A 60,948-nucleotide genomic window follows, 5' to 3' on the forward strand; every position below is an offset into this window, starting at 1 on the left:
ATTATTAATAATATATAAAAATCATGTATTATTATAAATAATAATATTATTATTTATTTTATATCAAATTGACTCTACGTGCACTTGAGGCATGATAATTATAGCTCTTTAATATGTCCATATCCATTATTACTTACCTTACCAAGTAGAAACACCTTTAATTTGTATTGGTTTTCAAGGTCCTTTAATCTATGAAGAAATACTACACAATGCTTTTCTCATCAGTAGCTTTTGTGCCATTCCTTATCTTAAGCATGTGTTTCCTCAGGTGAAATGATGCCCCTCTTCTAATATAAATCACTATCAAATGAATAACTGTAGAAGTTGAGACAAAAAGTTTAGAATGATTTTTTAAAAATAATTTTTCTAAATAACTTTAGAATATTAAAAAAAATTTTGATAGGCAAATTCATATTTGTTTCCCTTCATTTTTTTTCCTCTTCTTAGGCAATATTTACAACAAAGCTTAGTTAATAATTGGTCAGTTTAGTATTCGATTCAGGTCAAATCAGTACATTATAATTCAATCCATTCCATTCGACTCCCTTTCAGATTTGTAGGTTCTTTTCTCAGAATGTTCTGTTCTTGTCTTAGAGATTCTCTTCCTGCTACAATCTCTTTGACATTTGAAACATTTATTTTAAGGTGCCTTTCAGATGTCCTATTGTGTGAAGTTTACTGAGTGTGATTCCTCATATCTGAGTGGCTGCTGACTCTCTCCTTGTCTGTTCATTTCCTATGAGCCTATCTTCAGAGGTAATCGTGACCTCTGTTTGGGTCCTATTTGATCTTAGGGCTGTAGAAGAATCTTCACAGATTGTTCTCTTGTTGCCTTAGCTGTAATTCTGCTACAGACTGAATGTTTGTGTCCCCGTAAAATTCAAATTTTGAACTCCTAGTCCCCAGTGTGATGGTATTTGGAGGTGGAGCCTTTGGAAGGTGATTGGGTCATGAGGGTGGAGTCCTCATGAATGGAATTAGTGCCCTTATAAAAAAGACCCCATTGTGTGAGGTTACAGTGAGAAGACAGCTGTCTATGAACCAGGAAGTGGGTTCTCACCAGACACTGAATCTGTTGGTGCCTTGATCTTGGACTCCCAGAACTGTGAGAAATAAATTTCTGTTGTTTCTAAGCCACCCAGTCTATGGTATTCTGTTCTAGCAGTCTGAACAGACTAAGACAGTTTCCATGGTGTTCATTGTTTCAATGTAAAATTTCCCCTTTGTCTCTTGGTTTGAGGCTTTCATATTGTGGAGAGAGAGATTCAGAGAACTTGGGTCAGCACCTGTGCAGTAATTCAGGCTGGGAACTCTAATTGTAAGACTCTTTCCGCTCGTGGGCTGGAGCAGGCCGCTGCTTCCATCCCATACTCAGGGGCTGGTGGGCAATTCAGTCTTTAAAAAAAAATTGAATTTGTTGTCACTGTTTCAGCCTCAGACTACTTCACTTGAAATATGGGCAACAGCTCTGAAAATCAAAAACCTGCACACTGAGCCCATAGTGCTGCATGACAACCATTCGCTGGATTTGCTGGAAAGCTCCCTTTCCAGTTTGCAGAAGTCTTTCTACTCTCTTTTTGACTACAACTGCCAAAGCCTTCATTTGTCATTGACCGTGTGTGTGGATGTGTTCTTCTCGTGGTCAGCTTCAGAAGAGAGTAAACTGTTTCTTGCAACTCCGTCTCTATCAGCTACCTTTGGAAACCAAAGGTAGCTGAAGACAATGGCATGTTTAACAAGAAATGAGAGAATAATGATTAGTGGAAATAAAGAATGTCTTATGCACTTAATTTTCAGAGAAAATGTGTCTCTTTCAAAAGAATACAACTGGGCCAATTAACTCTTTTTTTTTTTGCCACGCAGCACGGCCTGCGGGATATGCGGGATCTCAGTTCCCTGACCAGGGATGGAACCCGTGCCCCCTGCAGTGGCAGTGCAGATTCTCAACCACTGGACTGCCAGGGCAGTCCCAGTTACCTCATTTTGATTATCATCCTGGCTCCTGTGGACACTTGAGTTTTTCTGCCTCGGGCAAGGTGGGCCTTAGTGTCAGAGGAACTGTGCGGCCTTGAGCAACTTAGAATTCATCTGAGCCTCAATTTCATCATCTGGGAAACCAGAACAATAAAGCTGTCTTGTGTAGAAATGAAAATCAGCTGAGATTGGGGAGGAAAGCATTGTGTGAACCATAAAGTGTTATTAAAGCGCATCATTTATATGTAGGGTTAACCCTTTCCTTTCTCTAATTTTCTATTTTCTATCACAGAAGTTCTTTCTTAGCACTTCTAAATGAATGAAAAATTCTCTTTGCCTAAAAGTTATTTGAGAGCATGAGCCAAATAAATAATCTCTTCTCCACAGACCCCATTCATGTTGTCACTCTCCATAAGTATGGAAGCTAGACTTCAAAAACAGCCCTTAGTCACACTTTTGTGTAGTCCTCTCCATTTCGATCCCTGTAGCTTATTTTGATATATAGGACATGGGAGAAGTGACACTGTGTGACTTCTGAACCCTGGTCATGAGAAGCCTGGAAGCTTTTGCCTGTCTCTTGGAATTCTTGGGCTGGGAGAAGCCTTAGTAGCCATGTAGGAAGTCTGACTCCTGTGATCCTGCCATGCTGTGAGGAAGCCCAACCGGCCACGTGGAAAGGCTCTTGGAGAAAGAGAGATGCTTGGCCAGCCCCCAGCTGTTCTAGCTGTCCCAACTCAGGCACCAGACATATGAGGGAAGACATCTTCATCTGACTACAAGCCCCTGAGACACCCCAAGTGAAAATTTTCCTGAGGGGCTTAGTTTATCAATATGCTATAAGAAATAATAAGAAGTCTTTAAGCCACTAAGTTTTGGTGGTAGTCTGTTAGATAATAATAGGTAACATTAACACTACATTAATCTACAAATTTAATGAGATCCAAATAAAAGTACCAACAAGATATTTGGAGCTAGACAAGCTGATTCCAAAGTTTACGTGGAAAAATCAGTTAGTAGGAATAACCAGGATAGGGACTTCCCTGGTGGCTCAGTGGTTAAGAATCCACCTGCCAATCCAGGGGACACGGGTTCGAGCCCTGGTCTGGGAGGATTCCGCATACCACAGAGCAACTAAGCCGGTGCACCACAACTGCTGAGCCTGCACTCTAGAGCCTGCGAGTCACAACTACTGAGCCCGTGTGCCACAACTACTGAAACCTGCACGCCTAGAGCCCATGCTCCACAACAAGAGAAGCCACTGCAATGAGAAGACCGTGCACCGCAATGAAGAGTAGCCCCCACTCTCCACAACTAGAGAAAGCCTGCGTGCAGCAACAAAGACCCAACACAGCCAAAAAAAAAAAAAAAAAAAAAAAAAAAAGAATAACTAGGATAATTCTGAAAAAGACAAAACAAAATAAAACAATGAAGGGGGGAGGGCAGAGTGGAGGTGGTTAGCCCTATCAGCTGTTATAACATTTTAAAATGTAATAATTAAAACAGTTTGGTACTAAAAACTGCTGAGAGGTAGGAACTCTAGATCAATGATGGGAGACAGAAACTCTAAGACACATAGAATTTAGGATATGATAACAACAATACTTCAAATCAAGAGGGAAAAGGCAGTTATTTAATAAATGGTGTTGGTAAACCTGAATGGTCATCTGGAAAAAGATAAAGTTATATCCATACCTTACATCGTATACCCAAATAAATTCCAGATGAATCAGACATTTAAACATAAAGAAAAAACAAACTATTAAAACACCAAGAGATTCCATGGGAAAATCTTCTTTTATATTCTTCGAGTGGAAAGGTCAGAAGCCATACAATAAAATTCAACTACATAAAAAAATCTGTACGGCAAATGCTACCATAAAGAAAAACAAATGATAATAAGCTAGGGAAAAATATTTGCAAGACATTTCCCAATTAAAGGATGAATTCCCTAATATGTAAGACACATCTTCAAAGAAATACAACAACAATTAAATAAGAAAATGAACAAAAAGAGAGTGCACAGAAAAGGAAATACAAATGGCTCTTAGATACATGAAAATATGCTCAGCCTTACAATGAGAGAAATGCGAATTAGATCTACCTAGAGAAACCATTTTTCCTTATCAGATTGGCTTAGATCCAAAAGTTTAATAGAACCCTGTGTTGGCAAAGGTGTGAGCAAATAGGATCTTGCAGTTTAAATTGGAATTTAAATGGGAACAACTTCTATGTCATGGGATGAATTTTGCAAATCTATAAAAATTGCAAATGTATATGTCCTTTGACCCAGAACTGTACTTTTACTTCCGTGTAAGTAAATCTACTTCATAGATTTACTTCCGTGTATGTTCATCATAACAAAAAACGGGAAATAACCTAAATATTTATCAATAGGGGACTGATTCAATAATGGAATACTCTGGCACAGTAAAAATAGGGAAAGTCTTGAATAGGGAACAATATCCCCGATATTGTGTGTGTGTGTGTGTGTGTGTGTGTGTAAAATGCAAGGTATAGAACATTGTGTATACGGTATTCTATAGAACTTGTATGAAGGGAGGAAAGCTATGTATATACACATGCATTTGTATGCATCTGAGTAAATATTTCTGTAGACATGCTCAGGAAGCTGATATCATTGGGTGCCTTTGGGTAGAGGAACTGAGTTCCTGGAGGTCAGAGCTGGGAGAGAAACATCACTTTTGTACCTTTTGAATGTATCACATTTTATAAAATTAAATAAAATTAAAAGTATGTATCTTTTTTCTTTTTTGTATCTTAAAGATTTAAATTACATAAATTTCAAGAACATAAATTGTGATGATAGAGGTCAGAATAGTTTCATTCTGGGGAGATATTTACTGGGAAGGGGCAATGAGCAGAGATGTCCTCTATCTTGAATTGGATGGTGGTTATATAGGTAAGCGCAGGTGGAAAAATTCATCCACCCCACATTTAATATCTGTGCACTTTACAGTATGTATATTATACCTCACTACATTAAAAAAATGTATAATTGGAATAATGGGAAAGGAAGTGGAAATATACAACTAAATTGTAATCTGTAGAGTCCTTGTTCACTCTAGTCTTAGTTCGAGTTACAGGTATTTCCACTCACTTGGCTTTTAGTTTTGTAAAGAGTTTCATGTGAGAATGTATATATATGCATAGAAACATCAATGCAGAGGGAGGTTGTGGCCATTTGTAATCTTATTTCTTATTAAAAATAACCCTCATTGACCTCACTTGAGTGGCTGGTTATTCCATTTTCCTACAATCATGTTGAGTTGGCGAGTGACTCACGACTAAGTGTATGTTCAGGTGTGAATAGACCAAGTCACATGCTTTTACGAATTTGATATTGGACTTTGCTTCCATATAGAATGAATTTCTGAACATTAGCTCGGTGCAGCTTTGAGTAGTTTACAGTGAGTCAGCAAGAGCTTAAATGGGAGAGTGTGAACCAATGACAAATGTCTTTTGAAAGGCAGCTTTGATCTGATCACTATCTGCTTCTGCCCTGCAATCTCTATCTTTGCTTTTAGTGTAACAAATACGTTTTCCTGCATTGAATATGTTTTCCTAGTAACAGTGGTGAGGCGTGACAAGGCAACACGTTTGGAGCAATGTTTGGGTCCAATCAGGCACCAGTGACAAAAATGTCTGATGGTGCTGAGTCACTGTGATCAGGTGATTCCCTGTGAAAAGGAGATTGAGAGCTTGACTTTCACTTCCTTTCATTTGCTGAAGTAAGCCTGGAGGCATTGTCACATGATCACTTTCATTCACTAAAACTCACTTTTCCAGGTGCTTCTCCCTCTTACATAATAAAACAGCAAAGCACCTCCCCACAACCCCCTTCTTCCCCCAAGACTGTGCCCCTGGGGGAAACCGAGTGGCCTTGCTACCTAGAAGCCTCTGGACTAGATGTTCCTGGGAACCTTAAGCAGGGATGATGTGTAAGAGTTGGGATTGATGTTCAGGCATCGAAACACAGACATAGAGAACAGACTTGTGGTTGCCAAGGGGGAGGCATGAGGGTAAGGGAAGGACTGGGAGTTTGGGACTAGCAGATGCAAACTAGTATATATAGGATGATAAACAACAAGGTCCTACTGTAGAGCACAGGGAACTCTATTCAATATCCTGGGATAAACCATAATGGAAAAGAATATGAAAAAGAATATAAATGTATAACGAGTCACTTTGCTGTACAGCAGAAATTAACACAACATTGTAAATCAACTATACTTCAATAAAATTTAAAAAAAACCAGAGATTTAGATTACTGAGCAAAGGAGAGAGAGAGAGAGAGAGAGAGTGTGTGTGTGTTGTGTGTGTGTGTCTGTGTGTATCTGTGTGTTCTTAACCTCACTAGAAGCTGGTTAAGAAGCTTACTCAAGGTTGAACACAGTAGAGGTATTTCAAGTTGCGTTAGAGAGAAAATTACAAAAAATAATCTTTAGGAGCCAGACAACCTTTTGGAACACCAGTAAGAGAGCTCCAATATAGGTGAGGTGAAGTCCCTCTTTGTGATAACATCAAGGTCCACTCCGCAAGGTTAGAAGTGAGGTGACAATGGGGCTGGAAGGATCAATAGAGACCATCTTTCTTGGGGCAGGGTTAGTAGTCATCCTGCAGGAGGCAACGCTAAGAACACCAAAGAACATCCTGAGTGATGGGCATCCTCCCAGGATAAAAGAGGGGCTCCTGGGAGTCCACTGAGTGGAACCCCACGCCTCAGTGGAACACGTGTTTGTCACTCTGTCCTTGGTGGCCGCTGTTGCACTGGACTGTCCTTATCTGCCGGTTCCATTGGATTGGGAGCTCCTTGACTGAAGGGGTTGTAGTGAATTCATCTCTGTACCCCTAGTGTTCACAGTAAATGTTTTATTGAATTTGTGAATGCATCCATCTATCCTCTACATTTTATCAAAACTCTGAGATGTGATGAAAAACATCAGTGTCTCTACTTGGGTTTTGGATCCTTCTGTAGGGTCTTTGCTTCTACACTCACATGATCCTACACAGAGTAAGGGCAACATAAGTGTTAACTAGGCCTGCCACAATTACTACTATTTCTAGGTTTGCCTTCAATCTTTGCATGTTAAAGTTTAACTGACTCTGGTGTTTTTCTCTTATCACATGCCCCTGGTTCCTCCCTTTCCACTGTAAGCATATACAGGTGGCCTTTTGCATAATAGTATGAAGTTTTTTTTCTATGATTCCCCTCTATTTTCTGCTCAAAGGTTTATGTTTCTCAGTTTTCCTGTTTCTTCTGCACATTTTTCTAACGACTGAGGTCATGAAAGCAGATGTTGGGAGCTGATTTCATATCTGTAGCTCTGGTTAGACACAATCTCAGGGAATTTGTAGCCAGTTTATATTCTCTTCTTACTTAAAAAAAATCCCTCCCTTGACCTCACTTCCGTGTCCAGTTGCCATTTCATTTTCCACAACGATTTTGACAAAATGTCTGGAGTGAAGAAATTTACATTTCCACCCTCTTTTCCTCTCTGCCCACCACTTATCAGAACACATTGCTTTCTCTAAAGCCCTGATGTTTTTCTTCTGACCTTGATCCACTGAGCTGTTTTCATACCCCTTTTTCACGCTTACTTAATCGGTTCCACATTGTTAAAAAAAACAAACAAAATAAAACAAAACCCCCAAACCCAAAGTCTTCCCGCTCTTGAGACAGTCTCCCCATCCTGACATCTGTAACCCTGAGCCCATGTGCATTATTTGGACCTGTCTGGAGATTTTTATGGTCACGATTGCTGTTAACATCCTTCCACATCCCAAGTGAGTCCACCACTCTCCTCCCTCTGTAGGTCCACATGTGTGTGATCTCCTCCCAGCTCTGCATCTTTATCCCACTCAAGACACTCTTAACTCCACATAGTCCCTTGGTTTTCTAAACCTATTTTATTTTTTTCTCTTATTGATTGTTTTAATTGAAGTATACTTGATTTACAATGTTGTGTTAGTTTCTGCTGTAAAGCAAAGTGATTCAGTTATACATATATATATTCATTTTTTATATTCTTTTCCATTATGGTTTATTACAGGATATTGAATATGAAAGCAAGGTCTTGAACAGATATTTGTATACATTATTCACAATAGGCAAAAGATGGAAGCAACCCAGATGTCCATCAACAGATAAATGGATGAAACAAACCGTGGTCTAGCCATACAATGGAATATTATTCAGCCCAGAAAGGAAAGAAACTCTGATACATTCTACAACATGGATGAATCTTGAGGACATCATGCTACTTGAAATCAGTCAGCCACAGAAAGACAAAAACAAATGCTGTATGATTCCATTTACCTGTGGTACCTAATGCAGTCAATTTCAGAGACAAAGTAGCATAGTGGTTGCCACACAAGTTATGCTTTAACAGGGACAGAGTTTCAGTTTTGCAAGATGAAAACGTTCTCGAGAAGGATGGTGGTGATGACTGTACAACATTATGAATGTGTTTAATGCCACTGAGCTGTACACTTTAAAATGGTTAAGATGGTAAATTTCATGTGTGTTTTACCACAATAAAAAAAATTGAAAGAAAAATAAAGGTCTGGTCTAAAATGACTAATGTTGCCTGAGGCCCCACCAAACAGAAGGCCTCCCTCGGTAGCCTCTTGGGGTCTGATTCCTGGACCAAGCTGCCCTATTAAGCAGTTAATTATTTCTCTTTGATACTGGCTTTTTCATCTTTTAATACAACAGTCTTACTGTCTCTGATAATTACTCTGTCTCGATAACTTTTATTTTTATTTTTAAATTATTTTTATTGGAGTATAGTTGCTTTACAATGTTGTGTTAGTTTCTACTGTAGAGCAAAATGAATCAGCTATACGTATACATATACCCGCTCTTTTTTGGATTTCTTTCCCATTTCAGTCACCACAGAGCATTGAGTAGAGTTCCCTGTGCTACACAATAGGTTCTCATTAGTTATCTATTTTAAACATAGTATCAGTAGTGTATATGTGTCAATCCCAATCTCCCAATTCATCCCACCCCACCCCCCTTTCCCCCTTTGTATCCATACGTTTGTTCTCTATGTCTTCTAAACCTATTTTAAAACCTACACCTTCAAGGAGAAATTTATCTCCATAAACTTTCCCTTCTCTGATGGCTCCCTCAGGGTCTGTGTGAACACTGTTTTTTTTGTATAATACTAACTTATCAACATGTGTATACTTTTGGATAAATATTTGTAGGCTTTTGTTTTTTCATGAATGCATATTGCTCCCTTAGACCCTTTTTTCTATTTGCATTTTTTCCAAAATGCATAGTATGGTCTCCCATACACAGTGGACACAAGCTAAATGTTGGTTAAAGTGGATAATAATTAAAAATGTAATATTTACTCCTGTCAGCGGGAGTAAATATTTAACTTAATATGACTCTGTGACAATTTGTCCAGACACTGCCACTTCTTGCTTGCAGAGAATTTATGTCTGTTGCTAACTTATTGCTTCTCTGGTCTTCTTTTCCTACCTGGCTTAGATGTAGAGTATGGGGCTTATGAAGTAGACCAAGACATAGTTCCTGAGGGTTTTGTTACCCAGATCATATGCCAACCTACCATCAGGTCCAAGTACTCACTCACCAGGCTGGATGCTTGTGAAAGAGGTGATGAGGTTTATCTGGGAGAGACGGAACCCATAGAAGCCTCTGGTGCCAGATTTATGGGGTTGAAGTTCAGGTTTTGCTGTATTCTAGCTGTGTGGTTCAGGCCAAGCTACTTAACTTTTCTGTGCCTCAGTTTCCTGTGCCATAAAATAGGGGTGATGATAATTGTGTTGATCTCCTAGGGTTGTTATGAGGATTAAATGACAGTATATGTGATGGGGTAAGCGCTATAAGTACTAGCTACCACTTCCACAACTGTTTTGTAAGTTTGCCTTGAATCTTTATATGTGTATGTGGATTCAGATGTTACACATATAGATTCATGAAAATGAGTTGTTAGGTTTATTCACCCTTAAGAAATAGATTCTTGAAGGTCAGGATAGCACACACCAAGTTTTACTGCCAAGGCAACACCAACTATAGAAGAGGCTGAGAAGAGTGAACACTAGTTCCTGTTCTACAAGTGCTCTGCACTCTTCAAAACTGTCAGTGTCAAGATCAAGAAAGGCTAAGGAACCAGTCCAGATTAAAGGGACCAAAGAGGTGTGACACCTAAATGCAATTCATGATCCATGTTGGCTCCTGAATTGCTATAAAGGACATTACTAGGAAAATTGGAAGAATCTGAATACAAGCTGAATGATAGATAATTAGTATTGTATCAATGTCAGATTTCTAATTTTGATAAAGGTAATGTGTGTGTGTGTGTGTGTGTGTGTGTGTGTGTGTGTGCGTGTGTGTGGACACATGGGGAAAGAGAAAAAAGAGAGTGAGATGAGGAGACAGAGACTGGGAAAGTGAATGTGGCAAAATATTAACATTTGATGAATCTGGATTATATAGACTTTTTGTCCAATTTTTGCAACTTTTCCATAAATTTGAAATTATTTCAAACAAAAAAATGAAAAAAAATTAGTTCTATGATTTGGAGACCCAGTTTTCTGATTTGCAAGATGGATGAATTTTACTTTATGGTCTTTGGGAACGATGATAATATTTTCTGAGCTGCAAATTGGGAAATTTTGCTGGAGAAATCTCTTTAAAAGTTTTAAAAGAATAATAAAAAAAATCCCCCAAAGTTAGCAGAAGGAAAGAAATCATAAAGATTAGATCAGAAATAAATGAAAAAGAACTGAAGGAAATAATAGCAAAGATCAATACAGCTGAAAGCTGGTTCTTTGAGAAGATAAACATAATTGATAAACCACTAGCCAGACTCATCAGGAAAAAAAGGGAGAAGACTCAAATCAGAATTAGAAATGAAAAAGGAGAAGTAACAACTGACACTGCAGAAATACAAAGGATCATGAAAGACTATTACACGGAACTATTTGCCAATAAAATGGACAACCTGGAAGAAATGGACAAATTCTTAGAAAAGTACAACCTTCCAAGACTGAACCAGGAAGAAATAGAAAATATGAACAGACCAATCACAAGCACTGAAATTGAAACTGTGATCAAAAATCTTCCAACAAGCAAAAGTCCAGGACCAGATGGCTTCACAGGTGAATTCTATCAAACATTTAGAGAAGAGGTAACACCCATCCTTCTCAAACTCTTCCAAAAAATTGCAGAGGAAGGAACACTTTCAAACTCATTCTACGAGGCCACCATCACCCTGATACCAAAATCAGACAAAGATACTACAAAAAAAGAAAATTACAGACCAATATCACTGATGAATATAGATGCAGAAATTCTCAACAAAATACTAACAAACAGAATCCAACAACACATTAAAAAGATCATACACCACGATCAAGTGGGATTTATCCCAGGGATGCAAGGATTCTTCAATATACAGAAATCAATCAATGTGATACACCATATTAACAAATTGAAGAATAAAAACCATATGATCATCTCAATAGATGCAGAAAAAGCTTTTGACAAAATTCAACACCGATTTATGATAAAAACTCTCCAGAAAGTGTGCATAGAGGGAACCTACCTCAACATAATAAAGGTCATATATGACAAACCTACAGCAAACATCATTCTCAATGGTGAAAAACTTAAAGCATTTCTTCTAAGATCAGGAACAAGACAAGGATGTCCACTCTCGCCACTCTTATTCCACACAGTTTTGGAAGTCTTAGCCATGGCAATCAGAGAAGAAAAGAAATAAAAGGAATACAAATTGGAAAAGAAAGTAAAACTGTCTCTGTTTGCCGAAGACATGATACTACATATAGAAAATACTAAAGATGCCACCAGATAACTACTAGAACTAGTCAATGAATTTGGTTAAGTAGCAGGATACAAAATTAATGCACAGAAATCTCTTGCATTCCTATACAATAACAATGAAAAATCAGAAAGAGAAATTAAGGAAACACTCCTATTCACTATTGCAACAAAAAGAATAAAATACCTAGGAATAAACCTACCTAAGGTGGTACCTGTACTCAGAAAACTATAAGACACTGATGAAAGAAATCAAGGATGACATAAACAGATGGAGAGATATATCATGTTCTTGGATTGGAAGAATCAATATTGTGAAAATGACTATACTGCCCAAAGCATCTACAGATTCAATGCAATCCCTATCAAATTACCAATGGCAGTTTTTACAGAGCTAGAACAAAAAAATCTTAAACTTTGTATTGAGACAAAAAAGACCCGGAAGAGCCAAAGCAATCTTGAGGGGAAAAAACAGCTGGAGGAATCAGGCTCCCTGACTTCAGACTATGCTACAAAGCTACAGTAATCAAGACAATATGGTACTGGCACAAAAACAGAAATATAGATCAATGGAACAGGATAGAAAGCCTAGAGATAAACCCACACACATATGGTCAACTAATCTATGACAAAGGAGGCAAGGATATACAATGGAGAAAAGACAGTCTCTTCAATAAGTGGTGCTGGGAAAACTGGACAGCTACATGTAAAAGAATGAAATTAGAACACTCTGTAACACCACACACAAAAATAAACTCAAAATGGATTAGAGACCTAAATGTAAGGCCAGACACTATAAAACTCTTAGAAGAAAACATAGGAAGAACACTCTTTGACATAAATCACAGCAAGATCTTTTTTGACCCACCTCCCAGAGTAATGGAAATAAAAACAAAAATAAACAAATGGGACCTAATGAAACTTAAAAGCTTTTGGACAGCAAAGGAAACTATAAACAAGAAGAAAAGACAACCCTCAGAACGGGAGAAAGTATTTGCAAACGAATCAAAGGACAAAGTATTAATCTCCAAAATATATAAACAGATCATGCAGTATTATTAAATTATTATTTAATATTTATTAAATATTATTTAATAAATATTAAATAATAATTTAATAATACTGCATGATCTGTTTTAAATATATTTAAATCAGATTAAATTAATTAAATTTTTTAATATCTCAATATTAAAAAAACAGACAACCCAATCCAAAAATGGGCCGAAGACCTAAATAGACATTTCTCCAAAGAAGACATACAGATGGCCAAGAAGCACATGAAAAAGCTGTTCAACATCACTAATTATTAGAGAAATGCAAATCAAAATTTCAATGAGGTATCACCTCACACCAGTTAGAATGACCATCATCAAAAACTCTACAAACAACAAATGCTGGAGAGGGTGTGGAGAAAAGGGGACCCTCTTGCACTGTTGGTGGGAATGTAAATTGATACAGCCACGATGGAGAACAGGATGGAGGTTCCTTAAAAAACTAAAAATAGAATTACCATATGACCCAGCAATCCCACTACTGGGCATATACCCAGAGAAAACCATAATTCAAAAAGACACATGCACCCCAATGTTCATTGCAGCACTATTTGCAATAGCCAGGTCATGGAAGCAACCTAAATGCCCATCGACCGACGAATGGATAAAGAAGATGTGGTACATATATACAATGGAATATTACTCAGCCATAAAAAGGAACAAAATTGGGTCGTTTGTAGAGATGTGGGTGGATCTAGAGACTGTCATACAGAGTGAAGTAAGTCAGAAAGAGAAAAACATATATCGTATATTAATGCATATATATGGAACCTTGAAAAATGGTACAGATGAACCAGTTTGCAAGGCAGAAATAGAGACACAGATGTAGAGAACAAATGTATGAACACCAAGGGGGGAAAGCAGGTGGGGGATTGGTGGTGGTGGGATGAGTTAGGAGATTGGGATTGACATATATATACTAATATGTATAAAATGGATAACTAATAAGAACCTGCTGTATAAAAAATAGTAAAATAAAATTCAAAAAAATAAAAAAGAAAGGTACTAAATTCCTTAACTTGAGATATTTGGCTTTCTTTAATTAACAGTAATGTTTTGATGTACCACTACTTGGTCTTTGTTACAAAAACTCCTATATAGCCTGGCTTCCCCCCACCTCTGCAGAACAGTCACCCAGAACTAGCTGAGAGGCTATGTTCCAGGCTAAGTCCTCAGTTTTGTCCACCAAATAAAACATAATTCTCAAAAAGAAAAAGTTTTAAAAATCCTCTAAAGATGACATTAAGGCATATTAACAGATATACTTCTTTTGAAAAGAAACATTTGAGCCATGGATTGAAACACAGCAGATATGTTTAAATCCATGAGTTCATAAAAAATAAAGAACTCCTGGTCACCTACAGAGGACTTTGAGAATTGGTAAATAAAAGGAAAAGATCAAGTGTTTATCCTACCTTTCTTGTACTAAATGTATCACGGAGTAAGCAAATAGTTGACAAGAGGAAATTTCTGTATTATAGAAGTATTCCTGCTAGTAAGTGAAAAAGGAATGAGAGTTAGAATATTTGCAAGCTCTAATGAAATAATGAACTTGGCAAAAATATCTAAGAAAGACAACTGGGCATTATATATCTGCTAATGAAAAGTCCTGGGCATTATATATCTGCTATATCCAATCTGTTAAGTGATCAAGTCTGTAACCAACTACCCACTGGAGAGTGAGAACACAGGAAATGCAGGGGCCAGCAAACAGATTAAAAGACACCATGTGGAGGCAGTCAGGAAAATCCAGAGTGGGGGAAATTCTCCAGGACAAAGCAACCCAGTGTCTTCACCATATAAATGGCAAGGAGGGGAAAGAGTGTGTAGCAGACACTGTCAGTGCTCACCCCTGTCTTTTGTACCTTTCACTGTGCTCAACCCGACTTCCAGTTGTTACTAGCTCCTCTGTGCCAAAGAGCTTTTCCCCCTGACCCATGGAAGCTTTTCCCCTCTGCCCACTTTTGGAAGGTCAGGAGTGCCAGGAAATCAATGCCCCCAGAAGCAGCCTTTAATCAATGACTAAATAAAGTGGGTGAATAAATACCCTGCTTTTTCAACTCTCAGGGAGGTCATTCCGAGGGGCTTAACATGTGTGTGTGTGTGTGTGTGTGTGTGTGTTAATACCTTTTCCCTGAAAGGATTAAGCTTCAATCATGTGCTGGTAAATGGTTAAATGGCATTGTTGGTTTATGTTTAATACCCTTTGTTGGTTGCCCTCTCTTCCCTACTTCACGGTGTCCCCTGACCTTCTTAAACTACGTGTACTTGAATCCTTGTGTTATGGTCTCTTTCTGGAGGAACTCAAACTATAGCAGAGGAGGAGCTTGAGACTAAAAGAGACTTAAGAGGCAGGGAAATTTGAACACTGACTGAATATTTGATACTATTTAGGAATTATTGGTTTTTTTTTTTTTTTTTTAGGTGGCATAATGCTGTTATGCTTGTATTTAAAATCAAGAATAAATAATAAATGTATACAGATAAAATGTTATGATATCTGGCATTTGATTTCAAATAATACGGGGTGGAGTTGTGGTTGGGGATATGGTACAACACTGACAATGAGCTGATAATTATTAAAACTGGGCGATGGGTATGTGAGGGCTCCTTATACTATTCTGTTTACTTTTGTATATGTTAGAAATTTTCCCTAATTGAGTGCCAAAGAAAGATCCCTGGGGGTTGTTTATAACTGTACTTAGTGCTTGATACTGCCTTGTATGGAGTAAGCCAAGAAGCACTCAAAACATTATTGTTGAAATTAACATGTTGTGTCTTACGTTGGACATACCAAGGCAAATATTGTTGATGTTACTACTTTTAACTGATATACCAGAAATCTTACTTAGATTAGGAAAAAAAGTCATTTTATCAATTAGCACAATGTCAACTTTTAAAAATTTCTTACTAGCTCTACCACTAATTAAAGTATTTCTTTAGCTTGTGATTATTCATCATCTGTGGCTTGAAGTTATTTTTGAATTGTGAATGTTTTTATTATAATGCTTATGTACTTTTTTCTTTTTTTGCCAAAATGCTGAAATTTCTAGGGTATTTTGATGATTCAGTGGGACAGGATATGGGACAGAATACTTAAAGTAGGACTCAGAAAATCTAAGATTGTGAGTGCTGAATCTTAAGGGCTATCTGTTTCTGAAATTTGCAAGGTGACTGCTTTTGTAGGGACCAAAACCTGATAAAACTAACACTTTATTGGGAAAATCTTTTAAATAAAAGAATAGTGTGTTAAGTGGAGGGGTAGGGTATATCTGAAGTCTGTGAAGCCTGTAAACAGAAACTTGCAAGCAATTCCTACAGAAATTTTCTATCTTAAAAAAATTATAGATGTGGATATGTATATAAGTCCCTAAAAAATCCTATCACTTCCCAGGAATTCACACAGGCTGAGATTTGCTTTTTTGTAGGATTTTCTAGTAATATGACAGTCCTTGTTTTCAAGCTATCAGGTGGAAAAATAGTAATTCAATTTGGTATAATATTAAATATAAATATCATAATAAGATATGACTTTAATTTTAAGAAGACTCACTAGAAGATTTTGAAGTGCAAAGGAATCTTTTTGGAATGTGCTTCAAATAGGTAAAGTTTAAACTCGAAAAAGTAAAAAGTTAAATATTTTATATTTATAAAAAGTCAAACTGTTTTTTTCCATACCTGGTTAAGAAGTTGGTACCAAAGTAACTAAATAGCTTCATATGGTAGACAGTTTTTTGTTGGATTTATTCCTAGTTCTATTTCATGTACTTACGTTTGTTTTCCACCTATAGGTAACTTATGTTATCAGGTTCTAGTTTATAAAACCTTCTTAGAGGCTTATTCTTTATAGAAAATGGTGTGGGACTAACTAATTAGCCTACTAGTTAAATTTTAAAACTATAACCAACTAGATAAAGATTGAACATAAAGTTGTGCACATGGATTGTTATCCTCACATTAACAGTCATAGAATTTATTTTCTTTTTTTCATTTTTTACAGTGCTATTTATTTATTTATTATTTATTTATTTAGGCTGCACCATGCAGCATGTGGGATCTTAGTTCCCTGACCAGGGATCCAACCCATTCCCCCTGCACTGGGAGCGTGGAGTCTTAACCACTGGACCACCAGGGAAGTCCCAGAATTTATTTTCTAAGATATTTCAGAGAATGAAATTCTCATCCACATCATCAGCTAAATTCAGTCAAATTCTCTACTTGGACTTGGCTGTTTAGTCTGTATGATTAAATCTTAATAAGTTTGCTATTTCTTGGAATCCATCTCTGAATGATGGATTTAAAGCTTTTGTTAACAAAGAGATTTATTCTAGGCTCTAAATAAGTAATTTAATTTCTTTAAGTCATTAAGAGACATTTTGGTTCCCCCAAAAGACTCTGAATTGGCTAAACATGATAATAATAATAATTAATAATAACATTATATTAATATTATTAATAATAAGAAGAATGCTATAAACTTCCTTTCAACTCAGTATATAAAAAATCAGCTAAGATAGTAGTTAATTCTAACTTCATTAAATTGTAATTCCCATTAATTCACATCTTTCTTTCACAATAAAATTTTATCTGCAGAATTTCAGTTTTGATCCTGATGCAGAATTATGCTGACTTCTACTGCTCACCTTCCTTCAGCCTTTCTGCTCGATGGCTTCCTCAACCTCCTCTGAAGTTTTCATCTGAGTCCATGGTAAGTGTACGAAAGCACATTCTACCCCTGCAGTGGGATGTGAGGGCACAAAAGTGCCCCTGAGCAAACGTCCTCCGTCCTCTGCCCACTTCTCGTTGCCTTATCAACTTGTTCTTAAATTCCATGCACTCTTGGACCCACTAACAGAAACTCTAAGGAGGTGAGTACATTTCGGGGAGAGGCCAGGCCCCACGCAGTGTAGTGTGTAGAGCCTGGCGTGTACCTGCTCCCAGCCTGGAGCTCTGCAAGCCTGTCAGCAACCCAGGAGAGCAGAAATATCTATTTTATACATTAGGAAATTGAGGCTCAGAGAAGGCACTGGGCTCCTTAGCTGTGGGCTGTCAGCCTGTCTAAGCCAAACCCTTTTATCTACACTACTACTTCCTGTATGAACTAGTAAGACTCACGGTGACTCGGCAGAAAGAGGAGACTTGAGGGACTGGGCCACCAACCACTGTGTGCTGACCCGGCCTTAAGCACAAGGGAAATAAAGCAATTATGGGAACCTGGGTGTGAAAGTCAAGGAATTACCACAATAAAGGGGCGGGGGGGCTAAAAGAAGCTGGGGAAATAATTTTCCCAGCTTCACATTCCCCCCTTACAGCCAGGCCAAGCTGGAGCTTGTTTTATAGTAGACTCAGGCAGCCAGATGGGTGTGTAGAGCAAAGATATTTTTATTGAAAATGTAAGTATGACTCTGAGGGAATGGAGTCTTTTTCCAAATCCAGGGTCTTTTATGTGCTCTGTAAAGGAGTGTGCATGCTTGGGTGGGAATTATTTGCCACAAGTTTTCATGTTTTGTTTTATTTTTCCTCTTCATGTTGGTCAATGTCTCTTTTTCCTTTGCCCTACCCAAAGATATCAGTTAAAGAGGCCAAGAAAATGCCATCTTTTATCCGAGTTAAGCATTTCAGATGGCAAGATGGCTCTGTTAGGTGGGAGAGTGATACCAGACACAGAGGCAAGCTCTCTCTCACCCTCCACTCCCACAGGGTATTGTGCTCGGATGGTCAAACGAGAGAAGGCAGGTGATGGGCCTGCAAAGCTTTTTACTGATTTTTCTCCATTTATCCTTTTTCTGAGTTCCAGTTCAGCATGCTCTAGTCAAGGATCATTTGTTTCAAGGACTGAAAAACTGAATCTAGCTCAAGTAAAGGGAGGATTTACTGGAAGGATTTGAGGAAATGTCCTGAACTTCATTTGCAGGAAGTGTGCCTGGACCTCCTGGGAAACTCTCCCTCTCTGTGCTGTCTCCTGATTGAGGTTACAACTGCTCTCTGCTAGCTCCTAGGACTCTTGCAGTAATGCTCCCCTAGTGGCTACAGTGCTATAATAGCTACACAACCACTCGAGTTTATTTTTGAAAAATGGTGTTTGTTTAGCCAAGGCGTTGCAAGTTGTTTCAAGGGATGCAGTAAAATGCTTGCAATAAAAGTCTTGTTCATTCACATTCATTTGAAAAAATGTAATGAATCGACGCTGTGTAACTTGTTTCCTGCAAGATGGAAGCTGTCATATCAAGACTAGATAATCAAATAGATAGTGATGGGATGTCAGAATTCCAAAGAGGTTGGGAGTTGTTGTTGGAGGTGGTCAAAGAATCTGTTCCCCCACAAGGCATGTGGCTTCCAGCCAGCAGAGCTCATAGTTCCTTCTCCTCTAATTCCCTCATCTATTTCCTGATGGCTTCTTACAATGTCTCAGTGTAACCAGGGGAACGTGGAGCCTAAGGTACTTCTGCTCACCCTTTTAACATCCATATAGTTACTTCTGTGATACACGGCAGGTTGTAAGGGTTGGATGTGCTGATTTGGTTCTTATCCTTTGAAAGTTTTAAAGTCACCTCTTCATCTTGTCTCAAATATTGAACCAGAGGTCAGAGTCCAGAACCTCTGACTCATATGGTAAACTAGTGGGTTTTAAATAGGTACAGGAAGGGCACTGGATCTAAATAGATCTGGAATGAGATACTAAAAGTAAGGAAATGAAGGGCAAATTTGGATTCATTTAAAAGGAATAAAACATAAATAGAGTATTATTCAGGGAGGTTGAGAATGAAAAAAACTTGCTTTGGTCTCTGGTAAATGACAGGTTGGTCACCTCTCCTGCTGTGACTCTGGCCCTGCTATACTATCCACACTCCTGCTGTAACTTCCAGGAGGTGGGACTCCATGAGTCATGTACACCTCCAGAGTGCTTGGTCAGGGTGACACTGTAGGTACTAGGATGGTCAGTGCTATTGGCACTGAAAGGCCAAGAGCTGCCTTTGGTCAGATTAGACCAAGAACATTCAGGGGCACAGAGATATGGAAGCTGTTTTCTTTCCTTAGAAGAGGATGATGCAATAGATGACAACAAGCATTTGGGTGAATCCCTGCATCTAGCCTTGGACGACGTTCATGCCACCTGGCAGGTAGGTGGGAAAAATTTCATTAGTCCCAAGTGTTCTTCCATCGCCCCACAACCAGACAGAGCCTTTTAGTTTTAAGACACAAGGGGGACCAACATTCCCAGTCCATTTGTGAATGACCCAGAGAATGAGGTAGGAGAAAGGAAGATGCCACATTTAATCCACCCTGGAGGAGTCCCTAAATCCCCATTAGTATCTCAACTGCTTGGTCTAATTGAGGGGTGTGTGGTACAGTGTTCTTTTTCACCTGAAATGAATTGATTGGTTAGTGAAATGGCTGATTGATGGGCATTGGGGATCTAAACATGAAAATTATATGATCATACCACTTAAGGAGCTCAGAATTTAGTGGAGAATATGGAGAAATATTTATGATATTGTGTGATGAGGGCAACAATAAAGCAAGTCCAAGATAGAAGGAATCTTCTGGGCTTTGTGTTAGACAAAACGCCTCAGGGAGGCCCTCTTACCTGCAGGCTAGTATGGGCTCAACTCCAGCTCCAGCTCTTCTAAATGAGGCCTGATTCTAAAGATCACAGATTATCTCATATCTGGAGCCAGGCCCACTGTCTAAAATTTCCCTGTGGTTACCAAGTTACTGGTCTGGTCCCTACAGGCCCATTAATTATTATCCACCCCACGTGGGTGCTTCTGGAGCAGACACTGGACAGGTAGTGTTGGGAACGGTACAGCATGTGTTTGTCCCAAATAATCTTTGAAACAGGTCCGTTCCCAGTTTGGCCGCTGCTGGGGAACCAGCACCTTTGCTTCCTGATTGCTATTACACCCCTTCCTGCAGCCCTGTCTCCCAGGGCTGGCTGGACAAAGAGTTCAAAGGACAAGACACCAGCATGGGAGAGACCTGAAGTTCAACAAATGAGCAGTAAATACTCAGCACCTCATAACCATGGATCATCTAAAAGCACATGAAAATAGATGACCCTGGAGGGCTGCAGTTATGTTGGGTAAATATGCTATCTCAGACTCTGAGTAGTTCTTTCTGTGCTAGTATTTGGGGAAAAACAATCCTTGCTATATGGAAAAGTATAAAAGACATTCTGTTGAGAAGATGAAAAACATGCTTCTGTTTTAGACAAAGCTTGTGACAGTTCAAGGATCGCTTATCTATTGGCCCAACTGAGCTTCAGTGGCTTAAAAATAAAATAAGAAAAATAAATACATGTATTCTTGCCTTCTCATTCTACTTAAAGGCACATTTCCCAAGGTTTCCTTCTCCACCTGGAAATAGGAATTGAGAAATATTCAAGAGAGTTTCTAGATAAGACCACAGTTTCAATAACCTGAAGACAAATCCTGTTCTTAGAAGTAAACGCTTGGTTCTAAGAAGCTCTCTGAATACTGGGTAGCACTTAAGAAACTACAGTCGCTGGCTCAGATAACATAATAACATAAAAACTACCATGTATTAGGTGCTTATTATAGTCAGGCAAGCTTCTAAATGCCATATATATGTATATATTCTCCTAGGACATAAAAGATTAGCAGCCCCTTCAGGTTCTGGTATATTCTAAGTTGGGTTAACCCAGAAACTGTCATGGAAAGACAGATTCAGCAAAAAGGCAACAGCCAATATAGTACATCGAAGTCCCTGTGGCTTAGTAGTAGAGATTGGACATTGTGCCCTTAGGGGAAAAATAATGAGGTCAGAGCGGACTGGGCTAGATCAGGTCTGGCACTTTCGCCGCAGAGCCTGGATTCAAAGATGATCTGATGCGAAGCCAGGCAGACAGTTCAGCCGAGGCATTCATCCATAGGGCCTGGCCGGAAAGACAGTTTGGGTTGAGAATACGGGCACACCCGATCAAAGCCATAGGCCGGGGAGAGGGGTGTGGGAGCTGGGAGAGGAGCCTCAGCCCCCGGGACAGAATGGCAGGTGCTTTTTATAGAGCACTGGGTCTGAGGTGCTCTGGGGGGGACCCTGTGAACGGCTCAGGGGTCTCCAGCACTGTTTGGGGGATACCCTCCCGTGGTTTGGTGACCCAAGCAAAGGAGGGGACAAAGTACAAGAATGACAGTAGCAGGGAGAAGTGCCAGATTTCATCCCAACACCAGAAAGTGGTTATCAACAAGCATAAGAAGAGGATTTTATCCCCTTGTCAACTGAAAAGAAGTGCACAACCTAAAAGTTGAGAATTATGTTTTATTTGGTGGACTTGCTGAGGACTAGAGCCCGGGAGGCAGCCTCTCAGATAGCCGTGAGGAACTGCTTCGAAGAGTAAGGCAGGAGCCGGGATATAGAGTTTCTGCAACAAAAACCAGGGAGTTGGTACATCAAAAGGTTACTGTTAATTAAAGAAAACCAGACATCTCAAGTTAAGGATTTTAGCACTTTTCCATGTATGGGAAGGTACAAGAGTCTGGGCTCACTGAAATCATTCCTTTGATGTGCACCTTAGCTATCTGGGGCCAGTATCCTCCTTTTTTCCATCCTGAAGCCCCTCAGGGTGCACCGTTGGGCTTGGCTGCAGTGGCTGAGGGCTTGATGGCTGCAACATCCTTGGTTTACTGATATGGCAGGCGGCATTCTTCATCCACACCCTGCTTCAAGCCCTAGAAGGCTATCCTAGACTGTGATTCAGTCTTCCTTTCTATCAGTTCTGGGATTCTGATTCTTTTTTTCTTTTTTTTTAAATTTATTATTGATTTATGTCTGTGTTGGGTCTTCGTTGCTGCACGCAGGCTTTCTCTGGTTGCGGCGAGCGGGGTCTACTCTTCGTTGAGGTGTGTGGGCTTCTCATTGTGGTGGCTTCTCTTATTGCGGAACACAGGCTCTAGGCACGTGGGCTTCAGTAGTTGTGGCTCACGGGCTCTAGAGCACAGGCTCAATAGTTGTGGTGCACGGGCTTAGTTGCTCCACAGCATGTGGGATCTTCCCAGACCAGGGCTTGAACCCGTGTCCCCTGCATTGGCAGGCGGATTTTTAACCACTGCACCACCAGGGAAGTCCCTGGGATTCTGATTCTTAATAGTATCTGCTTTTGGCATCCCTATTCTTATGATTGCTAGGGGTTTTTGGTTGTTTAAACCCTGCCTGGCTTGTACCAATAGGCACAAATTCCAAGTGTTTACCACTAAGCTCATAGGCTTGTTAAAGAAATGGCAACGCCAAGAGGTTGCAAGTTACTACTGGTAATCCATGAGTAGGGTGTTGGTGCCTCGTAATATCCTTTAGTTCCTAATTCCCTAAATCTAAAGGATTGGCAAGCTTCTTCTGTTAAGGGCCAGATGGTAAATGTTTCAGGCTTTGCTGGCAACACCCAGTTCTGCCATGTAGTGTGAAGCAGCGATAGATAATAAAACAAATAGGGGTGGCTGTGTTTCAATAAAACTTTATTCACAAAACAGGCAGCCATCAGATTGGCACATGGGCCCCCATTTCTGACCCATGATATAAATAAACAGACAAAACAAACAGGTAAATAACTTTCATACTCTCCACAAGCAATTTTTTGTTATTGTTTTTTCCTAAAGGATGGGAAAGGGAGGAACCATTTTGCCTGCATGGAACTATGTCACTGTTGTTTCCCTTCGATCTTACATTTGTAATTTTGGAAGCTAATAGCCTTAAACCAAACTTCATGCCTGCTTTTAAGATACAGAAGGGGCTGGAATATGTTATTCCAGGCTTTCTTTAAAGAGAGGGGCCCCGTTTGCTACTTTCCCTCCCAGCTGGTGAAGTTCTTTGCACACAGCCAGCCTCTGGCAAGAGTGGAGGAACTTCTCTGAGGTGGCCTCTATTTTCTTTCTCCCATGTCATGCCCAACAATGACTAACTCAACAGCCTTTGTAATTTTACCTTCTGGGGTGACTTATCTACATAAAGAGTTAATAATAGATTTAGAGACAAGGCAAATACCATTTCTTCTAAAACTGAAAAAAATATCAAAACAGAACTCAAGTGAAAACTAGAAGAGAGTTATCCCTACCCAAATCAAGTCTGTTTGCCCTCCTCATATAAGGAATGAAGATACTCAAGCCAGTGGGCAGAACTTGATTGACTCTAAATTCTCTTTAGCAATTAGCAAATTCATCACCTGTTATTGTCTGCATTGCGTCCTCCCAAAAGAGATGTTGAAATCCTAACCCCTGGTACTTGGGAATGTGACCTTATTTGGGATAAAGGTCTTTGGAGATGTAATCGAGGTAAGTTGAGGTCATTAAGGTGGCTCCAATCCAGCACCCTAAGGGAAGTTTGGACACAGACACACAGAGGAGAATGCCATGTGAAGCACAGGGACACATAGGGAGAAGACGGCCATGTGACAACAGAAGCAGAGTTTGGAGTCATGTAGCTACAAGCCAAGAAATGCCAAGGATGGCTGGTAACTTCCAGAAGCTGGGAGGGAAGCACGGATCAGGTGCTCCCTCGCAGCCCTCCAGAAGGAACCAACCTTGCTGGCACCTTGATTCTGGCCTTCTTGCTTCCAGAACTGTGAAAGAATAAATTTCTATTGTTATAAGCCACCGAATTTGTGGTCATTTGTTAAGCCCTAGAAAACTAGTCCAACACCCATGGGCTGATGTAAACTAATAACTCAGATAAATTCTGTGCAGGCTTCCCCTCTGCTTATGTTTGCGAAACACCCTCTCTCTTCCTATTTAGATACCTCAGGAAAGGAATAAACTAATAATCCTGCATCAAATGCAACGGGCTACATTCTGGTTTTAGTTTTGATTTATCTTTCAGCTAAGCTGGGGCTTTTAAAGCCAAATGGAAGTGAGCATTTTAATACTCTCCTCTTTTTGTTATGTGAATTCAGGGCCGAAGCCGAAGGCAGTTTGGCAAACAGTCAGCCACTGGTAGTATGACTGCAAAACCTGATATGTCAGCTATTGTCCTCCTGTATTTGCAGCGTCTTTGGGTGCCATGAACTCATGCAATATAACAAAGAAACGTATTGTCTAAACTCTTCTGAATATATGGCTCGTGTTCACATAACTCCTTTTGTCTTGGTCTGTGCCTGTCAGAGGGGAATTCTCTGGTGTCTTTGTTTTCCTGTAGAGCTTTCCCCTCTAATTTGATCTGTGTTTGATGACATGGATAGAAAGGGCACCGTGCACCTGGCATAGCAGGATCGCAACAAGCACTGCTGAGTCGTTCTGCAGTGCTCCCCGCTTCCCCGGGGGGCCCGCCGGAGTCAAAGGAAGGAAATTTCCCGGGAAGAAGAATCCTGATACCTAGCACTTACCGAGTGATTCCTCCATGCCAAAGATTCCTCTAGGTGCTGACAGCAGATAACTCTTTTCATCCCCACAGGCATTGTGTGAGGCAGGTGCCATTGGTGCCCTCACTCGACAGCCCGGGAATCTGAATTACAGGGGTGATAAGTAAAACTCGCTGATCACAAGAGCTGAACTGAGGAACCTGGGGCATCTGGCTGCAAAGTCTTAGCTTTCACCGTTACCCTGTTGGCTTCCTACCTGGGAAAAACTCCCCTCCTGGATCTGAATGTTGTAATGTTTTCCTCACTGAAAATAAGTGTCTTTGTATCCTTTTCAGCTAATGCAAAATTTGGGTCTATGTACTTGCCCAAGGTTGCAGGATCATCTTTGCAGGAAGTGGACAGAATGAGACGGCCTCTCAGTCCAGCTGGAGGGATTCATGATTGGGTGTTTTTAAAGAGGTCTCTTGATCTTGGAATGACGAAGGCCATGTGGGCCCCATTTTTAAGCAGTTACATTTTCTCCAGCTAGGCCCACTCACCAGAAATACCACAACTTTCTAAAAATTAAATGTTTTATTTTTAAAAATCATGTTATTATATGATAAAATTAGTGACAGTGACTATTTGCAGGTCTCCTTATTTCCTTACAGAGCACACATTTGGCGGGGGGGGTGGGGGGGGTGGTCAGAGACCCAGGACAGAGACGGCTAGGGTCCAGTGCCTTTTGGGGGAGCTCCTGCAGGCCAGCACCTCCTACTGTTGAAGTGGGCAAGAGGGAGGAGAACTAAGGGAAAGGATGGTCAGAAATGCTTCTAGGGCAGGGGTTCAATCCCATCCTCCCCAGTACCCCCTGTCAAGAAAAAAAATTGAACTCTTTTATCCTAAAATGACTTTCATAGATAATCTAACCTACTTATACAATCAGTATAATGCCCCACCTGAAACATAAAGAAAAAATAAAAGGATCATAAATGGAAATGAAATAGTTTGATGTTTATTGCTCAGGGCCCACTAGAGTAAAGTCATAGTGATGTAGCCAAATGCTTGCACCCATGTGTGGAGTCTCTGCAAAGCCACATGGGCAAGGATGCACTGAATCGAGGGTGTGTATGTGACTCATGCACCCACCGCCTGTGGCCTTCACCACAGGAGCTGAGATCTTTGGTGGTGAGGAAGCCAAGTAAAGTCATTAGCAAGACAACCTACAATCATCCTCTGCTTTAAAAAAAAAGTTATCAACAAAGCAACATACAGTTTTCTTTCTAATTTAGTGGCATTACTGGTATATTCAGCCTATATCAAAACCAAGCAAAAAAATACTATGTGTTAATATGGAAAATAGGGTCGAGTCCTGAATCTGTCACCTTCCTGAATTAGTTCCACAGTTAAGCAGGATGTGGTGGATAAACAGCAAGTTCTCTGTAAAGCATAGAGAACCGTATTCAATATCCTATGATAAACCATTATGGAAAAGAATATGTAAAAAAAGAATATATATATGTATAACTGAATCACTTTGCTGTACAGCAGTAATTAACACAACATTGTAAATCAACTATACTTCAATATTAATTAATTAATTTAAAAAGTAGGATATATAAACCATCATTATTAAATGACTGGCATTTGAGCTGAGCTTAGGGAGGAGAGGAATTTCCACAGGTGGAGATGGGGAAGGGTATTCTGTGCCCGGCATGTCTGGAGCAGAACAGAGCAGGGAGGTCCCCACAGCTGTGCGGACTACTGGGAGGAAGGTGGGAGCCTGGTCAGTCAGGCAGGCAGTGCTTTCTCCTTTATATTTTAGAGGCATGATTTACTATTTCCAGTTGAATATTGAAGAGAATGAACTTTACTGTTGAGCATTTGTAATTGGAATAAATATATCCTTATCTCTTCTGAATGGCTATTAAAATAATCTGTTAGGAAGCATCACAGCCATTCCTCCTTGGCGCTCTGGGCACCATATGTGTATAGGGATGGTCTGAAGGCAAGAGCTGGAGTTCAAGTCCAGATTCCACCCTATGACTTCATCTTCTTCATTCTTCTGCAAGTCTGGGGCAGTAACACGTGCCCCAGCCTATCCTGGAAAGACATTAGGAGGCCAAAGAGAGAACAGATGTGCAAAGCTTCAGAAGAATGGTGCTGTGGAACTCTAAGGAATCAAATATCTTTATTATTCTGATAAATCTGTTCTTTTAATACACGACAGTCATTCACATCAGCCACAGGCAACTCAGTACAGAAATGTTTGGACCTGGAGTAATCTGTAGAGTGCCCTGGTGTTTTCACATACGTGATCTAATTCCATCTTTACAATCGTCTTACGAGGTAAGCAGGATGGTTATGATTAAGTGCCATTTTTTCAGAAACTGAGGCCCAAACCATTTGTTTAGTAGATGCTGGATTTAGGTATAAAACGCCAGTTTTCCAACTCTCAGTTTAGATTCCTTTCCAGAGATGACATTAGAGGCCATGAGGGGAAAACCCTTGCTAAATTTCTTGACAAAATTCAAGAGAGGCAAGAGTATAGACTTTATAATGCTCTTTGAATGTAGTGCATGATCCACAGAAACACTGAATTCCTAAATCTTTTTAAAAATTCAGCTGGAAGTTTGCCTCTTTTGCTTTGACCCCTGCAGGTAGAATTTGCATGTCCTGTGGCGGTGCCATGAGGCTCTGCACACACCCTGGAGTTACACATATTGCATCATCCAACAATCACTTGTTTACACGTCTGTCTCCCAGCCTCTCCCTCACCAACCCCCGGCCCCCAGGGACAACCAGCCAAGGCCTGGTCATCTCGGATCTCCAGCACCTAGCAGGTTGCTAGATGTAACAACAGCTCAAGAAGTATCTTTATGTTTTTCACAAAAGGCAAACTTGTTGACTGCATAACATTTAGAGACATTTAAACAGTAAAGAATATCCTAAACAAAATAAAGGTTAAAAAATGGAAAAATAAGAAACAAATGCAAATGTCAAATCCTCTCATCTATGAATTAGTGATTATAAAAATATTATAGGACTAAGGTTAGCTGGGGGTGGTATTGTCATTCGGGTCTGTGTGTGTGTTGTTTTTAAAAACAATCAAAAAGTTTTGAGGTAAGTATCAGCCTACTTTTATGGATTTCTAATAACAGCTCATAGGATATAGAAATGATCTTTATTCTTTGGAATGTTTCCATCTGGTCATGTCGAAGTTCAATGATGGCTTAAGTGATAATAGATCTTTTACTTTATTTTAATTAGTTAATTAATTAATTTATTTTTTCTCTGCAACAAGAGAAGCCACCGCAATGAGAAACCTGCGCACCGCAACAAAGAGTAGCCCCCCGCTCACCGCAACTAGAGAAAGCCCGCTCGCGTGCAGCAAAGAAGACCCAATGCAGCCAAAAATAATAAATAAATAAATAAATAAATAAATAAATAAATTAGACCTTTTATTTTAAACAAAATACAATATTTATATGACTTATTCTCTACAGGGTCCAGTGAAGTGGAAAAAATGTATGCATAAGAATTACATAACAATCACCTATATTTGAAAAACACTACCTTAGGAATTGTAATTTTATCAGCAGATGTAGCCTCAATTAAAAAATAGTAGTTAAACTAAAAACAGATGACTCAAAATGACTTTTTTTTTTTTAATTAATAGCTACTTTATTTATTTATTTATTTTATTTATTTATGGCTGTGCTGGGTCTTCGTTTCGTGCGAGGGCTTTGTCTAGTTGCGGCAAGCGGGGGCCACTCTTCATCGTGGTGCGCAGGCCTTTCACTATCGCGGCCCCTCCCGTTGCGGAGCACAGGCTCCAGACGCGCAGGCTCAGTAGTTGCGGCTCACGGGCCCAGTTGCTCCGCGGCATGTGGGATCTTCCCAGACCAGGGCTCGAACCCGTGTCCCCTGCATTGGCAGGCAGATTCTCAACCACTGCGCCACCAGGGAAGCCCTCAAAATGACTTTTAAAGAGAGAGAATGCAGGAAAATTTCCCGTGGCCATGGGTATGCAGGGGTCAGATGCCTTGAAAGCTGAATCAAACCTGTATGTGACCTGCATTCCAGACTCCTTAACCTTCCTCTTCCCCCAGGGACCTGATTGCTCAGGGGATGCACTGATCCTCTTGGACCTATGCCCAGGGCTGCTTGTTGAATAGAAGGGCATTAGGTCTCAACTTAGCCCTCAAAACAACACACATTTATTCTAGTTCTGTAAGTTAGAGGTGTGGCTTTGCTCTCTGGTTTCTCTGCATCAAAGTGCTGACGGGCTGGGCTCTTATAGAGAGGCTCAGTCCAGGCTCATTCAGGTTGTTGGCAAAACTCAGTTCCTTGCAGCTGTAGGATTGAGGTCCTTGTTTTGTTGCCAGCTGTCAGCCGGGGGCTGGCTGTAGCTTCTAGAGCCTTTTTCAATCTTTGCACTTGGACACCTACACCTCAGCCATGCAGTGAATCCTTCTCCCACTTGGAAGTTCCCTGACTTCCTCTTCTGGCTGCGTCTCTCTGGCTCCAGCTGGAGAAATTTCTCTGGCTTTAAGGTCTGAAGTGACTAGGTTGGGTCCATCTGGTGAGTCCAGGATAGTCCTCACCTCAAAATCCATAACCTTAATGACCTCTGTGAAGTCCCTTTTGCCATGTGACATGACGTATACACAGGATCCAGACAGTAGGGTGTGGCCATTAATCAGCCCACTGTAGGGTTGCTTGAGAAAATTGGAAATTTAATCAGCTTCAGCCGATTTTTGTCTGGTACAGCCATTTCCTTCTCTTAGTCCATTGAGCTTTTTTTCAGTTGATGCAGCTGCCAACCAGCTCTCTTGAGCTTTTTTCCCGTGGGAGATAGTCCATCTAGCTTTCCAAGAAGGAAGTTGTTCATTGTAATTCTTTCTCCAGATCTTCAGCCATCTTCCAGTTGGAGCTGTGTCTCCAATTCATGCTGCTGATGCTTTCCTATGTTTTAGGAAGTTTTTTCCCTCAGAGGTAAATTACTTCCTCGATTGGTTTTCTGCAAAGTTTCACTGCATGTTCTTGACACAGTTCAGGCGGTATTTGAGGTTTCAGTTGAAGTTCTTGACTTTCACCTTTAGGTTGTGAATTTTTAAACGTTAAGATATTTGTTCAGTTTGGAAACTTTTCATTTGACCTGTAAGCTCTTCATCCATTTGATTTTATTCAAATAATTTAAAATAATTCCTGGTCTTCTCTTTTAAACCCTTTTAAGGAAACATTTAAGTTAGCAGCATCAATGAATTTCTTCAAAGTGACTTCCGACTGACAGTTTAGGCAGCCACGTGCGGTTCACTATTTTCATCTCATTTCATCTCATTCGAAGTTGCCATCATCCATAATCTTCTCTAAACAGAGCAGACAAATGTATCACCTTCAGTATAGTTTCAGTTAGAGATTTTAACTGGCTGCTTTGTCATTCACAACCTGTTTCATTCTCATGGTTTGAGTTTTCAAGGGTTTGTTTTTTTTTTCTGTTCTTTAATTCCCACACTTTCTTCCATCTCATAACTTCTCGGATAAGCAGTTCTTTGGTTTTCAAATTTTTTTTTTATTTTTGGCTATGTTGGGTACTCGTTGTTGCGCACGGGCTTTTCTCTAGTTGCGGCGAGCAGGGGCTTCTCTTGTTGCGGAGCATGGGCTCTAGGCATGCGGGCTTCAGTAGCTGTGGCTCGCGGGCTCTAGAGCACAGGCTCAGTAGTTGTGGCACATGGGCTTAGTTGCTCCGCAGCATGTGGGATCTTCCTGGACCAGGGATCGAACCCGTGTCCCCTGCATGGGCAGGTGGATTCTTAACCATTGTGCCACCAGGGAAGTCCCTCAGATAAGCAGTTTTAGGCTTTCCTGAAGATGAGTGTTTTCATCCAAACCACCCATCATTTCTCTCCAAAGTTGTTCTACATTCTTCTGAGATGCCTTTAAGATATTTTTGGTGTGTGTTACTAGGCAATGGAGGATTTTGATGCCTCTTCAAGTGACTGTGCGTCTGTCCTTGAAGGCGAGCAACATCACTCCATGAAATGAAAGGTTAGGAGTCTCGCTTTTCTATCATTTGTCAGGAAGGTCTACTTATCCTCAAGGGAAGAGATGGACATGTTCAGATTTTTGTCGAGTGCTCATAACTTCAGAGGACCAACGTCCACTAGAGGTGACTCAGGCCTTCTTGGTCTTGTAAGCAGTCTGATCTTCTCTCTGACTTTACCATAGTCTTAATCCCGGGCACAAAACCTTTTGGCTCACTCTTTTTCCCTCCTTAAAGTACGTGGGCTCTTTAGTATATAAAGAGCAGATACCAGAATTACTGGGAAACTCACAGAGAATTGGGCATCGTCCCCAGCATTCTGACAACACAGGCAGAGCACCACACAGCTGTTCCAGGGCTGCTGGAAAGACATTTTTGTGGCAGTCAGCAGACCCTCTCTGGCTCCAGAGAACACTGCAGCTCTGTCTCTGGTTGCCAGTGACCTGTGAACCACAATTGATGGCATGGAATCCTGCAGAGTTCTGACCCAAACAAGTGCCTGATATCCAGGGCAGACCAGCAGTGGGGCTGGGAGACGGGGAGGCCAAGTTCTGTAAAACAGGGCTCTCTAACTCTGCTCTGCGTGAGCAAAGAGAAAATGCATGAAGAGAAAGTAGAATGATTTGTGTGGTGCATTGGGGAAAAACGCAAATGGCTGACTGCAGCCAGAGAAACACTGGCCTCTGTAGACCCTGCCTGGCAAACCTACAGCAAAAGCCCTACTGCTAAATTCCAATGGCAAACCTGGGAGGCATCAGAGCAGGGCTGGGTCATAACCCATTCTCTGCACAGGAGTGTGGCAGGGCCTATGGTGGCATTTGCTGCAGCAGGGGACTCGTGTGCTCCATCCCTGGGTGAAGCTCACTCTTCTCCTGATTTAAAGTCTCCTGCTGCAGCTCAGCACCCTGGTCTACCTCTGGACATCACAGGGACCTCTCACCACTGAGGACTCCCTATCTTGTCTGTGTTTGGTCAGTGCAGGCAGGGACAGGGGACAGAAGGGCTTCACCAAAGGCACTAACTTATAGAGCTGGATTTCAACTGGAAGAATTCAGGAGAAATTGAAGTGTTTAATATTTCATGGATTTTCGGTGGAGCCAGTTTGTCTCCGTTCCATCCAAGCATTCCTGGATGGTGAGGCTCTCCTCCAGTGGCCCTGCCACCTTTAGCACGTGGCTCCCACGCTTGCCTGGGGTTGGTCTGCAGTCTACTGCATCACCTTCAGAAGTGTGCCTCCATGGAGAGCCTCTGAAGAGTGGGCAGGTCCTTCTTCCAGCTGAATTTGCTGACTTCTGTTTTTTTTTTTTATACATGCCACATTCCTAGTATCTCTGGAAGATATCCTAGTATCTCAAGCCCAGAGCTTTATTGTCCGTCACCCAGGACTGTGCCATGAGTCCTGACTTGTCCTCAGTATCTTTATCCATGAGGGAAATGAGAGAACCATCAATGGAGGCCTGTCTGGGGGCTCTGAAGGGCTCCAGGTTTCAGGCTGCAGGTGCCCTGCTCCCAGGAGTCCCTCTATCTATGGCTCATTCCTGAACCAGAAAAAGTCATCTGGGTGTCAGTAGGTAGGCTCCAACCTTCTCAGGTTTCTCCATGTGGCCAGGAACATGGCTGTCCTCAAGACGTATTTAAAGAAATGAACATTACCTAGTAACTCATTCAGGTGTCATGTAAGTCAAGGGGATGGAATCAGAACGGCTCAGTCTCAGAACGCAATCATGTAACAACATGATGAGACATATCTCTGTCTCTATAATCTCCATCTCTATCTCTTAGTTCTCTCCGGCTGGGGATGCTGTAATAAAATACCATAGATCAGGTGGCTTAAACATAAACGAATATTTTTATTTCTCACAGTTCTGGAGGCTGGGAAGTCAGATATCAGGGTGCCAGTGTGGTTGGATTCTGGGTGAAGGTCCTCTTCCTGGTCTACTGATGGCATCTTCTCATTTGTGTCCTCCATGGTGGAGAGGGAGGGCTAACTCTTCCTCTTCTTACAAGGGCAGTAATCCCATCATGGGGCTCCACCCTTATGACCTAATGACCTCCCAAAGGCCCACACTTCCAAATACCATCACATTAGGGCTTCAACATATGAATTTTGAGGGGACACATTCAGTCTATAACAATATAACTATGTTTGTATAAATAACTATATATAGGACTAGTTTCAGCATTTAGCTGGTATTTATTTAGTGATAAATAGATATAGATCTATCTATCTATAAAATTCAATAGAATATATATTTATATTCATATATGTACACATTATTTGATAGAATATATATAAGTATATAAACATAAATATAGTCTATAATTATATATAATTATATATTATTATACTATATTATATTACATATAGTAAGCACTAAATAAACACTTACCAGCTAACTGCTGAAACTAGTCCTAACCTGCTTTTAAAGATTTGGCAATTATAGAGAGAAAGTATGTAATTAAAGAAAATTAATGGAGAAATAACTATAGAAATATTATCAATCTTCTGAGAAATTTAAAAATAAATAGGTAGGGACTTTCCCGGTGGCGCAGTGGTTAAGAATCCGCCTGCCAATGCAGGGGACACGGGTTCAAGCCCTGGTCCAGGAAGATCCCACATGCCACGGAGCAACTAAGCCTGTGCGCCACAACTACTGAAGCCCGCGAGCCTAGAGCCCACACTCCTCAACAAGAGAAGCCACCACAATGAGAAGCCCACGCACTGCAACGAAGAGTAGCCCCCGCTCGCCACAACTAGAGAAAGCCTACTCACAGCAACAAAGACCCAACGCAGCCAAAAATAAATAAATAAAATAAATAAATTTAAAAAAAAAAGGTAAATATAGAGTAAGGCTTGGTTGGATAATTCCTTTAGCCTGTGATGTTTCTCAGCAATGGAATTCTTGGCTTCCAGCTAGTTTGGAGGAGTCCTCGTTGTCATGGTTGTGTACTTTATTGTGCTCCCCTCTTCTTGGGGCAAGGGAAAGTGCTTTGAATATAGTGGATGTGCAATAACTATTGATTAAATAAATGAATGATATTGGAATAGGAATCTAGCAAGTGGTAAGTCATGATGGTCTTGTTATTTCATTCATTCACTCATTTATTTACTCAACAAAAAGTACTTATCCCCTGCTGCACACCAGGCATCGTTCTAGACACTGGACATTCATGGCAGTGAATAAGACAGACAAGTTCTTTGCTCTGAAGGAACATATTCTAAAAAGAGTGGCAGAGCATCAACAAACCATTGAGAAAATATCTAGAAGTGGTAGCTGTAGTGTGGTGGTATGAGTCCAGTGAGAGCTGGAGTCCAGGCGGTGTGGGGAGAGGCCTCCTGGCAGGAGATGCAGGCTCAGAATTATAGCCACGGCCAGGAAAGGACAGGAGAGAAATACCCCAGCCACTCTCTTCCGGCCTCTGACCTCTCTGAGGTCTCCTATTGGATAAATACAACCTCTTGGCTGAAGAGTCTGAGTCTGGATGATGGAATCCTTGGGGGTCAGCCTCCCAGAGCACAGAGCAGGGCAGAGAAAGAGCATGATCAGGGGCCAAATGTAGTCAGTTAGAAAGATTTTACCATGTCTGAGCACCCTGAGGGCAGGCTCTAAGTTGGGTTTACTTTTCTCTTCCCCATAGGACCCAAGGAACACAAAACTTGGCAAGAAGCACATGCTTATTAATTTAATTGTGCTTCAAAAACAGAAATATAGATCAATGGAACAGGATAGAAAGCCCAGAGATAAACCCATGCACCTATGGTCAACTAATCTATGACAAAGGAGGCAAGGATATACAATGGAGAAAAGCCAGTCACTTCAATAAGTGGTACTGGGAAAACTGGACAGCTACATGTAAAAGAATGAAATTAGAACACTCCCTAACACCATACACAAAAATAAACTCAAAATGGATTAGAGACCTAAATGTAAAACAGGACACTATAAAACACTTAGAGGAAAACATAGGCAGAACACTCTATGACATAAATCACAGCAAGATCCTTTTTGACCCACCTCCCAGAGTAAGGGAAATAAAAACAAAAATAAACAAATGGGACCTAATGAAACTTAAAAGCTTTTGCACAACAAAGGAAACTATAAACAAGATGAAAAGACAACCCTCAGAATGGGAGAAAATATTTGCAAATGAAGCAACTGACAAAAGATTAATCTCCAAAATATACAAGCAGCTCATGCAGCTCAATATCAAAAAACAAGTAACCCAATCCAAAAATGGGCAGAAGACCTAAATAGACATTTCTCCAAAGAAGACATACAGATGGCCAAGAAGCACATGAAAAGCTGCTCAACATCACTAATTATTAGAGAAATGCAAATCAAAACTACAATGAGGTATCACCTCACACCAGTTAAAATGGGCATCATCAGAAAATCTACAAACAACAAATGCTGGAGAGGGTGTAGAGAAAAGGGGACCCTCTTGCACTGTTGGTGGGAATGTAGATTGATACACTCACTATGGAGAACAGTATTGAGGTTCCTTAAAAAACTAAAAAAAGAATTACCATATGACCCAGCAATCCCACTACTGGGTATATACCCAGAGAAAACCATAATTCAAAAAGACACATGCACCCCAATGTTCATTGCAGCACTATTTGCAATAGCCAGGTCATGGAAGCAACCTAAATGCCCATCGACCGACGAATGGATAAAGAAGATGTGGTACATATATACAATGGAATATTACTCAGCCAAAAAAAGGAACAAAATTGGGTCATTTGTAGAGACGTGGATGGATCTAGAGACTGTCATACAGAGTGAAGTAAGTCAGAAAGAGAAAAACAAATGTCGTATATTAATGCATATATGTGGAACCTAGAAAAATGGTACAGATGAATCGCTTTGCTGGGCAGAAATAGAGACACAGATGTAGAGAACAAACATATGGACACCAAGGGGGGAAAGTGGCAGGGGGATGGTGGTGTGATGAATTGGGAGATTGGGATTGACATATATACACTAATATGTATAAAATGGATAACTAATAAGAACCTGTTGTATAAAAAAATAAATAAAATAAAATTCAAAAAATAAATTTAACTCTGTTTTGTATGGTTGGCTCTGCCTGATCTAAATGTGTGTTTCAGGCATTGCTCACCCCATGGGGGTTCTGGTTCCTCACTATCCCTGGGGAACACAGCATCTTGTTCACGATGCATTACAGCAATGTGCCTGGTGCACAGTTATGCCAGTGAACATTTGCTAAACAAGGATTCTTTTTTGCATGCAGAATTTTCTTTGTTACCCATATGCAGAATTGTGATAGAATAAAACATTTCTCAACTTCAAGCCTGCAATAAATGGAAAAGTTTCATAAAGGTTAGGGAAGAAGACTTGGGGGACAGACTATAATCATTTCAATTTCCTTCTCCCTCTGTCCCTGAGGAATCCTCTCTTGCTGTGGTGATTAAGAATTGATGCATGGAGGGGAGAGAGATAAATTAGTAGTTTAGGATTAGCAGATACACACTACTATATATAAAATAGATAAACAACAAGGACCTACTGTATAGCACAGGGAACTATATTCAATATCTTATAATAACCTATGTTGGAAAAGAATCTGAAAAGGAATATATATATTTTTTATATATGCATATATATATGTATAACTGAATTACTTTGCTGTACACATGAAACTAACACAAAAAGGAAAAAAAAAAAAAAGAATCGATGCATGTATTCCCTCTCTTAGACTCTCCATGATGTGCTCTCTTTTCCCAAAACCATCGTGCATTGGGAACCTTCTTGTGTGGCTGGAATAAGAGGAATTTAGTCACAGATGTGGACTTTACAGTCCATATTGTCTTAGAAGAGGTAAAATCAAGAAGAGTGTAGAGCATTTCTAGAAGTAGAGGGACAGGGAGACCCAGGGGGGCAGAGGTGTGTGTGGGGGGCTTGTGATATTAGATGGATTTCCTTGAGTTCATTAGAACCGGATTTATGCAGACACCCAAGGCTTACAGAACCCATTTAATGTATGCTGTAGACCTGTAAGGGCCCTGAATTGAGAAAAGGCTGCAAGAGTTGTCTGGGCTTGTCCTTCAGAAGGGGAAAGGCAAGATATAACAGGGGAGCTGAGTGCAAGACTTATGACCCAGGCAAGGGGTTGGCAGTGGGGGAGAGCCCTGCGTAGCCTGAGCGGATCCCTAGGGGTGTGGTGGAGGCAGGTGGTTCGCCGGGCAAGCTCCTTGCTCCGTGGACAGCCAGGGAGGGAGATGAGAGCTACGGCTTCCTGAATGTAATCATTCATTGTGCAGAGACAATCCTCGATGAAAATTTTTCTTTTGCCTCCCGGTGTCACATGAAGACATCCTTCCCCAGCTCCCTTGCATCTGGGTAAGGCCGTATGCCTACTTCCAGCCAAAGTGATGCAGATGCAATTGACATAAATCACCTCCATACCTGGCCCACCAAAAATAGACATAAATCACCTCCATACCTGGCCCACCTGCTCAGTTTCCCCCTCTCATTGATGGGGAAAGGTATCCCCAACATGGAAAGAGAATTTCTGAATGTGGAGCCTGTGGTGATAACCTAAACATGAGCACAAAGCAAAGACAGCCAGATAAAGGGCGTTTAAGTCCTCCAATCATGTCACTGGACACTTCCCTCCTTTGGGTACGTGTTGAAATGCTTGGGATGGGGGTGCAGTGGGAGAAATGTTTGTTACTATAATCAAGGTCTTGCTTCTTCCATTTTGGTATATCACCCCTTCTGGGCTAAATAATGGTAATTTACAAGGGTCTTCTTTTTGAAGATTGCAATCACTTCTATAGCCATGATTGAACGTCAAGGCAAAGTCCGAATGGGAGGTCAGCATGAGTCAGCCTGACTTTATAAGGCGTTTCTCTGAAAGGGATAAGGAAAGAAGACGCATAGGATCTCTAGGCTAACCTGAGGCTAATGTGCCTGCCCAAAGGTTCAGGAAAAGTGCCTTCTCTTCCGCACCACTCCCTAAAGAGCAGGTTTGGTCTGAAACTGGGTGGAAGGTTGGTGCTGGCATAAGGGGTAATGCGTCTGATACCCAGGTTCATAGACCAGCCTGCGAATGTGGCTAGAAAGGAAAGCAAAGGGGCTGAGTAGGGTGCTTCCAGAGTCATGGGTTGGACCTCTCTCTCCCTCAAGGCCTGTTCCCTTTCCTGAAATGGACCTTCACTGCACTTCCATACCACCTTGATGGAGGAAAGCCCAGAGGAGTGTTTGAATGTCTTTTCGCCTCTAGTCTTTCTACCAAGTTTGCCAAGTACAGCATGTGCAAAATGGTTGTTCCTCTGACACACAAAGGAATTATTTCAGTGGGATGAAATAACTTCATGTGTGTTATGAGTTGGATAGATGGTATATGAATGTGGGGGCGGGGTGTGGTGCTAACCTGTAGGGAAGCTTGGAATTCTGTGAGAGTTCACAGAAAACACAAAGAAACTCTGGGGCCCCTGGCTGGGATGCTCAAAACTGGGAACGTGGCTTCTGTTTCGGTTTGGAGGCCAATCCACTCTCTTTACATGGTCACACAGCTTGGAGAGCCTTAAGAAAAAGTATTTCTGCCATTTAGAATTTTCTAGAAATGACCAAGATGGTTTCAACTGAGTTTTAATACTTTACTGCTAACTCAGATCAAAGGTTGAGCATCTCACGTTGGTTCCATGTCATTTGCTCATTTGGACGGTGAGGTGGAAGAGAAAGGCCGTGAGGGTTGGTCTGCATAACAACACAATTTCATTTCCTAAAAAGTGGTTTCGTTGCAAATGATGATGAACCTGAGTCTGCGCCAGGCTGGCTGTGGTCAGGGTGGAACTGAGATGAGAAACCACACTTAATCCATGACTTCTACATGGTCAGGACTGAGAGACAGACCTAGGCTTCTGTCTGAGTTACAGAGCGAGTCACTAGTGATGCTTTATTCCTTTTTATTTTTCACTAGTCTTCAAGTTATTGGAACAGCTTTTCAATTATTTGTCGTTTCCTTTTTTTGTTGTGTTTTGTTGAGGTGAGTCATCAGGAAAACTAAATAGAGAAAAAAAAGAGAAAGAAACCAGCACCCCAACCATCACAGAAAGAACACTTCAAAACTACCCATATCTGATCACTGACAAAGCGCTTATTGAATGCAGCTTTATTGATAGTGAGGAGGTGACAAACACGACATACCTTTTAGTTTGTTGTTCCTTATATAGTACAAGAATGTCTTAAGCAAACAAAGAAATTTTGGGCCAAAATTTGCTAAATAATACAAAGATTTTTAGGAGTATTCAAGACAAGTATTTTATTTCAAGTTCCCTGAGAGGGACATTTAAATGGTCTTGACCCTCTGAATGTGCTGGAGGGTAAATTGTTAATATTTTAGAATCTTTAATTCTCATAATTACCATGGAGGAGTGTTTAGGAAACTAGTCTATAGTTTTTAAAATATGAAAAGAAATACTGAAAAATAATTCCTTTGAATGCTGCCTTGTGCTAGAGAATATATCCATCAGTGGCTGGGTTGGGAATCTAGCTCATTCAAAGAAGAGTCATTCAGAGTGGATGACATAAATTAACTTCTTTGTAACTCAGGGAAAACATTAATTAAATGAAGTGATTTTAGTTTCTTTTATCTAGTAACTTGGTTGAATTCGGAAGCTATCTGGCCAGGATAACCAGCAAAATGTGGACCTCTTAACACTTACATATTTCCAAGCAAACCTCTATCTACATGCGTGTTTGTAAAATATACTTACTATAATTGCTGCTCTGCCTTAAGTCACAGACCCAGTCAGTACATTCTCACATTCTTCTTACCTCAATTATGCCTCCTCACTCGTAACAGTCCACTACCATCTAACCCTTGTTTGGAATTATATTCATCTGTACCATTCCTGACCTCCTATTCATAACCATTCTTACAACATAGGAAGTAAAAAGAAAACTCATCCAATGCCACTGAAAGCAACTAGTGCAGGAGGGTTAACAACTCGGCACCAAGAACCTAACTAAAAACGGACAGACTACAGGCTGGTTCCCTGGAAAGTCTTACGTCAGGTCTCTGGCCCATTCCAAAAAAAAGAGCTTGAGTTTTATTATTTCAGCTGCTGGGTAACCTGCTATTTCTCTGATACATTGAACCAATGCTTTTATTTCATCACAGGACTCTGGTATTACAAAAATAACAAGTCCTCTGCTTTTGGAAAAATAAAAGGAGGTATCGGCTTGGCTCCTAAGACTTGGGAGTGTGACTGAATGTAAGCTTAAAACGTAATGAAAATGAAGTAATTTTCCAGTTGGAAAACATGGGGAAGTCGTCAAGTTTTCTAGAGGTACCTGCTTCAGTAGTTGGGTTAAAGAGTGTGTTTCGCTGACACGTGGAAGATGACAGGCATTATTTTGATGCTGCATATTTTCATGTCTTTCAGTGGTCCGTGCAGGATGTTCCAGGAGGTAAAACCTTCACCCACCCTTAGGTTCCATGCTCCCTTCCAATTTGTTATGTCAGACATTCTGGAATTCCAAATTCCTATTGGTCTTTGTTTATTGACCTAATGGTTGAAGCAGGAGACACAGCAGCAATGCACCCAGGAACCTGGGTAGCCCCAATATTTGTATCCTCTGAGTCTTCAGATAACCAATGTAGAAACTACGTTAAATGGTCATTTCAAATGCTTTATCCATTCTAACACATCTCCAGGGTCACCTCTGGAAAGCCACTGCCGAGTTTTTGTGCACTGTGTTTTATCAAGCTCTGAGAGATGAAAAATCCTCTAGTTTCAGCATCTTTCCTCATTTGTCCATGATAAAATATTACAGTTGATTGATTCTTATTTCATTCCAGCCTTAAGCCCCCCACTTCACAATACTTCTAGGATCTCAATGGGAGATACATCTCTTGGTGAGCATCAAGAGATTATGTCTATTTGCCCACTTATGACCTGTAATCCATAATACATCACCTTTTGTCTCTCAAAACTAACGGTATGCTATAGGCTTCTCAATTGTATGAAAATATATGTTTATACCAAACTAAAAGATGTTACAGTCACCCTCATATAGGCTTTGGAAGTTGTGGCCTAAACAACTTATTACAAATGAAAAGCTAATTTTACCCATGGTGCTGCAAGGACAAAAGTCTATCTATAGGTTGTACATTGTGACTTAAGAGCTCAGTGATATAACCAGCTCCATACACTGGTTTCTCACACAGGTTTATTTTTCAGCCTGGGCCAATAAAGAATCAAGGAGCAGATCTGCTCTGTACTTGGAGAAGCTCCTCCTGCCCTGCGTGGGGTTAGGAAACAGCCCAGTGTTTTTACATTAATAACGTCTTGTTCTCAACCCGCAATGTTCTAGCCTTTACCCGAGTGTTACCATTAAATACCCAGAGATTGAACTTTCCATAAGGGGCAATGATATAAAATTGTTCCACAAAGTGTACTACTATATGAACCACTTTTCACAGTTCGAATAAAATATTTTCAATATAAATATTGTAACTCTAGCCATAACCTATCTACACACAGTGGGAGAGGACAGGGCTCACGAAAACCCGGTTATACTGTCATAGATGTCATGTTTCACCATTTAAATAGTTTGTCTTATTTTTCAAAATCCATTTGCACATAACCCATAATTGATAGGCCCTTCCTCTCCAAAACAAGTGAACTATCAAAGAATAAAAAGATAAATTAGAAGAAAGGAAAATATGTATCATTTACTGCCATCATTCCCTTGCTTCCAAACTTGGCGAACATATAAGAAAAATGATATGGAGTGGATATAGTTTAATTTGCAAAGCTAATTTGGAGCAGATGAAATTTTAAAAATATATAATCAAATGGGCATATATTATCTTAACATTTCTATAGAAAATGAACGTGTTAGATTTTTAATTAAGAAATCAGGATTGAAATCAATTGGTAAACAATAGAATTTACCAACAGGGGGACCCATTCATCCCGCTATTGCCAAATCCAGGAATTCCAAATGTTTCCTTCATTCTCACTCATCTAAAAGACTGGAAGAAATCAAATTATTGTTATTGGTTGCATAACCTTCAGGCTGTATATGCTATATGTTAAGGATCCTTACAGACAGAGTTTTATTTGGTGTTCTTCTGGGGGCTTACATGAAGGTCAAGGTTGCCTTTAACCATCTTGATGTAGTTTTTAGGGTGAGAGTACTACTTGCAATTCTTTTAACGGGGGACCAAAGTAAAATGCGAATACTTCTAGGAGAAACAACAAAATGGTTTAAATTTACCTATAAATTAGATGACTGATGTCAGTTCCTTGTTTGAGAGTAGGATTTTATGATAGGAAATACTTTTGGGGGCCTGAGGCAGGGAGGAGGGAATCACCGCTAAACCAAAGGCATCAACCTGTCAGCCCCTGGGTGGAATCCCTGTTACTTTCCCGTCAGTATTTGTCTTAAGCTTTATGATTTTCTCCTGGGATGCCTTTCGAAATCCTTTACTCAGGCATGTATAGGAAAAGAAACTGCATAGAAACACAGAATTAAATCTTAAGTCCTTATGGATGTAGACTGATTTCCATTTAAAAATGAAGCCTATAAAGGACTATTTTAAACTCCCTAAAGAAAAAAAAGAGAAAGGAAAATAAACTTTTGTACGAGAAATCTCTTACTCACACAGGCTTCGTGTGTATTAAAGTGCAGAAGCACAATCTCAAATGTGGGTGCAACCGCTCTATGTTTAGAAAGGAGGCCGCGATGGAAGTGTCCACCGCGAGTTCTGTCTGCCACCCAGTGGCCGCTGAAATAAATGTCTTCTTTCCTTTGTTGGCTCCGGCCCTGTATTTTGCTTAAAAGAAAGAAAAAAAAAAATCGACAGAGAGGTAGATGATGCCACACCAGCAACTGAAAACCACCAAGGCAGATGCCTCGATGGACCTGAAAAGACTCCCCTGCAGTAAATGTTAGATAGTTTCCTTTCCGCTAGCTCACGGCTGAACCGCGATGCCTATCTTCTCTCCCCGCGAGCCCGCGGCTCCCCGGGTTCAGATGCTGACGGGCACGGAGGACACCGAGCTGGCGCGGGACTCTCGGGTCACGTGATTGGGCATGGCCAGGGTGCAGCACGACACGCCCACGGTGGCCTCGGGCAGTTCGTCGTCCTCCGTCCACTCGTTGAGCTCGGGGCTGAAGCACTGGATGCACTTCTTGTACTTCCTCTCGCCCTCGTTCCAGCCGCCCAGCAGGTAGGCGCGGCCGTGCAGCGTCGAGGCGCCCGCCGTGCTCACGCCCACGGGCAGCGGCGCCGCGTAGCTCCACTGGCCGGCGGCCGGGCTGAAGCTCTCCACGGTTAGCACGTCCACGCGCTCGCCGCGCGGCCCCAGCTGGCTGCCGCCCATCACGTACACGCGCTCGCCCAGCGTCACCGTGCAATGCCAGCCCCGCGGCGTGCTGAGCGCCGGCAGCTCCTGCCACGCATCGCGGGCCGGGTCGTAGGCGCACACGGAGCGCGAGTAGGCGCCGCCGATGTAGCCGCCTGTCACCAGCACGCGGCCGTCGGCCACCGCGCTGGCGTGGCAGCAGCGCGCCACCTCCAGGGGCGCCTTGGGCTGCCACTGGTTGGCGGACGGCACGTAGCACTCGAGCGAGGCCAGGCCGCCCTCGGCGTTGCGGCCGCCCACGGCGTACAGGAGCCCGTTGAACACGCTCAGGCTGAAGTGCGTCCGCTTCTGGTTCATGCTGGCCAGGTGGATCCAGGTGTTGAAGCGGGGATCGTATCTGGAAGTGGTAGAGCAAGCGTGACAGCCTTGTGGGCGGCAGCCGGGGAACCCAGGTGACGCCGCCAACCAGGACGTGGGAGTCTCGACACTATCCTTGCGAGGAGGCTGGGGACCCATCGCAGCTCCTCGCCTGGAGGCTGCTAATCCTCTCTCAACCAGTAAAAAAGTGTGACCCTTGGGAAAGGCAGGGCAGGCATAGGTGCCTCCTCCCGTTTATAAAAGCAGCTACTGGGAGACCACCCCGCTGAGACCGACCTCCAGTCCCCTTTCCTTCATATTCAAATCCATCATCCCGTAGGATTTAGGGGATGCGCACGTGGAGGAAGGGTGGAAGCTGGGTATTTGTGGAATCGGAGAAGGGAATATGGCCACATTAAAGTCAATTCCACATATCTTCAGACACCAGCCACCCCTAGCTCATTCTCATGGCTTAATCAAGAAAGTTGACTGAATTCCTACATTCTCACAAACCCCTTCTTGTTCACACACCTCTCTTGGCCATTGCCGCCGTAAAGCTGTCACTAAGTCTTCTGTCATCTGTTTATAATGAGAACAATAGAACTCATGTCCCAGTGCATCAACAAAACCTTAACTTTTGATGCTTCTCTATTTTCTAGCACTTATTAGTAGGTCCGACTTTTTAGTGTAGGGGTATATATTTTTCAGTGTTCAGCATTACAGTTATTATACCATAAACACTGAAGTCAATACCTCAAAAACAGTGACTTGAGTACAAGTAGTTATCAGCAGGAGGAAAATAAGCACCCATAGTAAATTAACACTTTCCATAGTTCCAAGTATTGTAAACACAGAACTGACTCTGTTTGATGTTCATTCATGTTTGTCTCATTTCACCTCCAAATCAAAACTTAGCCATAGCTATAAATTAAGGGCTAAAAATCAATTGTTTGGATTCGTTTAAATGACACACATGTACATATAATGAAACAATAAAGAATATTTTTTATGATTTACTAGATGAATTTTCAGATCTTACTCATTAGTTATGTTTGCCTTTGAACCACTACCATGATAGAAGCATGACTTTCTGAACATTTCATGTATATAGAGGTTTAATTTTTTATTATAAATATACAAAAATAACATGCATTTGAATTCCACTTTCTGCAGGATTTAGCATGCTTTTACTCTTGTTTACATGTATCAAAAATATTGATGGTATTCAGTCTTTAAGGAAATACTTAAAATTAATTAGCTGCCACATTTTTAATGATCTCATTCTAGTTGCCAGTTATGAATCTGAAGTCATCAGTAACAGTCCACTTAAAAAGAAATTTTGTACCATTTTAATCTTTCTTGCCATTTAATGTTAAAAACTAACTTTGCACCCAGTTTCTTTCAAAAAGGCAGGGTATTGTGAAGAGCACCCTGACCAGAAATGAGAAAATGTGAATTCTACTTACTAGTGGTGTCACTTCTCTGGGTGTCAAATTTCTCACATGTAAAATCAGAATCATCATATCTTCTGTGCTCACTTCATTGGCTTATTTGGAAAATTATAATGCATAATATATGTGAGTGCACTTTATATAATGTGAAGTGTTACATATATGTAATGTGGCATTATTATTATTATTGATTTACTGAGCCAATGAATTAAGCTAATAGGCATGATTAATTTCATTCTATGTCAGGGCAATTTCCTCATAATATTGAACGATTTCTATTCCTAAATAAAAGAGCCAGTACCTGCAGAAATTGCTGACTGCATGCTTGGCTTGATTTCTTGCGTCATTCTGGTCTTCACCACCGGCCACATAAAGAAATCCATCCATCACAGCCACACACTGATTAAAACTCTTGGCTGGCATCTCTGTAAGCTTGCTCCATCCATTTTCAGGGTCTCTATACAAGACGTCTCTGCTAAGGGACTTCTCAGTAAGGCCTGGACGGCCTCCCACAGTGACAAGCACACGACAGCCCCCTCGGATTCTCGTGCGTCTAGACTGCAATGTGTTCTGATGATAGGGAAGTAAGTGGTAGTTCATAGCATCTACAAGAAGCTTGTGACAATCAGCATCTTGCATCATTCTCGGTACTGACTGAACATAACTGACCAGGTCTTGCGCAGAGATGGTACCAAAGCGAATATTGCTCAAAAGATCGGCAGCGCATTTCACTCTCTTTTGGTCAAATTCTAACCATTTCATTGCAATCTGGAATGCTACTATTTCAGAAGGCAACTGTAAGTCATCATCTATAAGAAGTTCATTAATTTGCTCAAATGTAAGTTTCATAAACTGATCTGATTCTGCAAATTCAAGGAAGTTATCCCGGATAAATTTTTGGGCTGCTGCCTTTGCGTTTCTCAGGGAGTATGTTTCGGCAATGTTAGCAACGTACATGCAGTTCTCAACACTCATTTCTTGTATCAGAAAATCACTGCACATCTTGACAAGGGTATGGATCTGAAGATAAATAGCAGCAGAAATAATGCTTCCTATGGTATACAAGGAGAGAGTGAGCTTTCCAGTGTAGGCGTATGCAATGACCGTGGCCAGGCCCAGTGGTGCGATATCACTGAGATCCACCCTTTGGGTAGAGGGGTCTTTTTTTAGGATGTTGTAAAAGTACTCACTGCAAGAAGCCATCACTGACTTGTGAACGTCAAAGGATTTTGTTTTGGTGCCGATGACTAAGTCGCAAAGGAAGCTCTCCTGCCTCATTTTACTTAAACCTTCCAAGAGGTTGGGGCCATAAGAAGCATCTGTTAATTCAGAAGAGATGCAGCTAAGGCCATTGCCTCCCTCCAGGAGCCCATTCAAAGCGTTGAGTTTGTTGAGGGGGCTGTCTTCTACAATGATGGTCATCTCATTGATGTTGCCTTTGTTCTTTCTGACAGTCTTCTTTTTGGGGGCCATGGTGGCTGTCACAGGCAAGAACTTGCTAAAAAAAAAAAAAAAGACACGGTTTTATTTTAATTGTGCATTAAACTTTGAAATGCTACGTTGAGAAACTTTCCTTTTTTTAATAAGATAGTAGTTTTTTAATGGCATAATGTAGATTGATTAAGTCTCGAAACTAGATTTAAAGACTTACATTAAACTAGATGCACATCTTATTCACAGTTTACTTCAGCATCGATCATTGTAGACAATTCTAGAAAAATTTATATTATCAAATGAGACCTCAATAGCTATATGGCCAAGTAATTTTATGTAGCAGAAATGACCCAATATTCTCTGATCTACCTGTACAGTTATTATGGAATAGTGGTTAAACATCATTTTAAGGGCTTAGTTTATGTTCAGGAAAAAGCGAATGACAACTACCCTGAAGTTTTTCTCTCTCAATAAAATATTATAACACTAAAATTCAGGAATCCGTGTTAAATGTAGAATATATATTAGAATAAATGTGCCTAACAATCAATGGATAAGGAATTGTAATGATAGTCACGTGCTTTCTACTCTACATAGTCACTACAATAATTTCCAGTTGAATTTCTAAATGACTCACAAACACACACAAACTTACACAAGAACTAGAACAAAGTAGTTTTAAAAAAAATCTTAGAGTAGGAAAGACCCTCTTAAGCATAACATAAAATCCAGAAGCATAAAGGGGAAGACTGAAATATCTGAATATTAAAAAAATGAAAACTTATATTTATAAAACAGCACCAACTATTTAAAAGACAAGCAACAGACTGTGAAGGTAAATATTTGTAACATTTTTGACAGATAAAAGGTTAAAGTGAAGTTAACACAGTATTTATTTTTAGTTATTTTTTGGCCTTGCCAGGAGGCTTTCCGGGTCCTAGTTCCCCAACCAGGGATCGAACCTGGGACCCAGCAGTGAAAGCGCCAAGTTCTAACCACTGGACCGCCAGGGAATTCCCTAACACTATTTAAAGGGCTCCTAAAGTTAATAAGTCAAAGGTAATCCAAGTAGAAAGTGGACAAAGACTATGTCTAGGTAACTAGGTTGTTCACAGAAAATAAAATACAAACAGTTAATATTTTTTAAACGCTAAACTAACAATAATCAGAGAACTGTCAACTGAAATCCAGAGAGCCTTTTTAATTTTTGTCATCAAATTTTGCTTATCAAGTGGTTAAAATATTTTAAAATATTCAGAATATCAGATATTGGTGTGGTACTCTCCATACATTGTTGATGGGAGTACAACTGATACAGTCTTTTGAATAATAATTTAGCAGCCCATTAAGAATAAAAACTATTTTTATGCTTTGACACTAAAGTTCTAAATCTACTAATGTGCCTCTTAGAAATATATTTATATAGATGCTGACATATTAAGGACAGTAACCATTTCCTATTATCAATGTTATAAATATTTGAACCAGTTTTTAAATCTATAGGAAGTGTAGATTTAGCTCTATTACGTAGCTCTGAACAGCTCTAATATTAAATGTAGCCTTGAAATATATTAAGTTTACCAAATAAATACATAGCCCTTAAAGTATCACAGGTTAAATTATTTTAGCCCTTCTCAAAATATTGGGCATAGTCATTAGAAGATGCCACACTTAGACTTTTAAATGGATTTTATCTATAGCCGTTCACTTTCTTGTGAAATTACTGGTGTAACATTTTTTCATTTTTATTTTTATTTTTTATTGAAGTATAGTTGACTTACAATGTCATCTTAGTTTCAGGTGTACAGCACAGTGATTCAGGATATATATATTCTTTTTCTGATTCTTTTCCCTTATAGGTTATTACAAAACATTGAGTATAGTTCCCTGTGCTACACAATAGGTCCTTGTTGTTTATCTATTTTATATATAGTAGTGTGTATATTTTAATCCCAACCTCCTAATTTATCCCTCCCTCCCTTTTCGCCCTTTGGTAACCATAAGTTTGTTTCCTAGGTGTGTGGATCTATTTCTGTTTTGTAAATAAGTTCATTTGTATCTTTTTTTTGTTTTTGTTTTTGTTTTTTTAGTTTCCACATAGAAGTGATATCATATGATACTTGTCTTTGTCTGGCTTAATTCACTTAGTATGATAATCTCTAGGGCCATCCATTTTTTTTTAATTTTCATTTTAAAAATAACAAAATCAGTATGTGTAGTTCAACAACTCACAGTTTGCTTTATATCATTCCAGATAATTGTATATGCTTATGCAAACTTATATTTGCATAGTTTGAGCAGTGGTGTGCTGGTAAATCAACTCTCCAGCGGGGGAAAAAATCCCGTATTTGTAAGGTGCTAATTTCTTTAGTACAAATACACTCGTTGTGGTTGGTTTTAAGCTACCAACAACCAGTTTGCTAAATTCCTGAAAATGTAAATTGGTTCTCATTAGCTCCAGCATACCACTATAAGAGAACTTGTATCAAAACAAGTTTATGCTATATTATTCAGCAGTTTGCTTTTTTCACTCGGATGTACTCATGTACATCTTTCCATATCAGCACATACATAAATTTATATCATTCTCCCTAACAGCTGCATAGATTCCCATAGTAAGGATATATAAATCTTGTTCAATTATTCTCTTGTTGATGCACATTTAGATGTTTTATATTTTTATAGTTTTTGAGGGGTGGTGTGTGTGTGTGTGTGTGTATCTGTTTTGTCTTACTGTTGAGTTCATCCTGAGGGGTAAAACTTAGCTTTGATGCCCCTTGAAAGTCTTCAGTTTAATTACTGGAATAGATGTTAAAAACAATTCCATAACCTTTCTATTGTGTTTGTTCCTGTTCTTTTCCATGTGGAAGGAGAGTAGCAAGTAGGTAGGAAACAGAGGTCTTTTGCTTTGCCAGGGCTTTTTTTCTTCCTCGTTAAGCTTTGTCATATTCACATTTATTTTTGTTTACAAGACTGTAGCACATTTGTCCTTCCTCATTCTTTCTTGCAGGCAAAGCCACATGCATCCTTACCTTGTGAAACACATTTTCAACCCACCATCATTTTAGTCTTCAAATGCATTTGACTTAGGTGGTAAGTGTCCCCTTGTTGGATTTTTCTGGGGAAAATTTTAAAAATTTTGCTCAGCAAGTAGTTATCAGACACCTATTGCTGTGTGGGCGGCACTGTACTGGGAATGATGGAGCAATACAATATGTAATTTGTGTTAAATAGATAAACAATGACAAGTACAAAATGACAACAAGAAAGTAGGGAATCACAGCAGAGTAACTTAAAAAAACAAAACAAAACACAACAAAACAAAAACCCAGTAGATTCTACCAGTAGGAGTACAAATGTGTTTTTGGAAGTAGCCCTGTCTATTTTCCTGGAGGAAGCCCTCTGGGCAATTTTTTACTCATTTGGACGTGGGGCTTATAACCACTCATTGTTTTGGAGGAAATCCTGGAAGTTAAACAATACGCTTGTAAATAATCCATGAGTCAAAGAAGAAATTAGACAGTATTTCAAACTGAATGAGAATGAAAATGAAAATACAGTGTAAATACCAGCTCCACTACTTATCTGAGCTGTGAGTTTCCATAGATTACTAACCTCTTAGAGTCTCCACTCCACTGACTTACCTCTAAAGTAAAGATAATAATGGTGCCTGCCTGTAGGGTGGTCCATGAAAGCTTAGTGAGAAATGTCTGTACAGCATTTAATAGGGTGTCTTGCAAAATGTGAATGTTCAAAAAATTTGAATTGTTTTCATTAAAATCAATAACCTTCTTAGATGTGTTTTGGGGAATGAAGGAAGTAACCTGTTTAAGCTTTGGGGTGAAGCCAATCAGAGAAAGTGGCCACAGGATGGAGGTGCACTCATGGGGATCAAGAGGAGATTTCTGGAACAGGTAAACATTTCTAAGGGATTTTTGAAAATGCCAGGGAGAGAAATGGAACTCATGCAATGACATAGGCTGAAGAACAGATTATTTACTTTGCTATGAATGAGAAAGGTAACCCTGGAAGTTTAGGAAACTTGGGACATAGGTTATGTAAGGAAAATAACAGATTATATGGAACAGATTGAGTCTATGAGCCTGGACTTCAGATTTCAAATGAAAGGAACTGTTTTGTTGGAGCGGAGTTAGGATGGGAAGATTTGTAGATAACAGGAATCTTGCCGGTTCCAGGAATGAAAGGTTTTTAAGAGGAGTAGGTATAGGATGGGGAAGGCCTTTAAAGCAGAGGAAATGCCTGTTGTGAAAGCAGGGAGGGGTGACTCAGCACAGGATGTGCAGATGAAGAAAACTGCTGGAGTGAGGGAGACAGGTAGGCAGGTAACATGAGGATACAGAAAGGATGCTGGATGCCAGGAAGGGTTTGAACTTGATGAGTTGCTATGCAATTGAGAAGGATTAAGGAACCTCCAGGAAGGAGAGGGCGCACTGGGGCCCTAGTGAAATCAGTCAAATTTCCTCCACGGCTTCCTTCTGTTACTTTCTGTTGCTGCCTTCTCTTTCCTCCATGGTCTGGCCTTCTTGCTGCCCCTGGTGTTCCCATGGAAACCCTCATGACCCTTTATATGAATTCTCTTGCCCTTGTCCCATTTTTCCAGGGCCCTACTGGGTGACACATTAGCTAGTCTGACAGATGATCCAAGCTAATCCATCAGTGGGCAAATCTACTCTTTCTCCCAGATATGCATGTTTTTTGGAGTTTTTTGGGTTTTTTTTTTAATCAGTGTACTCCTATGACTCACATACAAATTTCTAACAGAGCTACCACTGTGGAACATATATGCATATTCTTTAAACTAATATTATATTATTATTTAAATAATATTTTAACATTAATCAAATTAAATTAATTTAATCTTAATATTATTAATTAATATTTTAAATATATATATTTTTTCTTAATAAGAGAGGGTTTTTAGAATCCTCAAAATCACTGCGTAAAGGTAACTGGCTTCTTTAGCTCTAAGATGCAGGAGACCACTTAAGAGAGTTTTGAAATCAGAGCCTGCAGACCACTTCCTGGTGGCCATATTTCCCCAGATATGCTCATAAATTCAGTCTTTCTCTACTAGAGCTGCCATTACATCCTGCTCCTAGGTCTGCACCTCGAAGGTGAGGCTCTCCATCCACCTGCCCAGGTGTTCTCAGTCTGGGCCATATTCCTTCAATAACACGCTGCAGACCCCTCAGAGAAGTCTGGGGACCAGGCTCACTCCTTGGAAGCTGGGCTCTGATGTTGTCCTCTAGGCTGCAGAGGTGTTCACTGACCCCTACATCACAAGAAATGCTCTTCCTCTGGCCCTGCTCCTCCATCTCCCAGGGAGATGGGGCTCTGGCCATGGCTTTTCTCAATTTAAGGCAAGTATGGTAGGACAGCTACAGGGTGTGCTCCAGGCCCTACTGCAGGGAAGACCAGCTCCCTCTTCATGGGTGATCAAAACCCAGAGGCTATGTTCTCACAGGGCAGACTGGGAAGCCTTTGATGACTCTCTAGGACCCTCACACTGAGGCCTTTCTGACATGTCACGCTGGGTACACACACACACACACACACACACACACACACACCACGCCAATTGACCAACCAACCAGCATTTTTCTACAATCACACTTGAATGAAAAGCAAAGGCAGCCTTAAAGGAAAGAAGTTATAAGAGGGCAGCCTAAGGAGTCATGAATGGAAGGAAAGGGGAACAGTTTAACTCACTTCCATTTACTCATCTGGTCACGGTGCTGGACTGCCAGGCTGATGGTGTGGGCTTGTAGAGGATGATTAGAAAAAAATGGAATATTCACAGAAACGTACTACTCAGCCCCAAGGTCATATGTGAACAAGTAGTCAAAGCAATTTGCACAGAAGTCTCATTGTCTTTTCAATTATAACATATATAATTTTTACAGTTATACAAATGTTCACTATGCACCCCTGGGTCATACTGTAAATGATCACAATGGTGGTCACAGTGATACCAAAACGTGGCTACAAGGAAGAAGCGGTGGTTACAACGAGTTGCCTGTACATGTTCTCATACAATCCAGAGTGTAACCTAGGTGTTGAGTAATCCGTTTCGAAAGCATTCCATTCTTATTGATCCAATAAGTTGGATGGGGGTTTTACTTACTCTTCTTGTTGTTTTCAAAGCTTTTTGTCTTTTTCTTTTCTTTTTTAATGAGTGAGGGCCTTGTGGCCAGCGGCTTAGGGACCGCCCCCCACCCCGGGCTTGGTAGCCGGGCAGTCGCTGTGATTTCCACACCCCAGGGATGGCTTTGACTGGGGTCACGGTCAGTCTGCATGGGGTTTGCATGGTGAGGGGAACAGCCTATCTGAGCTGCCTGCAACTGGGACAGTTTCAAGACTGTTTCTACGTTTTTGCTGAAGCACGAAGGGCATGATTCTCCCTCCCCAGCCAGGGGGCTCTAGTGAGTTGCCCCCTTGGGATCAAAAAAGAGCTTTACAGGTGCCCCGGGACAGTCAGTGGCCCTGCCGTAGCAGGACACGCTAGACAGAGCAGGTCTAGCCCCGGCAGCTGAGGTTGTGGATGGGATGAGCAGCTATTTGGAGGCACTGCAGCGCCCCCCGTCCCTTCCCTTTCTGGGTAAAAGAGGCGACTGCACACAGTGCAGAAGGTTGTGGAAGGCTCCCCAGGCTGTCGGAGCTATCCCTTCATTCCGTGGAGGGAGCTCAGAGAATTCTTCTCTGGTCTGGACCCCATGCCTCCTTCCCTCCCCCTTCCATCCACTAGCGCCCAGAGCAGCCTCCCGGGTCCCCTGGAAGAGCTGCCTATTAGAAAGTGGGCAGAAGGGCAACAGAGGCACAATTCCACGCCCTCCTCCCACTGCCCACTGCTGGTCTTGGCTCTTGTGTCATTTCTATGATGATAGTGTTGTGTATTCAACACGTGATCAACAGCTGGGCAGTTACGTGAGCCGTCAAATTTGCCGTGCTCTTTTGTATTTGCCAATCTAAGCATGTGAATAATTAATTCCTAAATATAAATCACCAAGCATGAATCTAGACTATGTATTCAATGTAAACTATTACTTTCATTTCTACCTAAAATAATAATTGTAGAGCTAGCATGTATAAATTGTGGAATAACTGTGTGCTGAGCCTAGGTAAATACTTGACATGATTTTATTTTTTAAAATTTAAGCATCATGAAAATTCTAAAAGGCAGGTAATAGTATGTTCATTTTACAAATGAAGAAATTAAGGTTCAGAGAGAGTTTTAAAAACATATCCAAGGTCACACGATGGGTATATAACGTGTAGTAGGGCAAAGATTCAAACCCAGATTGAACCCTGACCCCCTATATAGCCCTTATATCCAGGGCAAGTTGAAATCTGTCACAGGTTAAAAAGTTAACTCCTTCCAACATGGGAAGTTTGAGATTGCGTGAGGTGGAACTCAAATTTATAAAATCAAAGTTTGGATATGGAGAACATGAAATGGTTCTTTATAGCTCCAAACACTGAAATAAAAGAGCTGCCCTTTTAATTGTAAGACAGATTCGTTTGGGTACATTCAGAGCCTGTGGGTTTCTTTATCCTATTAGGGGTTGTAAGGCTATGAAACTCTAGTAGTCTGGGTAAGCCAAAAACAGAAGTAGGTTCAAGGACATCTTGTATGAATCTGTTGATCAGAGAATCAGACACCTCCTTTTCAGTGTTAGGTTGAATACAGAATTATCAATTTTTGTTTAAAGACAAATATTATCAATTTCTGATGGCTCAACTTAGCTAGAGGCCTGCTATCTATAACATATACACACTCTATACATAAAGCTAACTTCTATTTTCCAAAACTGGATACAGGATGCAAGGACCCTGTGCTAAGACTTTTGGTTTTGGTTTTGTTGAAAATTTTAGTAAAATAGCTCTTTCTTTTACTTGTCTTTTGTGTGTGTACGTTAAGGTTGCAGGAAGTGGGGTTAGAAATCTAGTTTGTAAGACTAATGTCCCTTTGGTGGTCACAGAACTGAGAATTGTGTTTTCATGTTAATTTTGCTCTAAACATCTGAAAGACCTATGGCAAAACATTCAACTTTTTAGGATTTCAGTTTAATCATCTGTCAGATGAGATGTGTACCTTTCAGTTGTAAAATTTTACAGAGAGTTAAAAATAAACAGCTGGCTTTTGCTGTCAGAATTGTCAAAGTCCGGTCTGTATCACTTCTCCCCCCTTCCCCCCGCCCCCCAATATGGCCTTTTAGAACCCTAGCATCAACTCATGATCAGATATGGATAAACCAACAGAGACAGGGGATTCTCCATTTGCAAGTCATGCATTTGGGTCTGAGTTGCCAAATTTAGTAAATAAAAGTATAGGATCTCCAGATAAATTTGAATTTTAGAAAAACCACCAATCTATTTTAGTATTTAAATATATCCCAGGTGATATTTGGGACATACTTATAATAAAAACTGGTTTGTGGTTTATCTGAAGTTCAGTGTACTTGGGTGTCCTGTATTTTATCAGGCAACCCTTTTCTGGGTTGGGTTTCAGGTGAGCCCAGGAATTCCATGAACATTTCTGGAATATTATGAAAACATGTTGTGCATGTTGTTTATGTGTATTTTTCTATAAAGTGGGCCCAGAGCTTTCAGAGGTTCACAAAAAGGTACATAACCCCAAATAGATCCAGAACCGTTGGACTGAAATGAGGCTGCCAAGACATGGTAACATAATTCTACCCTCTTCTACAAGGGGGCAAGTCCATGTGACAGGATCACACCTGTCCCTCCTGGCCTGAAACAGATTTCAGATGAAAACTCCTAGAACCAATTACAGAAAAGAACTGTCACTTTATAAGTAAGAACATTCTCTTTCCTGCTGCCCTCCACCCCGGCCTCCTGGGAGAGACTGTACCCAGGGCAAGCTGGGAAGCCATGTGTGCCAAAGTGTCACTGTCACTCTCATGCCAGAATGAGCTGGGGTCCCAGAAGGTCTTCTTGCCAAGGGGGCGTCAGCTGCGCCTGCTCCGGGTCCCCGCCACATTCCAGCCCCCCCGTGTGTCGGCTGGCAGCCTGACCCCGGAATAGAAACACCCAGCCTCTGCCTCTTGCCATTTTCAGTGAAGTCCAACTTTAGGGGGCTTTTCTACTTTACTGTTTCATTTCCAAAAGGATTTCTAGCATAAAACATATGTCAGCATTGCCATAGGTACACATTTGGAACAAAAACTTGTTTCACAGTTAAATTAAAAGCTGTTCTTTTTTTGCAGGAGGGATTTTGTCAATAGGTTCTATTTCTGGGGATTCAAAGAGTTGTCTGATTTGTTTGCTACCCATTTCAACAAAACTGATTACATTTTATCTAAACTTATCAGATACTAAATGTTCCTGATGGTTCCTGATAAAAAATGGAGGTGAAACTCTAAACTTTATGAACAAAACCCAAGAATTTTATTTTCCCCCTCCCCTCTCTATAAAATAGAGGAAGAAAAACCTATATTAGGCTTTAGAGACTTAAAATTATTGTTAGAAATTACAAGTCACTTTACTTTCATAAGGCATCCCTAGCATGCATTTCTATTGCTATGACATTCTTCTCATCTATCGCACTCCTTGGATTTCAAGAAGATGTTTTCTGGCTCCAACAGGAGGATCTGACCCAGCTGTAGACCACTGTCACTGAAATCACTCTACCACCGCGAACTCAGACGCCCCACCCCACCCCCACCCCCACCATTCAAACCCCAGGATTAGAAGACCAGAATTGGAGATTGAGGCGCCAGCTCCTTACCGTCCTGTGTGAGGGGCGTCCCCGACTTGTGATGGTGAAGTTTCAGCAGAAGATTCCTTTTGAGAAGCAATCTGTGGAGAGAGAGACAGGGAGAAGGAAAATCCGTTGGGGAACCACCAGCAGCCACCTGACGCGTCCCAGCAGCAGCAGTTTTTAGAGTGACCTCTTGCCGTCCCTCTGGCTGCAGCGCCGCCCGAGCCTGCGCTCTGAGCCCTCCTCCCCCTTTTTGGCTTCAATTTCAGGTCACCCCGGGGCAGAGGGCGGAGCCCTGGTTGGTGGAGAGGGCTTGGATTTCTTGACCTGCCCAGTAGTTAAAAACAAGAAAGTCAAGAGCTCAATCAACCTGGGAGTGTGGAAAGAAAATTAACTAGGTGGGTATTTAATTGTTGGAAGCAGATTAGAGTGTGTGTACTTGGTAAGAGAAAGGGAAGGTTGTGGATAAAAATGAGCTACTAGAAAGGTTCATAGCCTGGTCACCTCAGGTCCTTTGAGAAGATTGGGTTTTTAAATAGACTGTTCTTTAGAAAAGGAACTTGGGGTAGCTCACATGTGGCACCAGAATCACTGGAGTCATTGTACAGTTCAACAGAGTGAGGTTCATGACCAGTCCCTATTATCCGGTGATCCACAGGGAGGCCTGAGATGAACACACACTCCAGCACACATGCAGCTTGGGGAAATACTTTGGCAACGCTTCCTGTGGAAAAAAAAATGTAGAGGGTTATAACTGACCACAAGCTTTAAATAGGCACCAAGAGTGTGAAATGGCTGCTAAAAAAGTTACCCTGATATTAGGCTGCAATAAAAGAAAAATAGATCATGGAAAATAAATGTTCTAATTATTCTTCATTAGTCAGATCATGCATTCAGCATTACTTGGCCGCTGTGGCACACTAAGAAGTTATTCTGTATCCTGAAGGAAGTGGCTGGAAGGAAGCTGGGTGTATTGGGACCATCTGCAGAAAAGGAGAACTAAGAGAGGACTTAGGAGTGAGTCTCCTGGGTGCAAGTGTTTTGGGGGCTGTTGGGTAGCAAGGGGGTTCAATTAAAATTTTTGTAGCTTAAGATGTCAAAAATTAGGCCCATGGGTAGAAACTCCAGTGAAAAAAATTAAAAATAAGGAAGGAGAACTCTGATAACAAATGGGTTCTAGTGATGAAAAAGAACCAGTTCCCTATGATTAGAAGGGTGGATGTAAAAAAAGCTATATCACTGAGGTGACACGGAGGAGATTCTTGCTCACATTGGATCATCTCTGGTGTCTTTCCAACTCTAAAACTCTATGATTCTATATGTATTTGCCTCTAGCTCTCCTGACCCCTCTCAACTCATTGGATAGCATCTTAGTTACCACTTCTATTTGAATTCCAGCCAGCTTAAAAAAATTTTTTTTTAAATTTTATATTGGAGAATAGTTGATTAACAATGTTGTGTTAGTTTCAGGTGTACAGCAACCAGCCAGCTTTTTTTTGTAGGAAAAACTCTTTTGATTTTAAAAAATTTACTTCCACCCATAGATCTCCAGCCCAGAATGTGTTAGAAGTAAATCAAAGAAAGCTCTTTATTCTATGGTTGACATAAAGCTAATGGAGGACAACTCACTCCAAAATGATCCTTTTTATTTCTACCTCCTTGAGTCCAACAAAGGACCAGAGCACTCAACTCTATTCTTACTGTGATAAAAAGTCAGCCTTATATCAGTATTTATGGTAATGATGATATAATGATGGAAAGGGCCGTCAAGAGGTAGGTGTGGGAACCAACACTATTGTCTTCAAGTGTTCAAGACTGTTAATTTCAGTTCAGATTGTTCATGGGAACAACCCTGAGATAATTCTTTCAATAGTATGTTTGAGGTAGAGGTATGAACCCAAGTGGAAGAATAAATGGCAGAAATGGAAAATCTAAGAGACACTTCAATTGAAAAACATTCACAGAGTAGCTGCACATGCCAGGAATTCAACTACTGCTGTGGTTGGTATGCTGGAAATAGCGGGCATGGAACATGGGTAGAAAAGGAGCCTGGAAAGGAGGCTGTAGTGTATATTAAGACATTCGATCTTTTTTTTGTTGAAGTAGAGTTGATTTACAATGCTGTGCCAATCTCTGCTGTACAGCAAAGTGACTCAGTTTTACACACATATAGACATTCTCTTTAATATTCTTTTCCATTAAGGTTTATCCCAGGAGATTGGATATAGTTCCCTGTGCTATACAGTAGGACCTTGTTGTGTATCCATTCTATGTGTAATAGTTTGCAACCCCAAATTCCCAGTCCATCTTTCTCCCTCCCCCCTTCCCCCTTGGCAACCACAAGTCTGATCTCTATGTCTGTGTCTGAAGAAATGTGACCTTTATTCTTAAAGCAATGGGGACCTATGTGTTGAAGTTTATTTTAACGAAAAGATGGCCATGATGAGATTGGTATTTTGGAAAGAATGCTCTGGCATTTGGGGAGTATAACCTTTGTAGAATATAGAGGTTTAGAAAGAGATTGAAAATATTAGGTGAGTTATCAGCAAAGACTAGGGTAGAGTAGGTGGTATTGGTGACGGAGAACATGGGCTAGGATTGCCCAGCAGGATAGAAGGCCCAGTTGAGGTCAATGGCCGTGACTGTTGGTCTGAGACCTGTTAGCCTGCTTGTGTGTTTTTCTTAAGCCACGTTCAACTGCAGAGAAACCAGAGAGCTGGATTTAACTGGAGAAGGGGTTTTGCAATGTGGGTAATTTATTTGTTTCCATTGCTAGCGCCCACCTCTCCTTCACCAACCTTCCCTGACCCTCTGCCACAGACCAACTCAAATGTAAGCTCTGTGAGGGCAGGGATCTGTATCTGTTTTGTTCACTGATGAGCCCCAAGTGCCTAAAACAGTGCCTGGCACATAGTGGATGATGAGTCATTGTTTATTAACTGACTAGGTGAATAAATGAATGAATAAATAAATTTTGAATGAGTAAGATGAAGTTAGAGAACAAGAGACTTAAGAATGTATGCCAAGAAGTATTATAATGACAGACCACAAAACTGAGCTGAATAAGGGTGGATATGAAGTCCTGAGGGCGGGGAATTCTTCTTGTTAATTGCTGCAACCCCAGAACCAAGACAATGCCTAGCACATAATAGGTTCTCAATAAACATTTGTTGCATAAAAATATAATACTGACTACACAATAAATTAGAAAGATGAAAAGTATTGTGATATTTTGCTTTTTACTCATCCTAGTTGTCTCCTACAACAATTCACAGGGATTCTCTAGCTAAAACGTGTCTTTCAAAAAAGCTTTTATAGCTGAAAGAACCACTGGACGATAACCCTTGGTCCCCAAAGTATATGTATCTGCTGTAGATTATAGCTCTGATCACTTAGCCAGTTCTCAATTCCTACTCTCAGTAGGAAGTCGTTTAGAATGCTGCTTCTCAAACTTTAATGGATACAGGAATTACCTGGGAACCTTGTTAGATAGCAATTCTGATCAGGTACATCTAGAGTGGGGCCCAAGATTCTGCCTTTCTAACTAGCTCACAGGTAATGCTGATGTTGCTGGTCCAAGGACCACACTTTGAGTAGCAAGGATTTGGAATGCTTGGTTACTCAATATTGGAAAGGAAGGAGTTTGTTAAAGGGCAATAGAAGCCATTCCATCAGAACTCACTTAGTGTTCTAATACCACATCTTCAGATCTACTGGAAGAAGTTCCCAACCTTTCCTTCTTTGCATCATTAAAAATGGACCAGCCCTCCTTCTAAACCCAGCTTTAGATCACAGACACAGCCACCTGTTCGAGAACCTTGCTCTCTCAGCTCTGCCCCCTCTGTACCCAGTCCTCCATATCTGCCAGCTAATTTCTACCACCATTGAATGATACACAAACTCTCCTATTTAAAAAACAACAACAACAAACAAAACTATCAATTTAGTCTACCTTCCCCAGCAGTTAATGCCATATTTCTCTCCACATCTTCACAGCAAACTTCTCAGTTGGTGTATATCTTCACCTGCTGCCTCTATCTTGTTGCTTCCCATTTCCCCCTCAACTAAATCCAACCAGGCTTCCCTGTTTGCCCTTCTACCAAAGTGCTTTGCCAAGGTCATAAATAATCCCAAGTCACTGGTTTTTTGGACATTTGTCAGTGCTTGACCTTTCAGAATTATTCCACACTGTTGACCAGTCGCTCCTACTAAAAATGCCCTTTTCCCATTGGTTTTGCTTTCTCTCCAATTGCTCTGGCTGTTTCTTCTCATTCTCCTTTCCTTACAGAAGTTCTTCTGCCGAACTCTTGAAGATTCAGAGCTGTCCTAGACTCCCTTCCATCCTCAAAACCACGTCTGGAAGATGAGCTCATGCATTTCATAGGCTCCTTAAACTCATTATTTCTAAGACTGAAGTCATCC

The 60,948-nt window shown here is 40.7% G+C and overlaps 1 protein-coding gene across 1 annotated transcript; it reads right to left on the minus strand.

The window, feature by feature from the left end:
• Positions 1–39,300: 39,300 nt before the first annotated feature.
• Positions 39,301–56,742, minus strand: KLHL31 (kelch like family member 31). Its single transcript, XM_059938982.1, has 3 exons — positions 56,554–56,742; positions 45,652–46,848; positions 39,301–43,939 (listed from the first exon to the last, which is right to left on the minus strand). Exons 2-3 carry the CDS (start codon positions 46,821–46,823, stop codon positions 43,207–43,209), a joined length of 1,905 nt encoding a protein of 634 aa, XP_059794965.1. The 5' UTR covers positions 46,824–46,848; positions 56,554–56,742; the 3' UTR covers positions 39,301–43,206.
• Positions 56,743–60,948: the final 4,206 nt, after the last annotated feature.

The sequence above is a fragment of the Balaenoptera ricei genome, chromosome 11, assembly GCF_028023285.1.
Source record: "Balaenoptera ricei isolate mBalRic1 chromosome 11, mBalRic1.hap2, whole genome shotgun sequence".
Taxonomy (NCBI): Eukaryota; Metazoa; Chordata; class Mammalia; order Artiodactyla; family Balaenopteridae; genus Balaenoptera; species Balaenoptera ricei.

Excerpts from the sequence above, each read along its gene's own strand:
- KLHL31 (XM_059938982.1), bottom strand. The coding sequence starts at position 46,823 with ATGGCCCCCAAAAAGAAGACTGTCAGAAAGAACAAAGGCAACATCAAT. Across the intron at positions 43,940-45,651 it reads GCAGTCAGCAATTTCTGCAG|ATACGATCCCCGCTTCAACA; the intron begins GTACTGGCTCTT and ends TACCACTTCCAG.